At 34.5% G+C, this 56,129-nt stretch overlaps 4 protein-coding genes across 4 annotated transcripts; 2 read left to right on the forward strand and 2 right to left on the reverse strand.

Moving 5' to 3' along the window:
- The first annotated feature begins 17,857 nt into the window (after positions 1–17,857).
- LOC123561928 (metalloprotease mig-17-like) lies at positions 17,858–28,048 on the forward strand. The gene is made up of 12 exons (XM_045354592.2): positions 17,858–17,990; positions 18,387–18,486; positions 19,508–19,604; positions 20,059–20,136; positions 20,418–20,569; positions 21,290–21,327; positions 21,674–21,779; positions 22,259–22,411; positions 24,581–24,725; positions 25,252–25,368; positions 25,924–25,981; positions 27,878–28,048. Exons 1-12 carry the CDS (start codon positions 17,951–17,953, stop codon positions 28,027–28,029), a joined length of 1,236 nt encoding a protein of 411 aa, XP_045210527.2. The 5' UTR covers positions 17,858–17,950; the 3' UTR covers positions 28,030–28,048.
- A 5,222-nt stretch (positions 28,049–33,270) lies between these two features.
- Positions 33,271–38,161, forward strand: LOC123561937 (folate receptor beta-like). The gene is made up of 4 exons (XM_053524359.1): positions 33,271–33,428; positions 35,455–35,649; positions 36,361–36,496; positions 36,623–38,161. The coding sequence occupies exons 1-4, from the start codon at positions 33,288–33,290 to the stop codon at positions 36,832–36,834; spliced, it is 684 nt and encodes a 227-aa protein (XP_053380334.1). The 5' UTR covers positions 33,271–33,287; the 3' UTR covers positions 36,835–38,161.
- Positions 38,162–41,578: 3,417 nt separating this feature from the next.
- Positions 41,579–48,833, reverse strand: LOC123555384 (uncharacterized). The gene is made up of 9 exons (XM_045346033.2): positions 48,367–48,833; positions 47,912–48,028; positions 46,849–46,906; positions 45,817–46,070; positions 45,212–45,343; positions 44,325–44,376; positions 43,816–43,968; positions 42,594–42,731; positions 41,579–41,716 (listed from the first exon to the last, which is right to left on the reverse strand). Exons 2-9 carry the CDS (start codon positions 47,987–47,989, stop codon positions 41,601–41,603), a joined length of 981 nt encoding a protein of 326 aa, XP_045201968.2. The 5' UTR covers positions 47,990–48,028; positions 48,367–48,833; the 3' UTR covers positions 41,579–41,600.
- Positions 48,834–50,289: 1,456 nt separating this feature from the next.
- LOC128549093 (snake venom metalloproteinase fibrolase-like) lies at positions 50,290–54,231 on the reverse strand. Its single transcript, XM_053525316.1, has 8 exons — positions 54,078–54,231; positions 53,551–53,650; positions 53,039–53,135; positions 52,399–52,476; positions 51,820–51,971; positions 51,514–51,551; positions 51,060–51,165; positions 50,290–50,474 (listed from the first exon to the last, which is right to left on the reverse strand). The coding sequence occupies exons 1-8, from the start codon at positions 54,115–54,117 to the stop codon at positions 50,309–50,311; spliced, it is 777 nt and encodes a 258-aa protein (XP_053381291.1). The 5' UTR covers positions 54,118–54,231; the 3' UTR covers positions 50,290–50,308.
- Between the last annotated feature and the right edge of the window lie 1,898 nt (positions 54,232–56,129).

Consider the following 56,129-nt stretch of genomic DNA (forward strand, 5'->3'; position numbering starts at 1 on the left):
TTTTACTATAAATTCAGTTACTTAATTATTGTTTCTTGCAATCACTGATCCACATCCCGCCACCAAACACACATATCCCCCACCCCACTCCCTCATTGCCCAGTAAGTCTGTTTTAACTTTCAATTAACTTTTCTGAGATCGTATCTTGGTATTCCTCACCCGCATCCTGCAGTGCTGAATATAGTGAAGTTCCAACACAATTTTTGTCGAAGTTCATAAATATTTATACAGGTTTGTACAGTTATTAAAGTAAATACGTAAGTTAACTATATGAAAGTACAATGTGTATCGGAGAATAAAAATTGTCCATTAATCCAGTTTTACAGGAAGAAGGAGTGGGGATTAACATATGAATGTCTCGGCTTTCTTTATTCATTTTCTGAAATTTATAGATACTGGAATCATTTTTAAATAAACCGATGGGTTTATGTCTGACACACTCATCAGACCTACATCAATTTCAATTATAGAAATATATGAGATTAATGATAAAGACGATGTTGGTGTTGCTGTCTGTCAGTTACTGATCTGAATATATTTTAGCTGTTTTGTCTCTAAAGGGAGACTTGTCTTCCGTTAGTGTCTTGTATTGCGTTATTGTGATCAAAGTATGGCTTACTTTACATGTATCTTAATTTGACATTGCGCTGAGCAAATAGGAAAGCCTACGACAGCCTAATGAGTTTGTTTAAGGTTGTCATAATCATGGCTATAAATTAACAATTGTAATATTATTGCCTTATTGAAACCAAACTTGTATAAGGCCTTACTCACAGAGACAGGCAAAGAGGAGAAATCGTTCATGTATATGTATACGGTGTTCCGCTGGGGCCATCGCAGTTTCACGTTGTCGTCGTAAGGGCGAAATCGCGAAAACACGATACTTTTAAGCGAAAACGCGATACTTTGACGCAAAAATACGATGCTACAATGCGAAAACACAATGCAAAAAAAATCGCATTTTCGCGCTATTAATATCGTGTTTTCGCGATTTCGCCCTCGATCTGTCATCGTCTTTTCGTGTTTTCGCCTTCGTGGTAAGAAGGGCGACAACGCGAAAACACGATATTGATAGCGCGAAAACGCGATATTTTTTACGTTTTCGCGTTTCGCCCTCTCAACTACAAAGGCGAAAGCGCGAAAACACGATGTTTTAATATCGTAATTTCGCCTTCAAACGCTTGCAAGACATTTCGAGAGACTGTTAATTCGAGAGACGCGATCTTAGGACAGTAGGAGCTTTTTTCTTATCGGCAATAGATCCATTTTTCCTGTCACAAATGTAACATAACATATTATTTATTTGGTATTAAAATGCGCATATACTTTTATAGCCAAATTATTTTAACATAGATGATGTATTTTTAAGGATGTTCTATTCAGTAGGTTGGGCAAGTGACCTTTTCAGAGAAAATTGTAACATGAAGTATATATACAAAGTAAAACACAAGATATTCGATAACATTTTTGCAAACAGAAAACTTTCTACTTTGCAGATTTTATCAAAACTTCTAATAACCGTTTTGAATTATGTACATATAAACTGGAATTATATATAACCAACTAAAATGTATATTTCTATGTGCCATTTTAGATATTGTGATATATGTCTAAAAATTCTGTCTGATTTGAAAACATTGGAATTATTTCATTTGTCAACATTTTAACAATTACATTTTTAGACAATTTCTTTTATTATACGCATAAACCCCACTAATTCTTACATAGATTTTCGATTATATATGACGAGTCTAGGCTATATTTTATGTTAATAATATACAGAACAATGAAGTAACTTCATTACTTTCGGTTTATGAAATTGTGCAGAACTATTTTATGTAGAATCATGCTTAAGATTATTCAGTTGCATATTCAATTGTTATAATTTCATTCAAACATTACAAAAACAAAATAACTCTGCCAGTACCCCAACATCTTTCCAAATAAGATCTGGACTTTTAACTGAATTAAAGTCACTTATTTATAAAACAATCCAATTTTACAACGGCACCCAGTGTGGCACCGTTAAACGTCACAACGCCGCTAAATGTCGCAATCACCGTTAAATGTCGCAATGTTAGCGTTAAATGTCACAACCACAATTAAATCGTCTGCCGCTAAATGTCGCACTTTTAACATTAAATGTCGCAAAAATTTGCCTACCGTTATATGTCGCAACACCAACGCTAAATGTCGCACAGCAAAATAAGGTAAGTTCAACAGTTTATACTTAGAGACAAGATTGGGTGAGTGCGTGCTTGCATGCATGAGTATGCAATGAGTGATGAATAGCATACCGTTCTGAACTGCACGCTTGCTTTTCAATGGTCCAGCACCATAGGTACGTTATAAATTTAATATTTAAAGGTTTGAGCACTAATGCTGTACTCGCAACAGTACTAAAATTATTCCAAGACTAAGAAATTCTGTGTGCGGTAGATACGAGAGGGGGTCTCTGTCCGTATTGTGTGTGTGGGTGGGGGGGGGGGGGGAAAGGGGAGGGGGTCTATGTACAGGTATGAAATGTTGGCATGTGGTGCATTTTTTGGTCTATATTTTGAGGTACTGGAGGGGTACTCACCCTCATTTAAGGGAACATTTTGAAATACAGGTATGAACAGCTTGGCTCTAGTGCATTTTTGTTATAAATTTTAATGTATGGGAGGGGGTACCCCTGTCATTTCAGAGAGAGCGGGTCAGAGGCTCTTCTCCTTGAAAATTTTGAAATACAAATGGTGGCCTCTGGTGCATTTTTGTCTTGATTTTAACTTAATGGAAGGGTACTCCGCCTCATTAAAGGGAGGAGGGGGCAGAGATTTTTCCTGGGAAATTTTGAAATATATGTATGTTGACCTCTGGTGGGCAGTTTGGGTCTAAATTATGAGAAAATATGATTTCAAAATAGTTGTGTGCAACTTTGATGAGTATAGGTAACTTTTCAGCTAACTTTGGGGTGGGGGGAGGGGCTCAAAACTGTTACACAACATGATGCTCGACAGTGCGACACTCGGCACACCACGAACAACAATACGACGCGACATCGTGACATCAATGTTGCGCGTCGTGTCACATGTCATGTGTCGTATCATACTGTCGTGCTTCGTGTCGCATTGGCGTGTTTCGAGAGCATGACATCTAATCACGACATCAAATCTCGCTTGCACGACAACTCTTTACGAGAGCACGACTTCTTATCTCGAGTTCACGACTTCTCATCTCGAACACACGTAATCGTATTTCGAACGCTCGACATCTTATCTCGAGCTGGCGGCTCCTAATTTGATTGCACGACATCTTATTTCGATTGCTCGTGATAAGTGTAAAAAATAAACATAAGTGTGCGTGCTATACATACAACCGTACTTTACAAAAATAACATTTCTTATAAACAGTTGCCGACAACTTACCTTTACAGTATAACAAGAGATAACAAGAGCAACGCAATGCGGAGCAATATACGCACGAAGGTATGGCGTTTTACCCTTAAGTGTGACCTTGACCTTGAAGCGAGCCATCCAAAACATTCGCTCTGCATGTCGTCTTGATGTGGTGAACATTTGTGCCAAATCTTTAAAATCTATCAAGAAGTTCAAATGTTACAGAGCGGACATGAAACAAAGTCATATGAGCTTTGACCCCTAAGTGTGGCCTTGACCTTGAAGCGAGCACTCCAAAACATGCGCTATGCACGTTGCCTCGATGTGGTGAATATTTGTGTCAAGTTTTTCAAAATCCTTCAAGGAGTCCAAAAGCTACAGAGCGGATACGAATTTGCTAACGGATGGACGGACGTTCCTACATATGGATACTTATGTGGCTACTCTTTTGTTGTCTCTATTGTTCTTTATGCCACGTAAGAGAAAAATTGCCACATAAAAGCCTTACGGAATGAATAACATCAAAGGAAAAGTACAGTTACCTTTTGTTCCTATAGCCACCTAAGTATGCAAATGTGAGCTCGGGACAGAAGAACGTACGGACGCACGGACGGACACCAGTGTCATAACATAATACGTTCCTTAGGGCGTAAAAAATCCGAGTGGCTTCTATCAAAGATATAGGCTAAACTAGCCCAGCCGAGAGCAATCTGTTTCATTTCAGTAAAAGCTGCTACAAAATATATTTTTGTAACGTGAAAATGTAAGATATATGCCAAGTATCGAACCTCAATGGGTTGAAAGACATTCAATTGCAATTTGATGCACATGCGAGTAATGTGAACTGCACCGATCTTGTTAGGCCAGTTCATACTAAGGGACGCAGACGAGAGACTTAAACCTGTCCGTGTCACTTGTTATATACCCGCAGCCAGTTAACCTATACATTGTTACTGTGTTTTATACCAGTGCACTGTAAAAAGCGAAGATTTTCTATCAAACAGTCATGAGCTCTATTTCTTTGTTGAAGGTTAACATTTAAAGTCATATGACCACTATCCAGCTTCAATGGCGGAGGAATATCCTATGTGTCCCTTTTTACATTATTTCAGGTACGAGCGGGCATTTTGATTTTTTTCTTTTAGTTTCTTAAAATCGTCAGGCTTAGTCTCATTCTCCCCCTGTGCCCACATTATCCTCATTTCTCCGCCCCCTACCCCTCCCCCCCCCCACCCCTCATCAACACACAGATAAACACCCTCCCTCTCCCTCACCAAAAAATGTAAATATATTTTCTATTGTCTTGGTATTTGTGTCATAGATTTCTGTGTCATCATTCATCCCGTTCCCCAGCCATACCAAACCCATTACAAACACACAACGCCATAACCAAATCGTATTTAGTTAGTAGAAACTTCATTATATTTCTGTTCTAAAACACTGGCCCTCCAACAAAATAATTTCACAGATACTTTTCTTGTGTGACTATTCAAGCAAGGTGTGGAACTCAGGTGAGCGATCTAGGGTCACCAAGGCCCTTTTGGTTCTATACGTAACAGCACGTATTATCAAGATAATTACTGGTATAACATAATTAACCATGTTAGTTCTTCTTCCCTCGAAAAAGTAAACAAGAATATATGAGTATGACTTCCGTCGGACTTAAAGCTAACACCATATTGTTTTATTATTGAAGATTCGCGCTAATTATGTAAAATAAAATTTTGAAATTTATACAAGGAATTGTTTATATATGTCATAGTGTCAAATAGGAAGTGCGACATTTATCGTTGGTGTTGCGACATATAACGGTGGGCAAATTTTTGCGACATTTAACGTTTAAGGTGTGACATATAGCGGCAGATGATTTTGCGACATTTAGCGGTGGTTGCGACATTAAGCGTCAACCTTGAGACATTTAACGGTGGGAGCAACATTTAGCGGTATTGCGACATTTAACGTTGCCAAAGCCAGGCATTGTCTACGAATTGAAAATGTGTCTCAAAATTCAAATCATTTTGCTGCACTTAAGATTGATTAGCAATGGATTGAACTAGCTAGGACTACGCCAACAACGATCAAATAAATAATGAATAGAATGAACTTGAATACATGTATATCTTAAAATCACGTTCACATTCCTTTCGGTCATTTGTTTTTTGAAAAGGCCGAGAAGAAGGATACCAAATTTTCGCGAATGTTATACTAATAAAACAGGAACAATAAAACAATTAATCCTATCAGTGAAAAAGTAATCACATAAAATATACAAAGATATATGCACGCTTTTACCATCATATCAGAATGTTTGGATACTCTCTGATTATATACACACCAACACATTTTAAATTTGAAAATTTGAATGTTTGGAAACGTGTAATAGTTTTCCGCATGTAGATAGATGGTGATTCGATTCCGTCGTGGCCTGGTTTCGAAACATCAGGAAATATTTTAGTCGTGTCATACTGCAAGGCAGTAAGCAAATCGATAAAAAACATTTAGCTATTTTACACAAAGATACTCTTTCTTGGAAATCCTTAGTTTCATAAAAATAATTAATAGCGAGATGAATATACATCATGATGTGTATAAAACACCCTCCTCTGTATTCAGAAAACGTACCTTGGGCAGAATTCACTGTACTATACTTAAAATCGTATGGCTAATGATTGCAAAGTTGTATTTAACTGTGAAAGGTATCTATGCAAAGCACATAGAATCAGACAGTGGCAGATTCCTTTGATTTGGCGCTAAACAAAAATACAAGCCCAGGAGTGCCTTATGAGTATAAGGCTCTCACAATCATGGACGTAAGTAGTGGATTGTAATTGTATTGTTCTTTAAAATTATGGTATGAATCCTTAGTTTAAATATAGCCTTATTTACAGAGACAGGCCATAGATAGGCAAGTATAATTAGCAGAATGTTAGATTGCTAGGAGGAGATATCATTTATGAACGTGTAAGAGATTTAAGATTGAAAACTACGGGTGCATGGCCTTGTAAATGTGAAACGTCCGTTAAATTGTCTTTATGCTATTGAAGGAAAATCACGAAATGAAACAACTTGGAAAATCAGAAATAACACATATTTATCACAATATCCAATGGCATTTTCAGTAAATATTGGTTTCAGAACTCTAAATGTTAAGGCGAAAAAGGACCCAAACTTAGTGCCTATTTCACCTGTCTCGTAATTTGTGCATTTTACTGATCTCAAATGTATGTGTAATTTGTCAGCCTGATACACCAACGTAAGCAAGGGTGTTGAAAAACATTACTTTTATGATAGTTTTTCGCATATATGACCTTAATCTAGACAGATGGTGATTCATTCGATTCCGTCTTAGCAGGATTCCTATACATCAGGAAATATCTCAGACGTGTCGACTTCAAGGCGCTAGGGATATCGTTAAAATATTTAATATATACTTTACACAAACGATGCTTATTTTTTGAAGTCCTAAGTGTCATAAACATAATCAACAGCGAGATGAATATACATGTCTATAAAACATCCTCCTTTATGTAATTCAGAAAAGTATACGTTCCAAAATTAACTATACTTTAAACGGTATGGATACTGATTGCATTTAAGTTGTATTTAAGTGAAAGGTCTTAATGACCGACTGTTTAATTCTGCCACGCTAATAGTTGATGAAAAAACAGCAAGTACTTCTGTGCTCTACAACATAGATTTCTATGCGTCAAATCAATTGGTTTTATTACCTAATTTACATTTAATTTACATTTTATTTCATTATTAAGACCGTGACAAGCAAAAATAAAAGGTTTGACATTCCCATGAGAAAGGATGTTTTGCCATGGTAATGCGAACATTTTCTAAGGGAAAACAACTTTAACATGGGAATTTGGCTTCCCTGGGGAAACATACGGGAACTGTTTGCCAACGGATCAGAAACTACACATAGGGATTTCCCATGGGAAATAATTTTAAGGTGTCATATTGAAACACAACGTATCACATATCTATATAATCTGTTTGCCATGACCAAAAATTCTGAATGCATTTATTCATTTTTATCAGCGTTTTAGGAAACATTTTATTTTCCGTTGAAAATATTCTCAAGGAAGATTAAACACCATCTGTATAATACATAAGCAATGAAGGCGCCGCGAGGGTTACCGGTCGTAAACAGACTGAATCAAACAGCGTCTCTCAATTTGCTTGGACTCGTTTTCTTCTAGGATTTCATAAATCTGAACAGAAACGAAAAAAATAAAAAGAAAATAAACAGGTTGGTAATTTTCTGAGCTGGTGGAACATGTTGTGTTTTGTTGGATAAGTTTCATATTCCTGAATAGGAATAAACTTGATAAAGCTACAAAGCAATACAATGTTGGACCTACAATGACCGGATACAAAATATGAACGATAGAAGATAAAAATTAACATTTTATTGACAATTCAATGATAAATAAAGGAAATATTGTTTCGAGCCAGATCTCAAATGCCGAACAAAAGACGGCAACGCAGTAAATCCTGTACTTCACAATACATTAGTATTAAAAAAATAGATCAGTATTAGATAGTGATGTAGACGGCGATTGTGGTTTATATGCAATCCAGTAGAAGACTTAAATAGCGATAGTGAAGATAAACTCATTTCACAATTCCCGTCCGCAATGGGTTTTTCTGATGAAGATCGTAAAAGTTGGCAGCTTTGATTAGCAAGGTAATAAGATAAGACTTAATCAATGAAATAAAAACAGAAATAAAATCAATAGTGCAAGCTCAAACGAAACAATTAAGAGAAGAAATATCTATGCTTAAAAATGAGAACGTTCAGCTAAAAAACTCGCTAAAATCAACAATAATAGAACTAGACCAGTACAGGAAAATGATAATTAAGTGTACCAATTCAAAAGCAAGAAAGCGTATATACTCTGCTAGGAAGTCATTCGGTGATGGAATATTTGTCCAAGACAATCTGACCAAATTCCAAGAGAGACTCGCATACGAAGCCAAGTAATTGGTGCGGGTCAAGAAACTAAACAAAACTTGGACCGCTGGATGCAGGTCTACGGATCGAAAACAGAAAAAAATGAACTTGACGGCACCAAAATTGTCTGAAACGGTTTGATAAAAGACAAGGATGTTACAGACAGCTTAAACATTGAGTAAAAACAGTCTAGATTTACAGTTAGTGTACTCATTCTAGTGATGTGACTAGTATGTATTCTGGGCAGTATGTCATATAATTATGATCACCATAACATTCATGGCTACTCTCTTTTACCGTAAACATAATGATATCAACTACATATATTTACTAACTACTACCACTTTTACAATCAATTGTTACGTTAAATGTCGGTAAATGATTAAGTTCACCGTTTATTCATAATTACAGATTCTTCAATAAGGGGCAAAACTTCTTATTTGGATTTGAATTTATTGGAGTTCTCCGCCTTGTTATGAATATGCATCGCCCGTACACTGACCATTCACTTTACTATTGAAGTGATTTCCTGTATATTGTCAATCGCATGTGCCTTTTAATCTATATATTTAAGCATTTAAATTGATATTAGACATTTTACACATTCTATCTATATATGTATATATATACAACAGTCAAATAATTGCCTATCCTTAATACTGTATTATAATACTTATACAATTTAAAGTTATTTTCCAAGTGGCATTTACAGACTCAAACCCTTTAACGTTTTGCTTATTTTCTACTTTTGAGCGAAGTTTCAAAAACGGTACGTTACGGTAAATATCTGTAACCGTTTATTCATAATTACAGAGATTCCTCAATAAGGGGAAGAAAGCAAAACTTCTTATTACGATTTGAATTTATAGGAGTTTTCCCCCTTGTTATGTATATGCATCGCCTGTACTTTACTGTTGATTTATTTTTCTGTATATAGTCAATTGCATGTGCTCATTAATCTATGCATTTAAGAATTTGACTTAATATAAGACTTTTGACACATTCTATCTATATATGTATAGAATATGATTATACAACTGTCAAGTAACTGCCTAAAATTAATACTGAAATATAATGCTTATATACTTCGAAGTTTTTTTTCCATGGGGGCATTTTTACAGACTTTAACCCGTTAACGTTTTGCTTATGATCTATTTCTGAGTGAAGCCTCAAAACTTCATTTTGCTTTCTAGTCTTATTTTTTCTAGTAATTATATTGCATAGCTAAAGAAAATAGTCCATTAAGCTTCTGCTTAAAACTATACTCCAAAATGAATCTACGTGTAATAAGTTTTTCACTGTAGATATTTATTATGATGCATTTATCATATTAGTTTTACTTAAAACAAGAACATACAAAATTCATCCAAGTTTCTATCGAATATATAGAAATGATAAAAATATCGAATATGTTATGTCGCTAAACGGTTATCTTAAAATATAAACAAATTAACCAGTTTAGGACGAACTGATTTTTACTTTGCAACACACCAACGTAGGTGACGTTGACGCAGTATGAAATGTTCACGTAAAGGTGTCAAAACACGAACTCTAGCGACACAGCCTGTCCAGTATAATTCCAGTAACTCTACTGAATAGTGTTTGATCTTTTCATTTTATAGCGTTCAATAAAAGATTTTGAAAATGCCTACCTTTGCGAACATCAAGAAAAAAATCAATAGTGATTTTAATGAATATATTGAATTTTTTATTTATTTGATAATAGTCGGAAAATTTTGATAAAATGGTGTTCATGAGATTGTAATCAATTCAGTATGTAATAACGATTAAGTTTTACAGATGCGCGCTGTTAAATTTGCATATGCTGAATTAAAGCACGAGCGATGATGGCCAGGCTTCAATTTTTACATAAGAAACGACCATATCGTATCAGATTTGATAAATAACAATATGTGAATATAAAATAACTGTTCAGGTACTTTATATTGTTTCTTAAAATCTCTGAACAACATCCCGCCACCAAACACACATAGCAGTCCAACTCACTGCCCTGTAAGTCTGTTCTAACTTTCAAATAACTTTCTTTATATCGTATCTTGGTATCCCTCATCCGCATCCTGCACTGCTCAATATAGTGAAGTTCCAACTCTAATTTTTGTCAAAGTCCATATATATTTATACAGATTTAAAAGAGTTATTAAAGCAGCATGCCTCCAAATTTGGCTAAAATCATCTTTCTTTCAAATTGAAGTTTGGTCTTATTATGAACATTAAAATATAAATTTTTGTTTCTAAAATATTTTAAAAGTTCCAAATCAAGCAAAAAAGATGACCGCGTCGGGAATCGAACCCCGGACCGCCGCGGCAATAAAGACATGTTCCCGTCGTCGTAACCAATAGCGCTATAGCTGAAGTAGTGAATAATGACTTCAAAATATAGATATTTATAATCGAGACAGTTTACATGGAGTAAAAGCGTGACAAACGCTTTTCGATTTTCATCGTAAAAAGTAGTAAAAACAGCAAATTCTCATGTGTTTCCGTAACATAAAGTTTGTCAGTAATTAAGTTTTAAAGCCTTCTTTAGAAATATAGCAGTTATTTCAAGATATCTAAAAAAAATTATTTTTTGGTTGTCGAACGATCTGGAGGCATGCTGCTTTAATGTAATTACGTAAGTTAATTATGCAAGTACAAGGAGTATCGGAAATTAAAAGTCCGTTAATCTAATTGTACAGGAAGAAAGAGGTGGCGGATTAAAATATGAATGTCTCGGCTTTAGCAATTTATTTTCTGAGATTTATAAATATTGGAATCATTTTTAAATAAATGGCAACATAAGCAACGATAGGCGTATGGCTAACTCACTCATTAGACATACACCAATGTTAACTAAAGAAAGATATAACATTAAAACATTGCATTTGCAGTAAAAAAAAAAAACATTTTAAGTTTAGCTGTATACAGCTCAAAAATATCGTTATTTTGTCAGAACACAGGGAATGTATAGAATACGATGTATTTGTGAAATAATAATACATAAAAAGTACTGATTTCAATATGCTTCACAAGATGTACTGTCCTTTCTAAGATGTAATGTTTTCAAGGCCATTTTTAAATCTGGTTGCATGTGCGAAAATGGATTCTATACAGTTTTAAGTTATCGTATAAGTCCCCTAAATGGCCGCCTGGCTTTTACTCTCTGTTCGCGGAGCCGCCTGGCGACTGTTTGTCGACTTACGGGTCTAACATGCGCCCCATTGATCGCCCTCGCAGTGCATGTGGCGGTCTTGAAGCGTTGTCACTATTCTGCGAGGCTACCTGGGCTCATCATCGACTCGGCCAGTGCGCTGAAAACTCGGACAGCCTATTAAGAAAATAACTCACTATTTTACCGATAAATGTACATTTGTATTATATTTGTTTGTGAATAGATTCAGTTTATAAATATTTGCAGTTCAAAATATCGTTATATAAATAAAATCCGATTTACATATGTGTCTGAGAGAATGTCCGGCTTGCAACATGCCGATTGCGCGACCGCGCTCTTAGATATTCATGGTATCGATATTATTTTAATAGCTAAATGATGTTTTTTTTTCAAGGTAAATAGAATTCTAGAATAAGTGTTTAGCAATTTCAAAACTTTGCACGAGAAAATGTAGGTAACCAAAAAGTATCCGGGCCTAGTATGTACACAATTTAAACACTTTGAATTTTGCACGAGGAATGTTGCTAATCGAAAATATCGATACTGGATATTTTTAATTACCAACATTTCCTCGTTCAAAATGTTGAAATCGTGCATTTATCAGGCGCAAAACTGCTGGATCATCACGTTTGAAAGATTTTATAATTTCCGTACAGCTAATGTAGTCAAACAACTTTACGTATAGTTTCAAACTAATGCATTGAACCATATTCGAGAAAACAGAATTTAAAGTGTCGGGTTAGAAATAGCACAAAGTTTCTGTCAGTGTATCGATGCCATTAAGCCCACAATATTTCATCAGATAAAGGGTTTGACTAGTCGATGTTCTGGGGATCGTGGGGAGAGCGAAAATGAGAAAATAGCTGAATCAAGATGCCACTGATTACAACCAGCCGGCTTCATACCCTTACGTCATTATTTCAATATTACAAAACTTGTAATTTCATCCTATGGGTGTCAAGAGAGTGATAAAACAATTCATGGTTTAGATACATTGGACTTTTAAAATACATATTCTAGAAGGAGCTTACAAGATATTTCCGTTGGTATTATGTTGTAACAAATAGATATATTTTTATTCACTTAGTACGTTTGTTACATATTGAAAGAAACACACCAAAGCGTTTCCAATTTTCATATTTTCAGGGCACATGAAGAAATTCGGAAACCTGAAAAATGTTTTTACATTGGCATCTGACCAGAAATAAAATGTACATGTAATATCTTACCCCTAGGCATACTACAAGAGCCATGGTCACGAATGGGAAATATCTACTTACCCAATTCAGTCAAAGCATTTCACCTAAAACGCGCATTTCGGCAAATGAGTACTAACCATATTGAAAAAGTGGTAATTGATAAAGACGTGCAACATTCACATTACCGCTATATTTCTTTTAGGCAGTTGCATTCTCTGTGTTTTATGTTTTCCTCAACGTTAAAGAAAACTTCGATGAACTATGCTTCTAAGGGATCTATTTTTCAGATTTTATTACTTATTGAACTTCCGCCTGGACGACACAGCCGTAAACACATGTTAGCAGAAACGTAAATAACAAAAATAGAATGTGCATTAATCACGAAAGTCTCTGTTCATGTCTTAGAAATGATTCTGAATATGAAATCATGCAGATGTTCACATTTCTATTGTTTAATTAGTCTAAAGAATTCAGATTGCTCATTGATGTTGCATATTCATACACATTCTAGCGCACATATGTAGTTGAAACCGTTATGACGACCGACATACATAATGAAATCGGCCAATTAGAAAGTTTGCTGTTGTCCAGACCAGAATTACGGAAGGAGAGTTCATCCAAGTTTTTTTTGTGTAATGTTGATGAAAACCTAAAATACGCGGTGTGTTTCCATAATATGAAATACTGAGATAATATGATTGGTGCACGATACAAGATGAATTACTACTTAGTCTTGCTCATCATGCGTAGTACCCATTCACCAATTCTTGCGTTTTAGGTGAGAAATGCGCGGCTGAAGTAGGTAATGATATTTTCCCGTTCATGATCATTACATCAATAACTTGTTACATACGAGTATCACAGATAATACGCTTAATATTGAGTTTGTATCAAAGTAAGAAACAGATGCACAAAAAGTTTATACAGAGAAATTTTAGCAAACTGTTGTTTATTGAAAATTAGATGACGAACTACACCTACATTTCAAAGTCTGTAGATAACGCATATCTAGAGGACCTTCATGTAAGGCGATTTTTTACCGAATGACTCTGACTTAAAGAGGACGAAGCACCTGATGACTTCGTTACCAATATAGCTGGCCCTCAGATAAGGTGAGTGTTAAAATTGTAAAACGGCACACTTGTTGGGTCCTTTCTGCCATAAAATTTATTGTCACGAGACCAATATTTTACACAAAAGATACTCATACTTTGAAATCCTTAGAATCATAAACAAAAGTAATTGGGATATAAATATTCATGTATATAAAAGAAACTCATTTGTATAATTCAGAAAATGTATCCTGGTTCAAATTCCCTATACTTAAAATGGTATGGCTGATGATTGCAAAGTTGTATTTAGCTGTGACTGGTCTCTTGGAAGGCGTATAGAATCAGCTGGGTGTAGACACCTTTCATTTGGCGCAAGGCTAAAGGGAAAGGCCAGAAAAAGCCTTATGAGTATAAGGCTTTCATAATCATGACTGTAACGTGAAAATTGTAATATGCTTATAAATTTTGGCATATTACTTAATTAAAACATTTTATATGGCCTTATTCACACAGATAGGCCTTAGACAGGCCAGTATAATTAACAAAATGGTAAAAGCTAAGGAAGAGATATTGGTTATAAAAGTATAGGAGATTTTGGATTGATATATACGGATGCATGGACTTGTTATAGGTGGTCAATCACATTTAAACAACATTTAATGACATTTTTTACTTTTTGTATATTCTGGTAGAGAATTATTTAAGGAACAAAAAGACCGATTACATAGAGTTAGATTCCTATTTGAAATGCATATTTTATTATTTTTATAATATTTTGAAATTACTCCCCTTTAATATGAAAGAATATAAAAAGCTGGCTATTTCTTTTTATTTCGATACAATGTCTAGTTTTATATTTGCATTTGATAGACATATCAACTATTGAACAATCTGAACCAAAATGCAAGTTTAAAAGCTGTGTGTAGCTTCTGAATTCATTTATTTCCAATCTATCTTGGTTGCGCAACCAAGATAGGCAAAGGGAGGTAATAATAATTTTTCAAACTTGCGTTTCTAATGAATTCCATCTAAATACATATTTTTAATGCAAATATTTTACAAATATATTACAATATGTCTAATGTTTATATATTTCCTTAAGCAAATTATGTTTATCAAATTTATACTTATGATAAAATAACTCTATCTTGGTTGGGCAACCAGGATAGGAAAATGAAATTTTAAAAATACCTCCAGTGAAAATCTAATTTGTATTAAGTGTTAAGTGAACATAAATGAGTGTACATGATCAGATGCTAAAGTTTCGAACAAATCCGTTACATGGCCAAAATCTGATTACCCACCTTTAAAGTAAGAAGTCCGTTAAAATGCCTTGGTATTATTGAAGGAAACTTATGAAATGAAACAACTTTGAAAATTAGAAAATAATAACACATACCATTCCTGTCACAATTACAAATGGCATTGTCAGTTGTTTCTGGCGAGTAAAATATCGGTTTCAGGACACTAAATCTTAAGGCGAAAAAGACCCATAGGAACGCTTAATTTCGTAATGTGTGCATGTTACTGATATATAATAAAACGTGTTGAAATGTATTTTTTTTTCCTTTTATTTTAGTTTTCCACAGATGTGACCTTATTCTAGATAGATGGTGATTCAGTTCCGTCTTGAGTGGCTTCCAATACATCAGTAAATATTTTACTCGTGTCGACACTATGGCGGGAAATCAATAAAAACATTTATCTATTTTACACATAAGACACGTCGTCTTTGAAATCCTTTGTTTCGTAAAGATGAATAGTAGCGAGATGCATATACACGTATTCAAAAGAACATCAATTTTGTAATTCAGAAAACGTATCCGGGCCGAATTTGCGATACTAAAACTGGTATTGCTGATGATTTAAATGTGGTCTAACTCTCTGGAAAGCGCATTATGTCAGCTAAACTAAGATACCTTTGATTTGGCGCTCAGCTGAAAGAAAGTCCGCTAAAACGCCTTGAATCTTTTGAAGGAAAAGTCATGGAATGAAACAACTTGGAATGTTAGAAAATGATAACACGTACCTGTCACAATATCAAATGGCATTTTCAGTTGTTTTTATACATGATAAGAAGAACCAAATATCGGTTTAAGGATACAAAGTTTTAAGGCGAAAAAGACCCAAACTGAGCGCCTAGTCAGAAATTTCTCCGTAATTTGTGCATGGTACTGATCTATAACGGATGTGTAATTTGCCAGCCTGAAACCTCAACGTAATCATTGGTGGTTAGAAATGTGTCCTTTCACTCTTTATGATAGTTTTCCGCAAATGTTACCTTAATCTTGATAGATGGGGATACGATTCCGTTTTGACTGGCTTCCGATATATCACGAAATGTTAGAAGTGTCCGACTCTAAGGCAGTAGGAAATTGATAAAGACGTTTACCTATTTTACACAAAAGATATTTCGTCTTGGAAATCCGTAGGCGCATATTGTGTAAAGAGCAATGTGAAATATATTATTGTAATTCGCAATCTTTCTCTTATTTAGTCATACATTTTTGATTCATTTTTTTACTGATAGGCAAAGCGCGCGAAACGTTTTAATTACCATAGCTACGCAATACCGGCGCAGTCGCTTTTTCACCTGTCGTGATTTGAATTTAATCGCTAATATTCGCACTGATAGAACACTTTTCCGCCAGAAAATACGTCAAAGTGCAGCAACACGCCAGGGCGACATGTACCGAGATTATGGTATCATTCGGACGTAGGAGGCGAAAGTAAACAACATTTAAACCAAGTGCGTATCGCTGTTTATAATACATGTTATGTCGTCATCGACTCGCATAGATAATCAGGCAGTTGTTAAGTTAAAATATGTAGAAAGTTTGGCGAAAAGCAACTGAAATTTATAAACTAATGAAGCAGACGCCACAACAATGTTCGGTCATCTGCGTCTTGATTTTCAAGTGGTACAAACTATTCACAAATGTCCCATTCTTGCTTAAAGGCAGTGGAGGTGAAGAGAGAAAACAAAAAATCCGCGATTCGGCGTTAACGTCAATGTATGACGCCTTGGATAAAGACCAAGTACTCACGTTTAGCACCCTGTCTGAGATGTTTGGCATAAGTATTCATAATTTTCAGTATTCTTACCAAACAACTCATTATGACTTAAGTGTTGATTATCAAAATTAATGAAAGAAATTTACAAATATTTGATAATGCAAACCTTATGAAAGCATCTCGATGAAATATGATCACCGTGCGCCGGGTTCGTGTAGGTAACTGTTTTCGAAGGGGTGTAACTCCTGACTGTATGATCAAAATCACGTCAAATTTGCAGTGCTGTGAGCAGAAAGATTACGAATTATAACGGTATATTTTTTGTTTTGTTTCATTAAAGTATATAAAAGCTAAAGAAAAAGTCTACGTTATTTTTGAAGAACCCTGAGGCTCGTACATACAGTAAATATTATATTTCATATACATGTATGATGCCTTTGTTGGCGCCGAGAAAGAAATGTTACCCTTTAAAAGACTATTAAGATTGTAACTTAAGCTCATAAAACACTATATTTTTGGAATGTGTGACTTTACGTTACCTCCCGAAAATATCAATATAAAATTCTATAATGTATTACTGCTAATCTAATGCTCTACAATTTTGATATAAAATTTTCAAAATGTGTTACATTGTACTTTATTTACTTTTCCACAACATGAATATAATTACGCCTTAAGTTCTCACACGGAATCATGGATGCTGTGTAGGTTTAGCAACAAATTAAATTATTTAATCCTTGTCAGACAAACAAACATGCCATTTGCATATATGAGTTCTGCGTTAAAGTATGACGAGCAGTTCAAAGGACAATGTGCAAACAAAACAAGACGGGCGGTGTATGAACCCGAATTTTTTTTATACACGTGAGGAATATTTCTTTTTAATTTCATGAACTTCAGTAAAGATATCGGTTAAGTTACTCAAAATAGGTAAATAAAATATATATACACATCTAATGTATATAAATTTAATCATCCTTTTTTCGGACACGGTGAACTTTTTCGAAATCTAGACATAACCTAAAAACATACATTACTATATACAAGCTGCTTAGACTTTATTATCTGCTACAAGCCTTTCGACAAATATTATAGGCCAGCGATAAGATGTTCCAATTTACAAGTCAAGATATTTAGTACTTACTTTTTATCTTGAATTTGAAACATAAGCATGGGTTTTCTGTCGGCTTTTTATTTAATTCTTTTGGCTGGTATGATTACATTTCATAATTTATAAGTTACATATCCAAATAAAACGTTATTTCTCATAAAACTGAAAAGTAAAGTTCATTTAACCGATGATATTGTAGAATTTTAAAGTTGTTGACTTTTTCAAACATAGTAAACAATCTTCGGGCAGAAGTGCTGACTGTAAGTTCATTCATATCAAAATAAGCTTAAGAGTTAAGGTGGCAATGTGGAAAGGACAAAAACTGTATGTTTCAGTGACCCCTGTATCTGTAAAAAAAAACAAACAAAAAAACTTTAAGTTAATAATTTCAATTTTAATTACTAGTACTTTAACCGACAAAGATATAAGGAAATGGAATGAGAAAACCCAAGTGCTCTATGTTCACTACATTTTTACGAGGTGCCTTTAATTTTAGGTTATCATACAAATAACTCGAATGCATTGAAGTTTTCACGTGCTTCTAAGAGATTAACCATCGAACTGTTGATAGTTGCAGACTACAGCGCATTTAACAAGTAAGTGCTATTTTTTACTGATTATGGCAAGAGGAAAGTCTGATATTTACATTAATTACAATAATCTGAAAATGTTAGACCGCGCTTGTGTTCCCTCAACACACTTTGAAAACATAAACTTTGCAATTTATTTTCAGTGCATGTAGATATTTTATTTAACGATGGTACATTTATTTTGTCTGTTTACTTTGTATTTTGATAGTGTCTTCAGACAGACATCTTTTTAAGATAATAAAACGTCTTCGGCATTTAATTTCATTGCTTTAAACATGGCTACTGGCTGAAAAAGAATTAGACTGCTCTTCTTAAAATGCTGAATTTCTGTCAAACTAATCTGGAGGAAAAGAAGCTTTTCTAATATTAACTACATGTACTAAATGCTACAATAACGTTGTCATTTAATCATATTATTTCACAAGTGTGGCGTCACTGAAGCAAGCCTTTTATTTAGATGATTATTTTTATAACTTTTGAAAACATTTTTCTCATACATTCCTCATACATTTGTATTCGCTATATAACTGCCAATATCTTAAGCGTAAAAGAGAACATTGTATATTCAATTATATATGCGCATCAGTACACCGTAGTCGTATAAAATTCTAGTTGGAGTGCTTTTTACCATGTTAGAAGCTAACCTTGTTTAATTTTGCTCATATGGCGTAAGATCCACTGTCCGTCAACTATAAAAGGGTTAAATAAATATAAGTGCTGGGTGATATGAATTATATAGATAATCTACGTCCTTGATCAGACTAACTAACTCGTATCTAGAGTGTGTCGGAACTCGTTCTAGATTATTTCTTGTGCATTACATTACTGACATTGATACTATATTGACACAAGACTTTCATGATGTAGGTTTATCTATAACTAATACGATAAGACTGAGACTTATTTTCAAAATACTCTCTTTTTTAAAAAAAAGTCGTGTGTATTAAACGATTGTTTTAAAGACATGACTCAGTATTATCTCTAGGCTAATTAATTTGAATGTCTTAGTTGAAATTATGTTTTTCAGATGGTACAAACTTACCTCATCCTCTGACTCGCACTCACACCGTGTAAACGAGGCAAAGCAGAAATTGACAGAATATATTGGAACACTTGTACACTCAGTCAGTGATTCGGGTTATCTCTTTAACACTTTTATCAGACTATATTAGTTTATATATCCATAGTTTTCCCTATTGCAGGCTGTTCAAGTATTTACCGATGCTATTTCTAGTATTTAAATGATCGAGAGCAAAATATGAAAGCATGAAAACAGTGATCTATTGACTGAGTTCGTACATGTTATAACATGAAAATAATATTTTCTGTTGCTAGAAAGTATATCGCCTTTTCATTAGTGTAGTTTCGTGATTTCGACTTTTATCATTTTAGTTTCGAGTTTTTGCCATTGTGATATCGGTTTATACCACCGTGATTTCAACTAGCATCATTATAGTTTCAAGTTCATTGCGGTTCAGAAATGAAAAAACAAAACAAAAAAACACGATGGTGCAAACGTTACACCGCTAGTTATTGATGTTCACCGTTTTGACGTAATTTAATATTCATATTCTTCAGAGCAACAATGTTTACAAGAGCCTTGAATCCCACAACATTTACATCAGTATCAAACTAGTTGATGTCCTCGTTATGACAGTAAATATGTTTCTTTTTTCTTTTGTATTTACTATAGATGTGTAGTTCAAAGTTAAAATGTTTTATATATAAGTCAGACGAGCAGTAGCTCTTGCAAGCCCGGTGATGTCAGGGTTTTATCAAAACAATAACAAAAGTGTTTTTGGTTGTTTCATTTCAATCATGTTGTCGAAGTGGACAGTTGTAAAAGCTCATATTTCTTTAAAAATATTTATTTTATAATCCAAAAATTGCAATTAAGTATCACGGTTTAATGCATCATGTTTTCTTTGTATACGTAGTCAGCTTCTGATTCGCCCTGGACCGAGACAGTAAAAGTGAATGCAGAATCAGAATATACTGTCGATCCGAGGAAAGCGCTGCCTATCTTTCAACCTAAATCGGTGGATCTACAGCGAACGATTCCTCACGACCATGCTATGATCTTTACACTGTATGCATTTATTTCTTCTTTATCTTTACTACTCAATGTGTTCCCGATTTAAACGGTGCAAACTCTTTAACAAAAATGTAATAAATACATTCTTTGTATGATTTTGAGCATGCATAAACGGAGAGAAAAACGTGTAAAATAATGAAATTTTCGTATGCACTTGCTTCTGGTGACGCTTTGGTCGAATTTTACTATCATAATGTCTAATTTTCATCTAAAACATCATAAAATATAATAATTAATCATTAATCACGTATTGAATTATATCTTAATATAGTGAGCTGAACTGTTTCTGAATGTTTCCGGTTGATTTTTTGGTTGGCCGTTTATAACAGAAATTTTCCAACGTCGCCATTTTGTTTGTTAACTGACAAATATAATGACGTCAGCACGCACGTGCAGTTTCGCGAAATTTAAAAGTCATAAGAATCAGAGGATACGACCTGTAATTTTCATTTAGAATTATTTGAATACTTGCTGCCACTGTAAAAACGTGTGTGTCCCCTGAAATGAGACACATTAATATTGCAGCAATTTTGTAACTCCTTTAAAGAATATATGCCAGGTGTTTACGGAATTAAAATTATATAGTTCCGTTGCTGAATGATTTTATGTATACCTGCTACTGCAGTAGTATAATTTTAACGTGTACACATACACATGACATATGACGGTACATGACTACGTTTGCATTGACAAACGATTGTTTGAAATTTTCAGGTATCCTTTGGCTCACAGAGGAGGTTCAACATTTTCCGGTAATCAATTTCATTTTGCATACCATGAACCTATGTTAGGCCTAAGGTGGTCTCTTAAAAGCTTTGAGAGAACAAATTTATCAATTAGTGAAACAAAATAAAAACAAATGTTGTTCTAGCGAAAGACTTATCAATCCCTATTCCATAGAAAATTGAAGGGTTTGGTCATTTCGTATGCACCTTCAGGGAGAAAAAAAAATAGTTTCTGTACTTTTATTAATACTTATGGGACGGTGTTAACCCAACTGGTTTGAACCCTTGACGTCTTGGCTAAGTGACGTCGTGCTTTTCTCTACCGCCCCATCCCCTACTAGCCATACTATTTTCAAAGTGTTGTTTCTTCCAGGATATGCTTACACGGAAGCAGAATGCAAACAGAAAAGTGTATCTATAGTACAAGACAATGAGGACTTTTACACGGCCCAACTGATGGCACATGAAATCGGTCACAGGTCAATGTCTTTTTCTTATCACGATTGAACCTAATTGCTCTATTATATTTCGTTACCTATATACTCACGTTTACATATGAGTTGCACTAACAATTAAGTTAAGGTCAGTGGCTTAGGCCTTAATTAGCCACCATTAAATGCAAACAAAAAAAGAAAGAAAGAAAAACACGATGAAATTTAAAAAAAAATAAGGGGAAACATGTTTTAAATTACATAATATGAAATTGTAAAAATCAAAGTAGGTCCAAATATCATGCCAAGTACAGCTGTAGGCCTCTTTGCTCTTTTTGAATTTCTGCTTCCTTTTGTATTTAATCTGACAAAAGATAAGGTAAAAAAGCGAAATAGGTCAATATATCTACATGCGCGACTTAAGTAAATATCAAAGCAGTACTGACAGAATATTTAAGATATTATAACCTTACCATCACAAAAGCCTTTTTAGAAGCATATATTCATTTTTACTCTAATATTAATAGTCTTGGTTGCGACCATGATGGCGACGGCAATTCGTGCCCCGTAGGTGCTGGCTACGCAATGGAAGCAAATTTTAAACTGGCCAACAAAAATAAATGGATATTCTCCTCATGTTCAGTGACGGCCATCAGGAATTACTTGCACAATCTGGACTCGTATGTACTATAAACATATTTCTACCCAATGCATAAGTACCATAAAATATCTGGACGGGTTTGTGCTATAAAATATCTGAACTCGTATGTGCTATAAAATATACTCGTATGTACTACAGACAATCTTGACCCGTATTTACTATAAAATGTACATTTTGTAAATAATTAAGAAGATTCACTAGTAGATCTAAAAACATTGTACTCATGAGTTATGAAGATTTCATTGACTACTTTCTATGGGATTAATCAGATGTTATATGAGGCATTTTTTTAAAATAAAACGTTGTAACTTCACCTTAGACTTGATTTATTTTTGCATACCGGTCAGGAGATTCTAAGGTTTTCAGCTGTAATGATAAAGTTCGTCTTACATCCTGAGGCTGTAAATAGCATCATACCGAAATGCAATTACAAATGTTTGCATTCCTTTTTATCTCATGTACTCGATATTTGTACTTTGTTCCTTATAATCAGTATAATACTTCTCGACTACTTTATACTACCTTATTTTAACTGTTCTATAAATTGTTGAAATTGTGTGCACGAAAAACTAATGTTAAAATTTTAGTAGAAATTGATGGATCTTTTCAACTTTAGGGTGACTGTTTTTTCCGGTAACTTAATACTGCTTATTATCGTTTAAACAGTTACATTGAACCGGATAATCCACTCTGCATGTTCAGCAAATGCAAAGATCTTATATAATAATATCTAGCATTAACTTATATTAAAAACCCACATGCATACAAAAAGCCACTAAGCGTAGTACGAGGTTCATCCAATAAGTTCTGATAATGGTCTTATAGTGAACAAATTATAACAAATAGAGTCATACCTGTACTATATTCCTTCAAAGTATCGGCCCCTGCTTCGGATTACCGCATTCCACCTCTTCGGAAGATCCGCGATTCCCGTTGCTAGGCAACCATCGGAGATGCTTCGCAGTTCCTTGGCCACGGCAACTTTCATGTCTTCTAGATCGTCGAAACGAACTCCCCGTAGCGGCATTTTTAATTTGGGGAACAGGTCATAGTCACATGAACTTAAGTCTGGAGAATACGGCGGATGCGATACTATTTCCCATTTATATTCCTTAGTAACGTAACCGGGTCTGATTTATGCGGCGTCGCATTGTCATGAATCAACACTACTCCCGCATTTAAGAGTGCGGGTCGCTTTTTACGTATAGCTGGCCTCAATTTCTCTTGCAAAAATTTTGCATAATACGTTCCTTTAAATGTCTGTCCAAGGAGAACATAGTCTGTGGCCAATAAACCATCATTACCATATGCCATAATTGCCAGCTGTTTCAGATTTCCCTGTTTTCGTCGGAATTTTGCAGGCCTTGGTGACCCAGGAGTGTGCCATTCGGACGATTGCGAATACAATTCAGGTTTATAGCTTCGTAACCACGTCTCATCTATTGCAACACTACGATTTAGGAACCTATCACCTTCATCTTCATAGCGCTTTAAGTGTTTTTCTGCAACTACTACGCTGTTGGCCATTTGGTCCCGATTCAAGTGATGAGGGACCCACCTCGCGGGAACCCGCCGCATTTTCAAATGCCTCGTTAATATCGTATGAACTGATCCATGAGCAATTCCAACACCCTCAGCTAACTCCTCACATGTATAACGTCTATCTTCATCCAAACGTTTCTTTACTTTTTCAACATGAAACTTGTCTGTAGCCTCGATCGGTCGTCCGCTGCGGGGGTCATCGGAAATGTCAAACTTTCTTTCGGCCAAACGTCTTATTCACCTATAAACTGTATTAAATGACACTGCAGATCCACCACAAGCTTCTGATAAATCTTCATGGATTTCCTTTCCTGTTTTTCCTCTCAAATACTCAAATTTTATATACGCAAGCTGTTCAGATTGACTTACCGCGGCCATGACGCTAAAGCGATGTCTAAATGACGTCACAGCGTGATGACGTCATATGACGCACATGCACGTATTCGGCGTCAATTAATAGCGGAATAGTTAATGGCCGTGCGTGCCATGTTTTATTACTTATATATGCGATATAAGATGAAAAAGATATGGGACTATTATCAGAACTTATTGGAATACCATCCTATTAAAACCTTTTAAGATCTAATAATTCTATAATGTAACAAACAAAACTTAAAAATACTGTATAGTATATATTATAACATAGGCACAATAACAACTGTTTGAAGACTATTGACGATAACCATCCTGATACTCAATTGACCACGGCGGCACATCAGTGGTATGGTCAGGTGTATACTTTAGACCAGCAGTGTCAGATCAATGATGGTTCAAATTCGTATCTGTGCAGGGTAACAAACTTGTCTTCTTGTATTTTTGATCTTTATCACTGTATTGTCTTCTTTTATTTATGAACATCGAAGATGTGTTGCAATTTTATAAAGAGTTTAGATATTGCTATAATATCTATGCTATTGCAACGGCTCAAGTGAAACATTTTGTTGTCGTATAATTAATCTGTTGAAAACTATAGATACTTCTCCGTATTTATCTGGAACTTATTCGGCACTAAAAGAAGATCCCCTTTACCAGAATGTTGGCGATTAGACTAGCCACTAGACTGATAATAACTATATTTCTATATTTTTCCCTTTTTTGACAAATTCAATTTCATAGAGACAAAAGCCAGTCTATTTTAAAGATTTTCACACAGGACTGATGTTGAAATTATCTATGATATTGAACATAGGATATAGACTGGCTCAGTTCACTACATTCAATCATAAAAATGAAAAAGATATATCATAGTCTAGGAGCTAGTCTAGTTGGCGATGTAAGATGTAATAATTCTCGAATTTTGTGTAATGTTGATTTCAGGGTCAGTATCGAGGTGACTATACCAGTGTGTGTTTGAAAATGTTCTGCTATGATCCAACAGATCAGAGTTGTTACTATATTGACGGAGGCGATGGAACTCCTTGCGGTACAGGAAAGGTAAAACACATGCGATATTGTACAAATAGAACGGACAAATAAAGTTTCTTGGTCATGATTTATAGGTCATAAATACATCAAAGACGTGGGAGAATATGAACTCGTCTAGATTGTATCGGCAGTAGAAATATCCAATACCTACTAAGGTGACGGCACCTTGACACTATCCAAAATACTATTCATGACAAAAGAGAGTGAAAAGTTATATGAAGTCCTTTCCTTAACTTAATATAAAATGTAATACTTTATTTCAGAATGTACATGTATAATTAAGATAGGGTAATAAATCCTGTAAAATGTTGGTCGTCCGTAGATAACTATATTTAGTGAATTGATACCAATTCAAGAATCAATCAGTCACATATTTATCGTCTATCTTTTGTAACTATTACTTCAAATTATTTGCACTCGAGGTTTTCTATGTTAATTGCAAGTACAAAGAGCAAGATTAAAACATGTTTGTGTAAATTTTTTTAATTACTGGCATAGTTTACGCATTGATTCTGTCTACAGTTACTTATAAAATTTCTTTCTGTTTCTTTAATTATCAAACAGTGGTGTATGTCCAATGAGTGTGTCAGCAATTCCGCAAGTCAATTGCAAAACGTCGTTGGTAATGTATTTAAATATGTATCATGCAATTATGAGTTCGTATAATAAATTGATCTACTATTTTTAATATATAACACTTAGATAAGATTAGTGGTGATGAATTTAGTAATAATTGTTTGATAATTTGAATAAAAGAAAGATAAGATTATTAACATAACTTACATCAAACACATCTAAATTTAAAATTCTTAGAAAAACATCTCCCAGCTTTATTTAGCGGTGGTAATTTCTGTTTACCGAATGTTTAAGTAGTATACAAATAATTACAGTGGTGTAGGAGACATAATGATTTTCTCCCGTCTGTGTGTCTGTCACAAAGCTTGTCCGCACTCTTAGTCAAACATTTCTTATCCGGTCTTCATCAAACTTGAACAAAATGTGTTTGACCATAAGACCTTGGCCAAGTTCGATGACTAGTCAAATCCGCCACGGCTCTTTTGAAATATGGCCCTTGAAGTACTGATGGAATCCACTTATCTTGACCATCTAGACAAACTAGACATTTTTTATAGGAACCATCCACTGGCACCAGATCATAAAGAAAATGCCTCCGTACGTGTTATACCCTACCCCTAGGTATTCTATAAGAACCATGGTCATGAACGGGAAAGTGCACTAACCCGTTTCAATCGTACATTTCTCAACTTAAACGCGCAGTTCGGTGCATAGGTACCTAGTATATTGAACAAGCGATAATTTATCTTCCATCGTGCACCAGTCACATTGTCTCAATATTCCATATTTCTGAGATTATCAACATATTTTTTGCTTTCGTCAACGTTACAGAAAAAACTTGCTTGAACTTCCCTAATGAACATCCGGTCTAGAGGTCACGGCAGTGCGCACATGTTTGGCGAAACGTAAACAAACAAAAACAGATTTTTAAAAAATCACAATTTTACACTAAAACTCGAAATGATGAATGAAATTCATCTTGTATATGATCTTTAATTTGAAATCGTACTTTGGTCTGCATCTGTTCTGTATATTTTATTCATTTTGCACATTTTGCTGCATTTTCACATTTTAGCGAACACGTGTAGTAAAATGACGATTGACATACATTTTCACAACAGCCAATCAGATTGGTTTTGTAATCTAGAACGGAACTTCACCAGGGAAGTTCAAGCAAGTTTTTTGTGTAATGTTGAAATTACTATAAACTACGCGTTGTTTTTCTAAGATAAGATGTATTGAAAAAATGTGACCGGTACACAATGGAAGATAAATTACCACTTGTTTGATATCCATAGTACACATTTACCGCACTGCGTGTTTTAGGTATGAAATGCGCGATTGAAACGGGTTAGTATATTTTCCCGTTCACGACCATGGCTCTTATAGAATACCTAGGGGTAGGGTATAACACGTACGGAGGAATTTTCTTTCTGATCTGGTGCCAGTGGAACCATCCGTCTGAATAATCAAGACCAACAAGGTAGTTGTGGGAGAAATGCGCTTTTCTCAAAAGCATCTTTAGTTAAAATTGTATCGGAATCTTAAAGTGTTTAAATATGTAAACACTTATAGTAAGTTTATGAAGATTGCATACAGTGTTGGGAAGAAATCTGGATAAGGTTGGCTGGCAATTATGCCTTTTTAAATAATAATGCAAAAACTGTAGCAGCTTCTCACTATAACAACAATATAAGAATTTCAAATATATGAAATGATACTTTGTCTATAATGTACCTCTGGTGTGTGATCGTAAATCAGAAGTATGTAAATATTACGAGTTGCTGTGTAATCTAATATTGACACGGACTTTGTACTATTTTGCATGTACATAATTCTGAGTGTTAAAATTCACTCCTTGTTTATACTACTGTATTGTACTTCACTAGGCGTTTTGTTATAAGAAATAGTAAGAGTATTGTTCTTGCAATGTTTTTTGTAGATTCCTGTGTTGCCGGTGACAGCCCTGGTGTTGTTTACCATGGGAGAACATGCAAGGAAATAGGGCAAAGCCACCATAGTGATTGCAGACATAGCTCAGTAAAAGCCAAGTGTTGCCATACATGTAGAACTGATGCTTCTATTGTAGGTTAAATAAAATACATTGCAAGAATTAATGTTCTTATACTTTAAGGAAATATGCCATTTGACATCACATGAACACTAGACTGGTCACGGTGCTTACACTTGCCCAATCATCGCCTTTTCTTATACATGTTGAAACATGGCTTGTAAATTTACCTACTGCCGTATGTATAGCCAGATATTCAACAGATAGAATTTACTTTAAAGAATGGAAGTGAATTCACCGTAAAATGAAAATATATTAAATAAATTGATTGTCAGACTAGTAACTAATTTAGATGAAAGGAAATTTCAATATTTATACATAATAAAAGCAAGTCCAAAATATGTAATATAAGATCTGACTGCATGGAGGCGAAACTGCTTTAAATAAATTTTCTAATGTTGATAAACTGCTTTCATCAAACAAATCTTGCAGTTCAACGTACGTAATGTATTCTATGTTGCAAATTACTTATATAATGAGTTTTCCGACTTCAATCCAAGGATAAGTATAGAGTTGTCGCAATTGTGTATTGGTATTTGTCACATTTATGTCGTGGTTTAATGTAGCAGACACGCTATGGTCTCTTTGGTGATTCTAACGTCTTACCGACACAATTATAAGCCGTACTGCGTTTAAATACCTATGTTGTGGTAAAGAGCGTCACTCTGTACACCCAAGCCTGGGTTAGCACCTTGGTAAAATCAGCGACATTCCGAGAGCAAACTCAATAACTTGACAATGTGCATATGATAGAACTGTAACCCCAAGCCAGTTTCGAACTCACGGCGTTTAAAGGCAAAGAATGCCTAAACCGTTCGGCCACGGAGGTACAATCTTAAAAGAATGCTTTCCTGGAATAAAGTAGAAAGAAAAGATGATTTCAGTTTATAATGATTATATGTACTTAGTGTAACTCAGACTTTTTATGATCCCTATCGAAAAAATCAAAATATAATATGCTGCACAGTCTAATTGACACTTGCATATATTCTCATTGGCAACCACCTATTTTTTTGCAAAATCTCATTTCCCCTATCTAGGAAATCACGGCGTTATCATCCACTGTCCTACAGATTAAACTCTGCAAGCACTGAATAAAATAGAAACTCGTTCTTTCCTTTCTTTACCATTTGTTAAGGTCTTCTAAACCCTTTAGCAACATTCAATATGCCTTTCCCTAGTCTAACATTTCTACTGCTTTAATCGTTTAATCACTTTCCTTTGATTTGGCCCGATTTTTATCCCGTATTTATTTTAACCTCCCCCCCCCCCCCCCCACCCCCCCCAAAAAAAAAAGCAAAAACAATATTACATATTTATATATGTTTTATGCGTATCATGATTTCATTTGCCGCCGTGCGTGCCATTTACTAAATTAATAATATCAAGAACCCTTTGTGAAAAACAGGCTTACGAACCGAACAGTGTTTAAACCCTTCCAGAAAATAAATGTGTGGTAGTGAATACCTGTGACTTCAAAACGACCCCGCTAAGGATCTGTTATCATGATTCCATTTCACAATAATATGCATTTTGTCTATAATTTGTCCGAGAACGCCTTGCCGCAGGGTTCTAGTAAAATAAATGTGTAGTCACACTTACTGAATGTCTAAGGCCATCGGGACGAACAATTTGGACTGATGACCGGGAGGTCATTCAATTTATTACTAGTTCTAGAAGAAATATGCTTTAATTCCAAGGATTAAACAGGTTGAATATTGACGAAACATAAGATCCTATTTATTATCATAGAATTACAAATGATTGATACGATAAATTGTAAAAGATCAATTACTTTGAAGGACTGCATCTGCCGTTTAACAGGTTTGTTTACCTAACATACGTAAGAGGGTTTGAGATAGGAAATCGCCCCAAAACGCCATATTCTACTTTCCATCTTTATATGATTTTCTAAAATTCAAGGATGATATGATGGTCAAAATTTGTCTTCTGCTTTTAAGACTTCACATATTGTAATTCTCCTGTTTCTGCTGGAAGGTTTCATTTAAAATTAAATTTGGATATAAATCTCTTTTAACCTTTACCCAGCTAAATTTCTAAAACGGACTGGTCCATCATTCAATCTGGGCAATACCATTTATTATTTGAGGGGTGTTCACTGAACATCTACTAACTTAATAGCGAACAGAGCAAGCCATGATCAGAGAGCACGGTGATATCAAATGAACTGAAAATGTGGTTCCATGAAAGTGTCTACAGCGCAAACTCTTTCAACAATTTTATATTTCTTTACTTAAATATTAAGCAATTTAAGGATTTGATCAGATTTTCATTTCGTTGGAGAAGAAAGGGTATAACAAGTTCAATGTCTACAAACAATAGATAGATTATTAATAAAAGAGATAAATGCATGTATGATTGTAATGTGTTAGAGAGCAAAATGGCAAATGCGAAGTAAGAAATTATGACTTCTGACTGTAAAAACATGTGAAGCTTTTTTTTCATTACCGTTATGAGGTTTTCTTTTTACATGGTAAACATGAAATTTGTAATATTTAATAAATATCGAATTTCCTATCTAATTTTGGTGGGCAACCAAGTGCAGTGATAAGGATTGTAGTAAAGAGTTTGATCTTGTAATAAATTCTATAATGTTTTGTTTGCAAGAGACCCTGATAAAACTCACGTCAGAATTGTAAATAAAAAGATTTTACACAATTTATAATCTCCTTTTAAACTATAATTTTACCTGAATCTCATTTTAAATCACAAATGCAAGTGCAAAGTTTTTTTAACACGAAGTGCGCAATTTTTGTGAACTAGAGATTACTGTAATATATCTGTGCTTCGGTAGGGGACACGTGTTTGTCACGAAGTCCAAGATTGAGTTCAAGATGTATTTGTGTCAAATGACATATTTTCTCAAAGTATAAGAACATACATTGCATTAACGTGTTAAATTTTGCCAACAATAAACTGAAACAACTCTACACGTCTCACAACATTTTATCAGATTTCCGTACTATAAGCATTACACCTATATGACACACATTTTGCTTGTCCACATACTCGTAACATGTGAAAAAAATATGTAAAACTTAATTTTTGCATAAAGTTTTCATGCTACAATAGTAAGCTATTGTTTTACATAATTATGTTTGTTTTTGTTTAATCAAAAGTCGGTATAAACAGTTAAATAAATCTTATTCCCATATCTTGATTTATAGTTTGTTTGATTACATGTCTGCTTCTTACCTTATTGATATCTGTTATAATTTGTATTGCTTGAATGAGATTTGGCAAGGCATTTGAAACATGTACACATACATGAAATCAATTCTTTATAAAAAAGGTATAGTAATACTCCTCATCCTCATCACCTTATTAATGATATATTGTACGAGAGGTGTTCAGGTTATAAATGGACATTATTATTATTATTATTTATATATAACTTACTAACAGACATGCACGAAAATTTCATTTTGAGCCGGGCTCAATCCACTCTCGTTAGTTGAAGAAATGACGAAATTGGTGAGAGCTACCTTGTTTTATTTCTTATATCATTTGCAAATTTCGGATATTTTAGAGAAGCATTTAAATCGAAAGTTGTAGGATGTTTCGTGACTATATATTTAACGACTTTCAAATGTCAAGCAGCGAAGTGTCTGTGGCCTAAAGCTGGTAGAAATTGTCGTTCCCTTGGCCGGCTGTTTAATTCGAGTTGACTGTACTCGTTTTTATATACATGTATATCATAAGATTTAAAACATTAAAAAATATACCGTTTATTTTCTTTCACTTTATAATTATTTCGTTCAACTAAAATATTATTTCCATTCCATATAGATAACCAATCAATTTCTCTACTTCTACATAATATGTTTCCGCTTTACTTTTTGTTTCAAACTCATAGTTTACGCTTTTCAAACAAATTTCTTATCCTTAGATTTTTTCCTTGTAATGTCAAATTCCGAAATTCTCATATTTATAAGCAATACTTTATCGCACAGTTAAAAATGCGCGTTGACCCATTTTATTTCTTTTTAATGTGTTATTGTTTGTACGCACGCGTGCCCGTCCAAACGAATAACACAGCATTCAGTCCTTGTATTTTTGTTACACTATTAGGGTCAAGGTCATTTATAACCACGTCAGTTTGTCTTGCCACAAGTATTGTTGAGTGTGAGTATGAACGAAATCCGGCCATTAATGTTGGCTGTAGGCGAAACGGTAAAATCTCGTACGGACAGACTAAAAAAATGGGCAGTTCAATCGCTATATACCCGGGGGCATAAAATTGACCGACTATATCAACACAAATGAAGCAGTAAGTGGCATCGCTTATAAGCTGACCGAACACACTGCATTTTGTCCTCCTATGTATTTAAAACTAACGAAGATAGAAACATGCGACTAATGCAATACTTTGGAATGGAAGACTTGTCGGCGGCAATGAATAATTTACAAGGTTGCAAGAATCAGCCATATATACAAAAATAATCAAAAGTAGTAGTAAACTATTACTTTTAGTCGAAAAAGGTTAATTGACTTTATCGTTGCAGATGATTTTTTAAGTTGACTTGATTTTTAATATTAGGATAAGATTAATGGCATTCAGCCAACCTCATTATTTGCACACATCGCACTATATACATTAATGATATGATTGTATGACTTCAGTTTGCACTTGCTGATATAAGAAATATCTAAAAACAGATTTTTAAGTACTAACATAAAAATAAATCAATCTTAGATTCATATTGCGTAATTTCTAGAAGCGCTATTACTTTTTTGCGTTATGGCCATTTATCTATTTGTACAAACGTTTGTGACTACGAACATGTCCAAGCATTGTGCAACTATATAGTCAAGGACATTCGGCAGGCAGCCAGTATAAAACAGTGCGTCGTAACTAATCGTTCAACAAACGACATTTGAAGTCTTACCCGTTTTCAAAGGTAGGGTATTTTTTTTAATTTGCATGTAGTTTATTACATATGAGGTACTTAGATTTAAGGTCTGCATCTGCCTTTCTTGGTATGCATTTAGTAGCATTACATTTGTAGAGTATGTACTATTGTTCTTCACATGTTTTAAGCCATTTAAGCTTACGGTATTGGAGACATTAACAATTACTCAAACTCCCCTACAGGTTAACCAGTCTTTCTAGAAAAAATAAAAACAACTTCTACTTAATTCTAAACTTTGTTATAAGTGTGCCTTGTTTCAGTTAATTCTCCTTATATAAGTACGTTTAAATGTTTAAACTCAGTATTGGCTTGTTATATCCTTACATGATACATTATTTAATTCCAGGATGTTTTCGACAAGACTCTTAGCACTCGTTTCTCTGTGTGCCTTGGTCTCTACCAAGGAGCACCCAGATCTTCTTAATACTTGTTTCGATGCAAGGTACCACAAAGACACGCCCTCTCCAGAAGAAGAACTACACGGTCAGGTACAAAACAATCTCAATTCATTTTCTGTCTGCTTATTTTAAAGAATTAAAGAAACTTATTGACTGCATTTTATCATCATCACCGAAGCAATATATTCACAGAAACATGTTACACCACGGTCTTCCGTCTTCAGGCCCTAATTTCACGAAATAACTTAAGCAATTACTTAGTTAAGTGTGTTATTTTAAAATCATGCTATTGCTTAAAGCTGCTTTCCACACTCTTATTAAATTTCGTTATAGAAAAAAAGTAATTCTACTTGTACGTGGTCTAATAATTCTGGTTTCAATAGTGAAACATTGATAATTGTTAAATTCGGCGTACTTTCAAAGATTTCAATGGTAAACTACTAAGTGTCGTCGACGACACTTAACAGTTATACGATAACCACTTTTTGGCCAACAGTAACAGAAACAGCGGTAACAGCGTTTGCAAACACTAACGTTTATTGGTCGATGGAGCTTAAAAATGTGCGACACAGGTTCCTTTTCAAGGAATATATAATAGAATTCATCACACATCAGTTTACAGATATCTAAAGATATTTACTGTCTTTCAAATTTATTATGACCCAGGTTTTTATCTCTGGTTTGATTTAGGTAGTTCTTTCAAACTTCTACCTCATGACTTCTATGGGAATGCCGTTAGAAGTACTTTCCACAAGAAAGAACATTGCATGTTCAAGCAAGCATTTGAAAGACAATATAAATACCTTTAAAATGGTGTATAGTAAGTGGTGTCATATTCCCTGGCATAGTAATTGTTTGCTCTTCATTATGTTCACTAACCACGTTTCTCCCTTGACAGCTACATACACAATTGATTGATACACCCTATTCATTCTCAAAGTATGCGCGTTGCCCTACATGCATTTAAAAGAAGTTAACATCACGTTTAAATTCATGTAGAATAAATTGTGTCACATTCCCTGACAGTTTGTCTTTAAGCTGTTGAATATACCCCAAACGAACATTTACATTGCATATAAGGCCGTATATTAGAATATTCGCCGTTAAGTACCGAATTTCTTTACCCAGAAACCTTACTGTGCGCTAGGACAGCCGTTTTGTTACTGTTTGTCAGCGAAGTGTGCGCTCTTTTGATTATCATAGTCTTCTTTCAATTTCACATTCTAAAAATAGGTTTCGGTACCCCGAGGAAAATAAGCGATTACAAAGTAACAGAATGGAATTTAGATAAAATAATTGCTTTTTGCATAGTCTGAAACCGTAAAGAAAATATAGACAAATGATAAGATTGCTTGCGATTCTATGGAAAGTAGCTTTAAGCTATTGTTATTTAATGTTGATTTTTTCTATACCAATGTATTTATAGCTAAATTAAACCATGGTTAGTAGTATTTGCCTGTAGTATTTATTTCAGTCACGCAAATACGATATTTCTATTTAAGCACGAGATAACGAACTTAAGTATTTGCTTAAGTATATTTCTTATTTTTATACTTCATTTTCTGTAAAATTCAGAATTGTTGTGTTTTGATCTATGAAATCGTCATGTACGGGTCTGATATAGATGAAAAAGTCAACATTGAAGATGCATAAAAGGCAAAAACAAGCATTTCAAATAACAGACTTAGCTAAGAAATTACTTAAGATTTTTCGTGAAATTGGGGCCAGAACACCTGTAGTTGTGAGTTCATATTTGTTTGCAGACGCGAAGTTATATTCATCAGTCAGTATTATAATGTCTAAATTAAATCAAACTTGAGGAATACTAAGAACTTGTAAAACGTAATTTTGCAGTTAAAATCTGTTTAAAACTACGTCAGCTCCTTAAGGTGTTCCTGCCATGTCAGTTTCAAACAACGGTACCATAGTTGTAACTATAAAAATAAGCAAGTAAACAAGTATAAAAAAATATAATTGGTTTTGATATTACAAAAAGTTATTAGAAGTTCCAACGTAAATGAAAGGGCGATGCCATAGTAAATAAGTTGTAACATATGTCTCGTTAATTATGAAGATTAGTATTGCCCGTTACACGTTTGTACAAATATAATTACAGTGCGCACCATGGAAAGACAGATCCTGTTGTTATTACAACACTACAAAGGCATTCCACGATAGTGATGTTTGGCTTGGGTTTACATACAACCATTGCGGTCCTGACCATTCACTCTCCGAAACTTGCAGGCAATGGTTTAACAAAGATATGTGTTTCTACGACTGTTCACCAAACACAGGACCTTGGATAGTAGACGTAACCGTTTTAATTATTACTTTCTTTATGACAGACATGTTGAATGAAGTCATAAATAAAGCTAATGTTATCTTCGTATAGTACTAGACGTAGTAACTGTAGACGGTTAATTATTGAAGGGGTGTGTAGAACACAACGTGATAGCTCTGTGTGTATATGTCATGAAATATTAAGATAATTCAGAAGATAAAACCTGGGTTGCATGCATGTGCTTTCGTGTTTGTTTTAGCTAGACGGACTTGAAAAAAAAAACCCTTAACAATCGTAGCCCTCGACTGATCCGTATGTTAATCAATATTCTGAACATATTTACGGTGTACGAATTTAATATTTTATGATCTATTGAAACGTGTAATTGTGTTGACATGTTCCCGTATTTTTGGATGATAAGTTTTAAACTAATATTATGATTAAGATATTACGTATCTAGTTTGGCTTCATGCGTACGTCTCAAAATGATAGTAAGTCTCTAATCTTAAGAATAAAATACTAAGTTCAATTTATCCTTTGCATGTTTTACGTTCCTTTCTCTATTATGGAGTCAGGTTTGCTCATTAAGATCTGAAGCATATATATAGTGTCCTCTTTAACAGATGTTCATAGACCTGTTTATTCATTTCATTTTTTCTTGTAAAACAAATGATTTTGTCAGGAAGTCTCAAAAATAAAGAACGGCAGCAAATATCTGATAAACCTGATATTTTATTTCAGAACGTCATACGTATAAGAAACGAGCGATTCATGCATGTGCCTTTCTGTGCGAGTCAATGCAATGCATGGTGGGAAGCCTGCAAGAACGAGTTTACTTGTCATGATACTTGGGGCAAAGGATTCAATTACTCAACAGGTTAGAAATCCAAAACAACCTTCTTCACTTTCTTATATGACAAGAAAATTCTTAAAATAAAGATGCTATAATTATATGTGCTTGATATTGTAATTTTGTTCAAGATAATTGATAATAATATTTCAGGGATAAACACGTGCCCCAATGGCAAAATTTGCAGACCATTTGCAGAAATATACGAGAATGATGCGACCACCTTTTGCGAGAAAATATGGTACTACTCCTGGAAAGTGGTTCCAGATGACCAGCCTTGTATGAAAATTGATTTTACTGGAAAGAACCCAAACGACGATGTGACCAAATTTTACGCCGGCCAGAGAAGCGGAGTTTTGGGCTAAAATATTTACATTAATCCACATTTACGAATCACAGTTATAAGAAAAACTTTTATTTTGTTTGCTGATGCTTCATTGTTCCTTGTGTTTGAAAATATTTTATTTTACTGATTTGAACTATATATACGAGAACATCAGCCACAATGCAATTTTATTGTTCCTTTTACGACTCTTGTCTAGATTTTGCTACTCGTTCATGTTTATTTAACAAATAATAAGTTACCAAGTGTGGTTTATCGTAGAATTACCCGTGTTTTGAGTTTTTATGCGCAAGAATGTGTCACGAAAGCCGTAGGCCTGAGTGATATATTGTTTCGCATAAGAACGAAAAACTCGGGTTATTCTACGATACATCACACTTGGGAAATTCTTATTTCGATTCTAACACGACATACTAGTATCAACAGTGTTAGAAAAAATGGTAACTACTTTTTACGACATAAACTACACTTCGTGCTACGCACCTGGATTATTCTATACATAGACGATGACATCACTACTTTGCACGTGCATGGGTTATCGCAAAATATCCGTTGATTAATTTTCTCCTATGTGTATATAGGTTATTTGCTGGTTCTGTTAGAATAATATATATATTAATTAAACCATAACTTGATAGAATTTCTAAGAAATATATATTGAACAAACCAGCTTGCCACCGATTAGTTATGTTGCCAATAAAATAAAAAAAAAATCTTAAAAATAGTTTATTTTGTTGATGGCAGATCAAATGTTCAACCTAATCATAAATAATAATAACTTCATATGAATTTACTCATTGCACGACTTCAACCTTTTGTTGAAAACTCACAAAAATGCAAAAACTGTATAGAATTTACAGACAGGGCGATAACATTAGGACGGTAGAAAATGCGTCAAACCAGTATAACGTCGTTTTCATTTAAGAAATATAAATCCAATTCATTTTGTCTACAGATTGGCCTACTTTATTTTCATGGTAATGATATAGTAAGAGTACAGAGACTGGGCTCACAGGATGACAACAGTTATCGGCTAGACAATACATGATGTTTCGTGAAAGTGTCAAAAGCGTTTATAAAAACGTCAAACATTTGGGCTGTGATAAGAGAAATCCCTGCAGTTTGAATGATTGTCAAACAAATAATGGATAGATGTCTTAAAGGAAAACACACGGTCTATGAGCGCAGCCTTCATAAACCCTATATAGAAATGTATGTCTGGATGTGTACATAAGTAACATATTCATACAAGAGGTGTAAATCTTGTCTCAGAGATTTCGAGTTTGAATGGTAATATATGCTTTTATGAGTCGGTAGTTAAATGAAAAATAACAAAAAGAAACCTTTTGCATAGCTGTTTGTAATTAATGCATATTAAACAAAACAATTAGTAAATATAGTTCAGACCAATAGTTTTGATATCGTTATAAAGTAACACATAAACTTGTTTTCAAGAGCTACAGATAAATAACCCTTTAGATTATCTCCTTTCAAACTATAAATTCACCAACATAAATCACATGATAAAAGCGTTTTTCTACATCTGAAAGATGGCGTTATTTTAGAGAAAAAAAATCGAATTAGATCGTTTGAAACTTGACTGAGTAAACAAACAATACCATAAATCAATCATAAATAATAGTGCATAGTTTCTGAACACGGTGTTACTGTTAAGACATACTAGTGTTTTGGAGAGATAGATGTTTAAACAAAATATGGACGATAATTACGTACTGGCATAAGGCTCAAGAATTAGTTCATAATATCTAGTAACAAAAAAAAAAAACAACAATGAAAAAACATATCGTGTAAACCAAGAGCTGCCACATGAGACAAAGCGCGCGACTATTTTGTTGTTGGTTAGTGAACAAACTACGATACACCTAAGGAAGGTGGAGCTATATCTGAAGTGTTTAATCTAAGACTAAAATACACATGTCTGTGTTGGACAATAGTTTAAGTCTGTGTCGCATGAATGTAGTAAAAACAAAGAAGGATGAAAGTGTATCAAAACATTAACAAAATACAAAAGGGACATAATTCATGGAATATTTGTGCCTGTGTTCTGTCCCATGTATTTATATGAAACAACTATTTTTTAATACAATCCATTCAGTAATAAATGAGTAACAAATGAGATACATAAAAAGATCATCATATCGTTAATCTGAAATTCCAAGTACTAAGGTTTATATGATGAAGATAATATTGCAGAAAATCTATTGTAAGTTTGAATAAAATCCATTATACTATTAACTAGGCATGATGAAAGTTCCTCAAAATTAACCTGACATTGTAAGACGAAAGGGGATATAATTAATGAAATATTGGTTTTAAGTTAAGTTGTGGTCTCTTTTGTCATTTGATGTGGGTAGTGATGTGAAATTACTATTTTAAGCCTGAATCAAATCCATTCAGTAACACAGAGTGAAATTGCATGAAAACTTTGTTTTGAAAATTTTAATAAAGAGGAGAGATTAATTTACGAACTATTGGTGCGAAAGCTATTGCCCTTGTGTCATATGATGCGAGTGATGATATTGTGCATCTGTTTTAAGTATGTACAATTCATTTTGTTGAGTTTAACGTCACATCGACACAATTATAAGTCATAAGGCGACTTTCCAGCTTTGATAGCGGAGGAAGACCCCGGGTACCCCTATGTGCTTTATTTCATCACGAGCGGGGACCTGGGTAGAACCACCGACCTTCCGTTAGCCAGCTGGATGGCTTCCTCACATGACGAATTTAACGCCCCGAGTGAGGCTCGAATCCACATCGATGAGGGGCAAGTGATTTGAAGTCAACGACCTTAACCACACGGCCACAGAAGCCCCTAAGTCTGTATACATCACTTCTGTGTCGACAGTAACATAATACTGAATTTGCACAAACAATTACATAAAACTACAAGTAACGAGGCCATGGTTCATGAACAATTGTTGACAGAGTTATTTACCTTGTGTGATATGATGTGAGTGATGATGCTGAAAAAATATTTTAAGTTTAATCAAATCCATTTAATAACAGAACGTGCACAAAATGCTTAACTTAAAGTTCTGACCGGAATTCGGGTTGATCCATAAAATGTTAGCGCGATAATTGAGACCCTTATGTCACATGATGTGGGTGACAGAGAGAAACAAACATCTTAATTATGAATCCAATCCTTCAAGTATTAACAGAGATGTAGTGAAAGTGCATCTGATGCAAAACTTTAACCAAGGTATGGACGCCGACGCCGGCTCGAGAAGGGTAGCACTCTACTATACTTCGTGTAGCTGAGCTACAAGCAATATCGCCTTTTCTGACACACAACACTTTAATTTCTCACTAGCGTTTGGACGAGATATGATGTGTTTTACTTATGATATGTTTTATTTGTTGAAGATCTTTTACATAAAGTAGATATCGATGAATTCACAGCGAAACGCGGTCAGTCTACAAAGTTTCGGTGATTCACCAAAGAAACGGTGAATTCACAATGAAAGCTCCATAGAGTCTGTCTGTCTGTCCGTCTACCTTCCTACCTACTTACCTACATACCAAGCTTTTTTATATATAATATTGGCCGAGACACACTTGTGCTCTTCAAACCAAACGATTGTTGGTAGAAATAAAAATAATTCGGATCAAATCAAAGAGAATGGTAAATGTGTTAGTGATTAAAAGATCAGGGGGTGGGAGACTGTGCTGGGAGTGTTGGATGCGGGGAAGCAAGGTTAAGAAAAGCCATATTAAGTATTACTCAAGTGTTGGGAGAAACGAAATATCTAGTCGGAGACTTTTCCACTGGACAACAGACATAGAAAAAACAAGACTTAGTATTTTTTAATTCTGTATCTTCCAATTATTAAATAGAGGACAATTTTAATTGAACGCTATTGTTTTTTAATTTAATTTTGTTGATTTACATGTAAGATCATGTTATTTTGTGTCATATTTTCATTAAAATAACATATGACTATCTAAAAACAATGATGCCATACGAAGAGAAGAGAATTATTCATACGTTCAGGTCATTTCTTTCTGCATGTACATTATTTCAAGAAAACATTCTTCCAAGATGGGGCCTTCATGACCGAATTGTTATGACTGTTTATTTGCTTGCATCTAAAAGTTATAACCATGCTGAAGGTGTATAAACTTTTCATGTTAGGAATCGAAGTGTTTAACTGGCATAAGGAATGTCAGTGATTCTTTCTATACGCTCGCCCGTGCTTGAGACAATACAGGGGTGCAACAGGAGATTGTCCACTCCAGAAAAAGCTGGAAAGTCGCCATATATGATTGTGTCAGTGTGACGTTGAATAGCCAAAAAAGACCAAAGTGCGGCTGCTGAAATAGACTACGAACAGAATATGAACAATACACACTTATGACAACTTTATATTTTTCCTCGTAGGTTAACGGTTAACGCAAAATAACTCTAATGCTAGATTTTGTAAATCAATGAAAGACGTTTGTCAACATGGGGAATGCAATTATGCCTCTATGCAGTCTAATCCTGTACTCAAATATCATATATATTTAGGTTCACCTAGACTAGCTACTAGACTAGATTTTCATTTTGTAAATTAAATGTTATCTGCTGAATATCTGGTTGTACAATCGACAGCAAGACATGTTATAAATGTTGTAAACTATGATAGTAATTCAAAACATGTATAAGAAGAAAGTATGTGTGTACAAATGTAAGGAGTGTGACCGGATTAGCGGTCACTTGATATCAAATGGCATATTTTCTCAAAGTATAAGTAGAACAGTTATTGATTGAACGTGCTTTATTTAACCAACAATAGAAACAGCTCTACACGTCTCGCAACATTTTTGCCTCGTATCACTGCTGTAAGAATTACACCTATATGACACACATGAATTTTGCTTGTCCCCATACTCGCAACCTGTGAAGCAGAAAGTAACTATGTAAATTCATACATTGTAAACAAAATTTATTTTATGCATAAAGGTTTTATGCTACTGTAACAGTGGAAAGATGGCCGTTTATATACATATCTATATAATCTGTTTACTAAGAGAACAAAATAGACAATTAGTTTTATAGGTCGTATATCGTAATTCGTTGTTTGTTTGGCTTTATACTGTTTTTTTGGTTTTGCTCATTGATGTCTGTTTGAAAATGTGTTTCGTTTAGTCATTTTTAAAAGTACGTATAAACATGAAAAATTTTCTTTGAAAATGTGGTAAAATAAAACCTATCCTCTTCATCACCATGAGGGATACAGTGCACAAGGGATATTTACTTAATTGAACACTTTAAAATCTAACTGTCTAAAAGATAAATACCATATATGCACGATAAATTCCATTTTTGTACACTGCACTGTTTCTATCAATGCAATGTCATAATAGATGTTATGTGAACCTAGCCGTCTGAATCTAATTGTTGCAGAATGATTTATTTTTCTGTTACGTGTGTTGCAAAGAAATACATATCATTAGACACATGTGTATGTTTATAATGTACTCAAAAATAAAATCGAGAAAAATGAAACTGCAAAGATCGCCCAACACGACAAAAAATTAGAATATTGCAGGCTGTAGGATAGCAGTTCATGGATGGTAGTGTAAATGTTTGCTACCTTCCACACCCTCTAGCCCCAGGTTGAGCAGAACTCAACATTTACACATGTTACAAGTACCAAAAAGCAATTAAGAGACATCGGTAGAAGTGCAATGTTGATTACCGCTAATAGGTAGTTTTGATTAATATATTTATTCCGTTTAGATATAACTTGAATAAAGTTTCCTGTAACATACCAACATGGGCATCATTTTTGAACTTGTTACACGACTCACAACAAAGGTTAGAGTTGTGCCCCCAGTAACACATTTGTCTGTCTGCTGAATGAGCGATGTTTGTCTGACACCAGTCACTTTGATCTCCGTATTCACACCCTTGTAAAACAGAAAATTATTTATGATGTGAAATCTGCTAGGTCAGTATGTTAGTGACCTCTTTCTAAATATCTAACTAACCGATAATTCGATAATTCAGTATGCTAGTGACCTCTTTCTAAATATCTAACTAACCGATAATTCGATAATTCAGTATGCTAGTGACCTCTTTCTAAATATCTAACTAATCGATATATGGATAATTCAGTATGCTAGTGACCTCTTTCTAAATATCTAACTTACCGATAATTCGATAATTCAGTATGCTAGTGACCTCTTTCTAAATATCTAACTAACCGATAATTCTGTTATGCAGGCGCGATGCAGCTACATGTTTCAGACAACATGTTTTGGCATAAAACTTAAGCAACATATTCATAGGAAGGATTAACACAAAAGGGAAAATACAATTATCTAAAACAGCATGCGCAGCAGACAACTTTATACAAGAACGGATTACACGGTAGTTTATAAGTAAATAAATTATGTAAAACATCAAGCGATACAGAAGACAAAATCATAGAATATGCAACAATGTGAATCGACTAAACGACCTATTAATGAACATGATAATATGTTTTTATTTACGCGGATCTAAATAAGCCCATGAAAAGTTTTGATTATATTTTGTATAGATACTCTTCTGAATATATATGAGCCGCGCCATGAGAAAACCAACATAGTGGCTTTGCGACCAGCATGGATCCAGACCAGCCTGCGCATCCACGCAGTCTGGTCAGGATCCATGCTGTTCGCTTTCAAAGCCTATAACAATTAGAGAAACGCGGACAGCGTGGATCCTGACCAGACTGCGCGGATGCGCAGGCTGGTCTGGATCCATGCTGGTCGCAAAGCCACTATGTTGGTTTTCTCATGGCGTGGCTCATATATGTACTTGGAAACTTTTGAAATCGTTGAAGAAAATACAAGTCACCTTTGAAATGTCAGCTTGATTAATGTTCGTAAGAAGAAGGACGTTCGAAGATTTTATCTGATTAAAAATATATATGTACAGTTCAGTACTCGTTATCTAAAGCTAAATGTTTGAACATATGAATTATATCGTGTAATGGCAATATTTTACCTTTCACATTTCTCTTGATGGAATTGCATGCCGCACAACAAACTTTAGACGCGAAGTCGTCATAGCAACGCCAATGATTTTGTGGTTGCTTCAAGTCGTCACATGTCATACTATATACAGCCACGCCTTTCTGGTCTCCCCAAGGACAGTTGTCTAGATAAATGTAAGACAAAGAGAAACGTCAGGGACGGCATATTCGTCTTTACTATTGTGCGTCCATAAACATGTCGATAATTCTTGGAAATGAAATTACAGACATCATATTTGAATTGTGAACTTACATGTAATTGAATGATTGACAATGTGTTCAGACTATACGAGGTTAAACCATAATCCTGACATTGAAGTCCAGCATATGCTATCATACAATTTTCCTTCAGAAACAGGAGAACAGATTATCGTTACTCAGTGAATACACATTCTTTAAACGTTTAAGCATATGTAAATAAAGCCCTTAATGTCCCAAATTGGATGAGACTATTAACTTTCAGATCGAAATTTAATATTACCTGGGACCGCAGGTGCTGAGCTGTCGTGCACACATACTCCATTTTTACACCACTTGAATATTATGAAAAACATTGATGTAACCAGTGAATGTATATAGCTAAAAAGGTGTTCGTTTAATGATACGCATTAAATGAATGGCATGCCGATCAAAAGTCAAACTTTTTGTTAAATATTTTTTGAATGACATTCTTCAAGCTTTGACCTAAGCCCACTAAATTTTACTGTTGAAGATATACCGGTCATATATCCCAATCTATTGACCGGCCATTTATATAGGAAGTCAAGTTATATTCTGGGACGATCTATGTATGAAAAGAATTGGAACCACTGCCTTACCCTTGCATGATCGTAAGAGGCGACTAATAGGGTCTTAACACTTGGTTTTGCTGTAACTCTGTGATTCCAGCAGGTATGCAAAGTTTGATTCCATACCTCATGTTTTTATCTCGATGTAAATGAGATGTGAAACCAAAATTTGTAGTCCTGTTTGGCGCCATATAACCTATACTGTGTTGGTGCGCCGTAAAACCCAAATAAATAAATAAATAAATATAAAACCTCATATTTTACTGAAATTAGCGCATACAAAAAAAAAACAAACAAACAAAAGAAATGCAGTCAAGATTTTTCCAGACCATCTTTATTTATTTAAGACAGAATGTTAACTATCAAGTCGTCACGGAAAATATATACCTTGTCGGGGATCGATCTGACAGCCCACGATCTATAAATCTACACTCTTTCTATTGTAATAATCAGACTAGCGGGAAGGCGGTCTTATATTCACTCATAGAATGCTTAGATCAAAGTAGGAGCCAATGAAGTATGTAAACTAAACCGCAACAGCCGAACTTGTAAATAATCATTTTTATCAAGAACAATTAACCTTATGATAGCCGCACGACGTGTGATCATCAGCCCTTGTTGATAGACACCAGTTGTCTCTGTTGGGATCATGGCACTGCAGATCCGAGCATACAGCATCTTGATAAGTCTTGCCATCATAAGATCGAGCTCCCTGACAACAAAACCGTCACAATAATTTCTTTATGAATGGAAATCACAGCCGAATACTTAAGAGACGGTATTGCTTTTCTCAAATTCTGGTACTGATTAGAGGGATGTCTTAGCGATGGGGGACGGATGGCATGTTAATCACACAGCTGTTACATATATGCTGTATTAATTGTAATGATTGAAACAGACATCGGTTTACTCGTCTGTAGATCGATCTTTTGTAATAGGTTCCTTACAAAGGCACTATTTAAACATTTAAAGCACGGGACCGCAGTATATTCGTTTCATTCCATACTGTTAACATTAAAATCTCAGACAAATGTTCTTGATACAACATTTAAAAAGCAACAGGCCTAAAGTTGATAATAGTTTGTAAATAAAACATACCAAGTTCGCACATCGCAATGTTCCTGAATATTACCATAAAAATGCCATTGCAAAATGTTACCCAATGTGCGGTGCATAAACACCTACTCTGCACATATATGATCCGGCCCCATGCTTATTAGCACATTGTCTATCGATATCAGTAGATGTTGTGTGGGTATTAGATACTGTATGGGTATTGGATATTGGGGGTGATGTCGACGTTTGCAAATGGGAGCAGGTATAACAGCACTTGGCTTTTACTGAACTGTGACTGCAGTCACTCTGATGGCTGGCTCTTATTTGCTGGCATGTTCTCCCATGGTAAACAACACCAGGGTTGTCACCGGCAACGCAGGAATCTACAACAAACAAATGCAAGAACAATACACGTACTTTAACTTGTAAATGAATACACAGGTGAATAATGCAGCTTCAACACGGAGTGAATTTTACATTTCGTAATAATGTACATCTAAAAGTGTATATAATTTATATTTGTCTTTGACAGGTTCTTAGCGTAGTAGGTTTACACTTGATTGCCATGGGTTTGAGTTCCGGGCCAGGGTGTATATTCTCCATGATGAGAAAAAAGGAGGGAAAATAATGAGTCTGAAGTTTTCCACCGCTGAATTATGTGGGTAATTGTCGTTTACTTGCAAAGAACTTGCGAAGCACTTGCTAATACGGGTAAAGAATGAAGAAAACGATCACTTATAAGCCTAACTGATCCCTTTGTTTAACTTATTAAACCTATGAATTCTGCTTGAAGTCTAATAATGTTTTTGGTTTGTTTCGTGTCGTTTTTCAACAGTATTTCACTTATGTATCGGCTGGAAGTTAACAATCAAGTGTCTCTGGACTCTCTACAAGAACTTACATGTTCTCCACTAGTAACTGCAAACTTTTCCAAATCAATCACAGGTGCACATGATTTCCGATACAGTCGTCACAGGGAACACATGGCTCGCACGAGAATCAAAGCTACGACCCTCAAATCCATAGATCTATGCTCTCTCTAATAAGCCAAGCGTGCAGATTCAGCACTATTTATGTGATTTCAAAACAATTGACATTTACATGTACTTTTTATTGCATGAATACATATAATAATCATATTCTTGTAAAATAATACATTACCAACGACGTTTTGCAAATGACTTCCGGAATTGCTGACACACTCATTGGACATACACCACTGTTTGTAAATGACAGAAACGGAACCATATTAATCACTGAAGAGATTATTAATCCTGTAAAACATGTTGTCTGTTGATCACTACAATAGGCAATTGGTAAAGAAATCAAGGATCATTTATTATTCATATAATTGCGTATCGTTTGCGATAATCACGAAGTACATCGACTCGGGTCTTTTTCCACTTTCTTAGTAAGTGTAAAGAGCAATATCATTACATAATCGAAATTTATGTAACTAATGACAAGTTCAACATTTTCACGCTTAGGTATGTCGGTTACACGGAAGAGCTTTGTTAACGGACTTGTGAGCAAAGAGTCACGGGTTTCAGGACGACTTCTGTGTTATTTGCCATCATCGAAAACGAAAGAAGGTTGGAATTTCACATACTGAAACGTTTGTTTACTATTTAACTTATTTTGACAATATAGTGTTATTCGGCGACCGTTAAATGTATTATAAAATAGCAAAATACACCTAATTGTTTGTTAAATGTTCCTTGTTTCATGACAACCCATTTTTATGTCACATATTTCTGTCTACGGTTTATCAGATTCATGACTTAGAAGTATTGGCGATTTTTGATATTTTCTTTATTGAAAATGCTTATGTGATACATGTAACAAACAATTGTATCAGTTAACGAATGCATTTCGGTTACGAATTAGACGAATTTTCAATAAAAATGTACAATAATTCGTGGTAACTGCAAATGATACATGATAACTATGCGAAAAAATGATCCATGATCTGGTTACCATTCCCCTATGCTAAAGAAACGTACTTCGCATAACTCTAAACTTTCATGAAATACATTTTGCACAGTCCGTATTTTGACGCTAGTGATGGTGTCGCCACACTAAGTATCGAGAACATTTTATACAGAAAGAGTCCAACAGAGTCCACAAAATCCTACATCTCTATTGCAGATGTATTTATAAGCTTAGATATGACCAAGAAACTTTATGAGTCAGTTTCATTTGTACATAATTATATACGACTAACCTTTCCTGTACCACAAGCAGTCCCATCGCCTCCGTCAATATAATAACATCCCTGTTTCTTTGGATTATAGCAGTACATTTTCAAACACACATTAGTATAGTCACCTCGATACTGACCCTGAAATCATTGAGATGAATCTATGTTGCTTATTTTTCTTTTCAGTAACTTGTATTATTTTAGGTCTTTCATGGTCATTGCAATCAAGGTTAAGAAAAAACAACAATTGGAGATTCGTATCCAATGATCATCGCTAATTTTCTGGCAAAAAGGATCTTTTTTATTTCCAGATATTTTCCAAATACAAATAAAAAGGATTTTAAACTGTTTAGTGGCCCTTTACCAAAATGTTCTACTTCCGTCTTGCAGTAAATGACAATAAACACATCTTCGATGTTTATAAAGAAGACGTGACAGTGATGTAATTTATAAATACAATGCACTAAGTTTGATCATACCCTGCACAGATACGACTGAGGACCGTAATGGATGTGACACTGCTGATCTAAGGTATACACCTGACCATACCATTCATGTGTCGCTGTGGCCACTTGAGAATCAGGATGGTTATCGTCGATGGTCTTCAAGCAATTGTTATTGCGTCTGTTTTATTAATATATAATACTTTTATTGTCACTGTGCATTTCTAAACTTGGGTTTATAACATTATAATGTTTTTTTTTTATGTTACCACAAATCATAAAACGTATACACGTATACTGCGGACAGTGGATACTTGTTCACATACTACCGTATAACGGGTATTTTTCACCTGCTGCTAATTTTTACTATTTTTGACCACCAAATCAGATTTGTAAATATTGGCCTCGTATAAATTCGCCACATAAAGTCAAGTAAATTGGTAGACCATGTGAGTTCGTAAATCTTAAAATCGCATAAAATAAAATCATGTGTTTTTACCCCAAATCCGTAAACTTTTACAGCAGTAAAAATAACCCGTTGTACCTTGATAAGACAATAAGTAGACGGGGGCATGTGGGTTTATAGCATTACTATTGCTAGATTACCATTATCTATTTAAGAATATGTCACTGGTAGTAAGTGCATACAGGAATATCCGGATCGAGGTAACCGTTGGAAGGTAAATGAAGCTCTATCAGCAATAAACCAGTTACCCCAGAGTTGAATATTCCATCCTATACTACACCCCGGGGTGGATACATCTTTCTTACACTTATATTAAACAAGTTATAGAAGAAAAAAGATTAAATGAAGCTGTATTTATTTTCTGATGGAAGCATATTTACATCAAGCGTGGAAAATATACCGGAGTGAATCTTTAATGGTGCACAACTTCAAAGAGTTCCGAATTAGTTTTATTATCTCTGCAGCGTTACGATACTTATTTCTCATAAAATTGTTGTTATTATAATACAGAACTATAATAATATCAGGAACAAAAAATGCAAATATCATGGTATTTAACTTATTACATAAAAGTAAAAAAGGTAACGCACAAGTAATCTTCATAATTGTAATTCGTTATAATTAGGTAATTATTAGCCGCCCAAGATTTTCCTTACACCTAGAGATAATAGACGGAGTTTTCCAGCACCAATGAAAGCATCTGAAAAGTTCTGTCACGTATATGGTATTATCTAAAAAGAAGATAAAATGTATCTATTAGAATTCAATTCATCTTGAAGAAAAGTAATTAATGAAATCTTCAAATTTCAAGGGTGATATCTGTCTTCTGGCCTGTTTCGTCTGGCCCTTTAGGGTGTTTCTCTTGTTGCTCTGTCTTCTGCAAAGGCATTGAGTACATACGTTTTTGGTTCTTAAGGTTTGCTTTTTATATCTTTATACACGAGAATTTTTGGGTTTTACATGCCAAGGCATGCCTTTTTGTTTCCATTACGTGTGTTAGAGATTCGCCTGGAGGGGATTACTTTTATTTACACTGTCCCGTGTCTTTGGAACATGGTGGGGGTAAGAGTGAGGTTGGGTGCGCACCATAAACCGGTTTAAGCTCCCCAGTCGTGTTTTTGCCACTGACCGTTCCAAGGCGGTGCCCCACTGTGTTCCTTTGTTTGTTCGTTTTGTCCTCGTGTGTTGGCTTTGTGTGCGTGCGCATGTGTGTGTGTGTGTGTGTGTGTGTGGTGTGCACGTCTGCGTGCTGTGGGTTTCGTTTTGGGGAGGCTGAGTTTTTGGTACGTGGCATTCCCTGTTTGATATTTGTCTTTGTTTTTTAAAATTTGTATTACTAATAGTTGTAATAGTACTATTTAAAATCAACTACAAAATGTACATTTTGATAGTAGATGCGATTCTATATATTTTGTAGAACCTATGAGTCAAGATATTCTATAGTATATACGAGTAAAAATATTTTATAGTACACGAGTCAAGATACTCTATAGTACATACGAGTCGATAATTCTATAGTACATACGAGTCCAGATCTTGTAGGTAGTTCCTGATCGCCGTTACTGAACAAGAGGAGAAGTTCCATTTATTTTTGTTGGCCAGTATAAAATTTGCTTCCATTGCATAGCCAGCACCTACGGGGCACGAATTGCCATCACCATCATGATCGCACCCAAGACTGTTAATATTAGGGCAAAAACAAATAATAATCTACTTTAAAAACAAGCTTTTGTGTTTGTAAGGTTATACTTTTTTAGATATCCTTTCAATTCTATATTCATTTTGATGATTACTTCCATTTTAGGTAGAAGTTTGTATGCAGCCGTTTCGATGTATTACATTAAATTGCCTTATCATCTGTCATAAAATAATCATTTAATATAGGACAATTGTTTTAAAACATCTATTTTGATTTGGGCTTAAACTGGGCCTCATTAAATTCAAAAGAAACTCAAAGTTCAAAAAGGGCAAAAGAGGTTTACAGCCACACTAGCTTTGTAATTTGGGCATACTTTGCAGATCATTCAGACGCTCTGCATCGCTACGCTACATTTGTCATATTTACAGACTGCAAAGTATGCAGTTTTATATCATGTAAATATGTTTTGCTCTTTTACAAATTACATCTTACTTTGCATATAATGTGCGCCTAAATCATATCAATTTGCTTAATTGTAAGTGCATCTCATGTGTAAATGTGAGTATATAAGTAACAAAATATAGGACAGCATTAAGTTGAATCGTGATAAGAAGAAAAATTGACCTGTGACCGATTTCATGTGCCATAAGTTGGGCCGTGTAAAAGTCCTCATTGTCTTCCACTATTGAGACACTTTTCTGCTTACATTCTGCTTCCGTGTAAGCATATCCTGGAAGACATACAACTTTGTTAAGTGTATGACTAGCAGGGGGCGCTTCAGCAAATCTTGAGTTCACTCAATTGAACTGTCAACGGTTCAAAAATATGTGTGATCACATTCAAACCACCCTATTAATTTAAAGAATGTAAGCTATTTTTCTGTAGGTGCTTAGAGAGTGATAAAACACTTCAGGTTTTCGGTACCTTGGGGTTTTATAAATCGTTTACTAGAACAAGCTTACTAGAACTATTTTCTGTCTCTGTTCTTTTTACGTATTGATATTACTGTTTACTCATAGTTGTGAACAGACCGTATGGGTGTACCATATTTAAAGGATATGAAGGATGAAAAAAGTACCGGAAAATGTTGACCCTCCTCCGTGAGCCAATGAATACCTGAAAATTTAATACAGATGTTTGTCAAAAATTGATTGTAAATAAAATGATATTAAAATAATACATAACATCGCCATGTAGTTTTTTATGTGCACACTATATAACTTTAAAAACGCAGTAAGCATGGTAAGAGTCACACAATTGAAAAAAAACAAACTTATTTTTGTGTCTTGTTGTAGGGTCACTGTATGTGTTTCCGTGAAACAACATCTGCAGAGTCAAAAGACAACAACTTTATTTGTAAGGATAAAGAATGAAGGAAACATACTTTGTAAAAATCATTGCATGGTCGTGAGGAATCGTCCGCTGAAGGTCCACTGATTTAGGTTGAAAGATGGGCAGCGCTTTCCTGGGATCTACTGTATATTCTGATCCTGCATTTACTTTTACTGTCTCGGTCCAGGGTGAATCGGAAGCTGACTACGTATACAAGTAATAATAGGTCTATAAATATGACGCAATACATCTTGTTGCTCATAGAAGTTATTGCACAATTTTCTTTTTATCTTGAGTGATATGTGATGCCAATAGTTTTAGGATAATAGATTCAACATTTCTTAAAAAGTGTTTTTATAGAAATGTCCATTTCTAAAACTGGTTAGAAACAATATTGTATTTCAACTAACAGCACTTTTTAACAGCTTATTTTTATCGCCGTGCTGTTATATTCTTGTCGTAGTGGCATTTACTATTCGTTTAAAGGCTATTTCGTTTCCTTAAGTTTGTAAAGCAGCATTGGCCCTGTTATAACATACTTGTATCAGTTACCAGTAGCTTTATTTATGAATATCATTTGAACTTTGAACAATAAATTTAATAAGAGATGAAACAAATGAACGTTTTTTACCGTCATAACGAGGACGTCAACCAGTTTGATATTGATGTAAATGTTGTGGGATTCAAGGCTTCTATAAACATTGTTGCTCTGTAGAAAATAAACATCAAATTTCGACAAAACGTTGTGAACACAAATTACTTCAGGGCTAAATGGCGGTTATAATATACTTACATTGCTTCTGCACTCAGTGACAAGCTTTTTGAAATAAAATTCATTATCCTATCAAACTGTATAAAGACGCCATATACATTCAGATTTTTACTTTGATTTGTTTCATATTGGTTGAATCAAATATATTACTTAACACTGAAACTGAAAAATCAATTCTTTAACAACAAAATCTCGAAATAATGGCTGTTATCGGAACAGCAAACGTTCCTTTGACATATCAAAACTCTCACTCAAGTAAATATATGTTTTTCAAATAATACTTTAAATCTAAATGCATCAGCTGTATGACATCACATTCCGAGACATGAATCTTTATTCATATTGTTTACACTGGATCCAGATATAGTCATATATAGCTGTCAGTTTTTTGATGAAACAAACGATTTATATCTAAACAACACGTAACACGCAATAATATTATAATTGATACTAATATAGTCTGACAAAAAGAGTCAAAAAGATAACCCGATTCACTGACTGAGTGTATAAGTGTTCCAATATATTCTGTCAGGTTCTGCTTTGCCTCGTTCACACGGTGTGAGTGCGAGTCAGAGGATGAGGTAAGCTGGTACCATCTGAAAGACGTAATTTCAACTAAGATATTTACATGTAGTGAGCATACTACAGATAATACAGATATATGACTTTGAAATAAAGTTTTGATACCTACCGTTATTTGACCTAAAATGAAGAAAAAGGTAAGACAAGTCGGCGTGTTTTTGCAACCAATTTTAGAACCAAGAGGGTTATTGTCCTAGTTATTGAAAACTAGGTAGCACTGAGTGCTGTGCCACACATTCCAAATGTCTATAAACTGGTACGCCAAATAATTCTGCTCTACAGACACGACAAAACATTTTTATTTATTAGAACTGGGTTGTTTGTTCCGATTTAAAAGATTATCATATAACCAGACTTTAAAAAGACTGAGCATAGTATTAGCTGCGTGAGGTGGCTTTTGTCGCCAAATGCAGTAAAGACAAAGCTTACTTATTAAATGCACTGTAGTCTGCAACTATCATCAGTTCGATGGTTAATCTCTGGGAAGCTCGTGAAACCTTTAACGCATGCGTATTACCTGTAAGATGACCTGAAATTATAATGAATTTGTAAAAATGTAATGAACATCGCCCTTGTGAAGCTGTTCATTCCATTATAGTATAGTTTTGTCGTTTAAGGTCATTGAGACGGATATGAGGCGGTAAGTCTTTTTCTTTGTTCGGAAAGAGGGGTGAATGAAACATCATATATGTATGTGTCAATAAATTTTATTCAACTTTTCTGTTTAAATAAATCTGCACTTTTGATTTTTATTATATGCCTTTCTCGCATTTCAATGACAACCCTTCCGCCGGTTTGGTAAAAATGAATTTTTGCCAGCAAGTCTGACCGAAAATATTTTACGACCTGTGTCAGTGGTAATCTAAAATTATATACAATATCATTGTTAAAGATTATGAAAGAAACAATTAATAGTTTTATGGTTCAATGTTTTAAATGATGAAATGCGTTCATACCAGCCACAAGAATTAAAATAAAATCCAACAGGAATTTCATGCTTATTTTTCTACTTCTACTGAGTACAAACTATTGTAAACTAGAACAACATATCACTGGTCTCAGGTTTGTAGCTGATAATGAGATACTATAATTGTCTTTGCCAACAGTATAGTAGCTATGAGATAAGAATATGTATTCCTTTAGGTTATGTCTAGACCGTGTCCTGAATGACACGATAATTGTGTAGCAGTATATGAAGTGTATGCTTAGTTATTTTTTTCCATTTTCTTATTTTGGATAACTACACTGATAATTTTAATGAAGAAGAGAAATAACCCTAACAGCGTTTCTGTCGGGTTAAAAAGTACCATTTCTCTTCGGATTGCTCTTTGACATGCTCGTCATTCTCATCTTCAAGTATATCTAGACAGATATACTGAATAGAACTCCCAAGTTTTCGCCTTTACCGTTCACATGCGTATCATGAAACCACTTTAGTTGCGCACTCGCCATATATTTCTTTCGCATCTAACTCTAGATAATGATTGTATTCAAATACAAAATCACTGTTTGTAATATACTGATTCTAAATGGAATAAGTCGTGGCTCTTTTTATGCTTATATGACAAATTTATATGACAAATTTGTATAGACTTAAAACTTTTTGAAACCTTTTCGGGTCCACTTTCTAGAAATACACTAGTGGTGTCATATGACAAAATAGAAAAAGTGGAAACTCCACAGGTTGCTCAACACGACAAAAACGAAAATGTTGCAGGCTCGGTTTGATTGAACATGTTCATGGACGGTAATGGAAATGCATGCTATCGTCCAAACCCTCTAGCCCCGGGTTGAGCAAAACTCAACATTTTCACATGCTACAAGTATAAAAATTAATTTAGAAACATCCGCAGATGTATAAATACGGCGGTGCAAATGGAACCTTCAATGATACACCAGCGTGTAATTCCACGAAAAGCGGCGTATGGTCGCAAGTTAAAATAATGGGTTTGCCCTAAACGAGAAAACAATGGGCAGAACTAAACAAACTGGAAATTAGAAAGGGGATCTGAGGTTATGGAGCCTGTATATCACAGGAACTGCCAAAAGACAAAAAGCAGGCACCATATCCAAGGGGTGATTACACAATACCCAAAGCTGTGAAAGCGGGAGTATTGGAACCACCCACGCCGAAATGTTCAAGCTGATAAACTAAAGAGTACTAATAACATGACATACAAGTCGTGCTGAACGATCTAAGAAGATCGAAATATAACAGCCCTGATTGAATGTTTTCATGACACAAATGGCGTTCGAACCCAAAATCGCAGGGTTGAGTGAACATTTTAACCAAATCCTTACCTGAAATAGCACTACATATTTACAAATGGAGGAACAATGTAATTCAGATACAATCTGCCTGTTATTTAAAGCCTGAATGGAACCACAAAATTAAACGTTAATGTCCGGAAGCCAGTTTATAGACCCGCCAAATCCTAACGACCTACTTGTTCCTCCCAAGTGAACTTCGTGCAAATCATTCTGTTCTGATAACACTGTTAAGATACAGCTATTCTACAAAATGACAAGTAGATAATTTAGACCCTTCCTGTATAAATGCGTCTTCACAAAGTTATCTTCAAATTTATTCAGTCAAAATCTATTCAGTATAGTTTTCAAAACAAAGATATAAACTATTGTACAATTTAGAAACAACATGTACTCTAAATTCAATTTTGTACATCAAATACTGTGCAAACTCTTAAATTCATTCAAAGAAATGTATAGACATCAAACACACATTTTCTTAACACATGCCTTTCAATGACAGTCAGTAACCAGATACTTGTATTTCTTATTTCTCTTCTATTACGTCTACAATGTATTTATCACCTTGGAAATATAAAAGAATGCGGTCATTCTGTGGCGCGTCTTTAACTAGATTTGCTGCACGAACAATCGCTTTCAAATCTAAACCTCTCCACGAAGTAAAACCTGTGCAAATATAAAAAAGGAATAAACAGAACTTCATTTGCTGATCAATATGCAGTGAACCATGCCAGCAATTG

This window comes from Mercenaria mercenaria, chromosome 15 (genome assembly GCF_021730395.1).
Source record: "Mercenaria mercenaria strain notata chromosome 15, MADL_Memer_1, whole genome shotgun sequence".
NCBI classification, from domain to species: domain Eukaryota; kingdom Metazoa; phylum Mollusca; class Bivalvia; order Venerida; family Veneridae; genus Mercenaria; species Mercenaria mercenaria.

Coding starts and splice junctions, on each gene's coding strand:
- LOC123561928 (XM_045354592.2), top strand. CDS start 17,951: ATGGGTTTTCTGTCGGCTTTTTATTTAATTCTTTTGGCTG. Junction 18,487..19,507: donor GACTACAGCGCATTTAACAA/GTAAGTGCTATT, acceptor TATGTTTTTCAG/ATGGTACAAACTTACCTCAT. Junction 21,780..22,258: donor GCACATGAAATCGGTCACAG/GTCAATGTCTTT, acceptor TAATATTAATAG/TCTTGGTTGCGACCATGATG.
- LOC123561937 (XM_053524359.1), top strand. CDS start 33,288: ATGTTTTCGACAAGACTCTTAGCACTCGTTTCTCTGTGTGCCTTGGTC. Junction 33,429..35,454: donor AAGAAGAACTACACGGTCAG/GTACAAAACAAT, acceptor ATATAATTACAG/TGCGCACCATGGAAAGACAG. Junction 36,497..36,622: donor AGGATTCAATTACTCAACAG/GTTAGAAATCCA, acceptor ATAATATTTCAG/GGATAAACACGTGCCCCAAT.
- LOC123555384 (XM_045346033.2), bottom strand. CDS start 47,989: ATGTACTGCTATAATCCAAAGAAACAGGGATGTTATTATATTGACGGA. Junction 46,071..46,848: donor TCATTTGCAAAACGTCGTTG/GTAATGTATTAT, acceptor TGTTTGTTGTAG/ATTCCTGCGTTGCCGGTGAC. Junction 45,344..45,816: donor CCGGATCATATATGTGCAGA/GTAGGTGTTTAT, acceptor TTTTGTTGTCAG/GGAGCTCGATCTTATGATGG.
- LOC128549093 (XM_053525316.1), bottom strand. CDS start 54,117: ATGAAATTCCTGTTGGATTTTATTTTAATTCTTGTGGCTG. Junction 53,651..54,077: donor TATTTTAATTCTTGTGGCTG/GTATGAACGCAT, acceptor TTATAATTTCAG/GTCATCTTACAGGTAATACG. Junction 51,972..52,398: donor TTGACGTCCTCGTTATGACG/GTAAAAAACGTT, acceptor TTGTATACGTAG/TCAGCTTCCGATTCACCCTG.